At 31.6% G+C, this 72,089-nt stretch overlaps 1 protein-coding gene and 3 long non-coding RNA genes across 10 annotated transcripts in view; 1 reads left to right on the forward strand and 3 right to left on the reverse strand.

Moving 5' to 3' along the window:
* Positions 1-7,546: 7,546 nt before the first annotated feature.
* On the reverse strand, positions 7,547-18,307 carry LOC143253694 (uncharacterized). 2 transcript variants are annotated; one of them, XR_013029781.1, is made up of 2 exons: positions 15,618-18,307; positions 7,547-8,990 (listed from the first exon to the last, which is right to left on the reverse strand). It is a non-coding gene; the product is annotated as an uncharacterized LOC143253694 (long non-coding RNA). The 2 variants fall into 2 exon arrangements; XR_013029782.1 differs by having other exon boundaries at positions 7,547-10,843.
* A 4,028-nt stretch (positions 18,308-22,335) lies between these two features.
* On the reverse strand, positions 22,336-43,143 carry LOC143253695 (protein unc-119 homolog B-like). Of its 2 annotated transcripts, none has more exons than XM_076507964.1 (5): positions 42,760-43,143; positions 30,628-30,741; positions 30,178-30,298; positions 25,996-26,168; positions 22,336-25,069 (listed from the first exon to the last, which is right to left on the reverse strand). In XM_076507964.1, the coding sequence occupies exons 1-5, from the start codon at positions 42,953-42,955 to the stop codon at positions 24,951-24,953; spliced, it is 723 nt and encodes a 240-aa protein (XP_076364079.1). In that variant the 5' UTR covers positions 42,956-43,143; the 3' UTR covers positions 22,336-24,950. The 2 variants fall into 2 exon arrangements, with proteins under 2 accessions (XP_076364079.1, XP_076364077.1); XM_076507962.1 differs by having other exon boundaries at positions 25,996-26,204.
* A 6,199-nt stretch (positions 43,144-49,342) lies between these two features.
* LOC143253705 (uncharacterized) lies at positions 49,343-57,874 on the forward strand. 5 transcript variants are annotated; one of them, XR_013029789.1, is made up of 5 exons: positions 49,343-49,464; positions 52,799-52,920; positions 55,369-55,499; positions 56,143-56,217; positions 57,727-57,874. It is a non-coding gene; the product is annotated as an uncharacterized LOC143253705 (long non-coding RNA). The 5 variants fall into 5 exon arrangements; XR_013029787.1 differs by lacking the exon at positions 49,343-49,464 and adding an exon at positions 50,328-50,426; XR_013029790.1 differs by lacking the exon at positions 49,343-49,464 and adding an exon at positions 50,398-50,420.
* A 9,337-nt stretch (positions 57,875-67,211) lies between these two features.
* LOC143251464 (uncharacterized) overlaps positions 67,212-72,089 on the reverse strand; it is a 20,664-nt gene continuing 15,786 nt past the window's right edge. The window contains exons 3-4 of the long non-coding RNA XR_013028574.1: positions 71,105-71,139; positions 67,212-69,339 (exon numbers count right to left, since the gene is read on the reverse strand). This is a non-coding gene — a long non-coding RNA (uncharacterized LOC143251464). The remainder of the gene's footprint in view (positions 69,340-71,104; positions 71,140-72,089) is intronic.

A 72,089-nucleotide genomic window follows, 5' to 3' on the forward strand; every position in this document is an offset into this window, starting at 1 on the left:
TTATTAGGCTTCATACCGTTGTAGAATGTAACTAGTTTGTTTTATTTATATGTACAATCCTTTATTAGGCTTCATATAGTTGTAAAATGTAACCAGTTTGTTTTATTTATATGTACAATCCTTTATTAGGCTTCATACAGTTGTAGAATGTAACCAGTTTGTTTTATTTATATGTACAGTTCTTTTATCACGACTACATCATCACCTCTTTACTTAAATTCACGTTTTGTCGAAGAAAATAAATTATTTAGTAAATTTAAAAACTCATCCCTTCTCAAAAAAATTGATTTACACGCAGGAAAAGATAAGACTCGGGCGTTTCAATATGCAACTTTATCCGTGCCGTTTCGGGAGAAACCAATATACATATATTGTGATTTTTTTTTATGTTGATGGAATATCGACCAATAGGAAAATTTCAACCAACGATTTTCCTATAATGTCTTAGTGATGTTTTTTTTGTTCAAATTTAAAATTCTCCAAAAGCTTCATACATATGTATTTTTTACCATATGGAAATACATTATGCAGTAGCTCTTTCGTAAAGTTTATTATAAGCGCATTTGTGTGGCAATCGCACCAACGGAGTGATTTCTATACATTCGACTACGCTAATTTAATTCTATGAACTTGGATTTTCCACACAAATATTACTCACCGTCTCGGATTTCATTTCGGTGGAACTTTAGCAATGTCGAACGGTGTAGGAATGAAGCTTACGTTAGTACTAGTTAGTGGGATGTAGGGCAAAAAACGAGTGATAGGAAAGCTTCGATTACTAAATATAGTCACTTCTCGCATCTTAAATCTCTCATAAAAATAACTCTGATAACACTTTCCGATAACATGCTGTGGTGTGGAGAGTACAAATACTCCATAACGTAGCTCTGAGTTCAACTACAAACAAGATAAAGTTATGAAACGTGACGGTAGTCTTAAGAACTCGAATAAACCTTCCTTTATTCATGTGTAATTCGGATGAACAAGTGGGATATAATTTTTGGAACTGTGTTCGTCAATAGTCACTGCCTATATTTATAATACCGTGTGTTTTCTGTTTGTGTGTTTTCTTATTGCAAAGCCACATCAGGCTATCTGCTGAGCCCACCGAGGTGAATCGAATCCCTGATTTTAGCGTTGTAAGTCCGTAGACATACCTTTGTACTAACGGGGGTGGCCCGGCATGGCCGAGCGCGTTAAGGCATGCGCTCGTAATCTGAGGGTCGCGGGTTCGCATCCGAGTCGCGCTAAACATGCTCGCCCTCCCAGGTGTGGGGGCGTTATAATGTGACGGTCAATCCCACTATTCGTTGGTAAAAGAGTAGCCCAAGAGTTGGCGGTGGGTGGTGATGACTAGCTGCCTTCCCTCTAGTCTTACACTGCAAAATTAGGGACGGCTAGCACAGATAGCCCTCTAGTAGCTTTGTGCGAAAATTCAAAACAAAAACTAACGGGGGCAATTATAATACTAATAAATAAGAGAGAATAACAAAATATTATGAACATATTAAAAGTTTTAAAAAGGTCGAAAAATTGTTTAAAACGCTCTTTACTATTATTCATCAATTTCGCACAATACTAAGTACTGTACTGTTAATACAAAAACACAGAGAAGGAAAATTGAGCAGTTTACTATATACACTATATATATCGCAAAATCGCATTTTTCACGTTTCGTTCGTCATCCATATTCGATATGGCGTTTTTCAAAAACGGGTTCTACATATGCTGATTTGGTTTATTTGTTTGTAGTTTCGCGCAAAGCTACATTAGGCCTAGCCGTCCCTATTGTAACGGTGAAAGACTATGAGCTACTTGTTTTACTAACGAACAGTAGGATTGACCGTCACCTTATAACGCCCCTACAGCTGAAAGGGCGAGCATGTTTGGTGGGACGGGAATTCGACCTTCAATTTGCAAGTCAGGCGCTCTAACTATCTGACCATACCAGACCCTGTACGTGAAGAATGCACGAAAGAAAAATTAAATGCTACAGAAAGAATGGTTGTCAGTAAGATATTGTGAAGAAGGGATCATAATTATAATCGAGACACAATTTAATCATGGGGATACGTTCCCTCTTCTAATTCCAACGTTTATGATTTATCAAAATGAAACAGCTTGTAAACAATATTTGACTTAACAGTGACAACTTGAAGTTGAAAGAAATAAATTCAGTAAATGGACAACAGGCCTGTGTAATAATATTAACACTGAAACCAGGGAAGGAGTCAGATAACGAGAATAAACTACTTATTTATATACTTTAAACTTTTGATAAGAAATCTGACGTAGGTACGAGTGTTAACTTAGTGATGTCAATTAAATATGGCAGAAACATGTAGAGATTGTTAGCTTAATTATTGTTAAACGCAAAGCGACACCCTTAGGTAGCTATACTCTATCCATAGTGGATATCGTTAGCAATATAAACACTCAGGTTTATAGCTGGAGCACCAGGGAGTGAGCAAATAAAGTTAGAATACTAAAAGTATTATTTGTTAAATATCAGTTAAAATCAACTGTCCTCGATCTAAATGTTTTAAATATTTATCGTTATCTGAATAAAATTTACATTTTTAACCTGGTATTCTATAAAATAATCTATAAGCTTTCTGATAAATTACACCTACTTATATCTTAGTTGTACCAGAAATAACTATACACAAAAATAGTTTTATTATGAAAAATTAAACCTATAATTAACGTTATTTTGGAATAAACATCACAGCGCATGAAGGAGAAACTTTTTAAATACTTGTTCATAAGATTAAATATTGTATAAAACTTTATAAAATGAATCGTGAATAAAAATTCATCAAACTGATTTTAAATTTTGTGTATTAATTCTGTTCTCTTGAAAATTAAATCAGCTTTATTGTAGAGCAAACGAAATTTATACATCTACATATAGCCACTTTACATGTTTTCAGGTGCATGTTAACTAATTACAACAGGACTGGTAAAGAGAGACTAGCGTCTTCCGTATGGTGTAAGGACTTCAGAACAGAGCGGCCGGGTCAAAACCTACCAAACACACAACTCCCCAGTTCGCGGCTGCTGATATTCAAGTTTATGGAAAGAAAACCATTTGGATGGGACCACAGAGTGATAGTGTTTCATGAATTTTACAGCAGTGTGGGTGTAGTACAGGAATGTTTCATGAATTTTACAGCAGTGTGGGTGTAGTACAGGAATGTTTCATGAATTTTACAACAGTGTGGGTGTAGTACAGGAATGTTTCATGAATTTTACAACAGTGTGGGTGTAGTACAGGAATGTTTCATGAATTATACAGCAGTGTGGGTGTAGTACAGGAATGTTTCATGAATTTTACAGCAGTGTGGGTGTAGTACAGGAATGTTTCATGAATTTTACAGCAGTGTGGGTGTAGTACAGGAACTCTTGTCATTAACCAATAGGAAACTGTCTGAACCCCCAGTGGCACAGCGGTATGTCTGCAGACTTACAATGCTAGAGTCCGGCTTTCGATACCCGTAGCAGACAGAGCACAGATAGCCCATAGGGTAGCTTTGTGTTTAACTTCAAACAAACTATTAGAATTCAGGTTTTTCCGACTTGGCATAAAATATTATATTTTATTAACTAATCATTTAACTGGTAATGTATCATATAGATGTGAACATTATTTTAACCCTCTCTCAGTAACTTAAAATTTTTTATACGTATGCGACTCCAATATTTGATTGAATGTTTCCAATAAATATTTACTACATTGTTATCCCAGTTTTAATAAACATTGTTGCACCTTATAATCAAAATATTTTTTTTCGATTTTGAAATTTCAAAAAGCTAAACTTTTTAATATATTACTTTTCCTTCCTATAGCAGTTTTGAAAATGTATTGTATTCCAATATCTGAACATGTTTTATTGTTTTATTCAGTATTGTTTGTAAGTTTGCAAAACTTTTTTATATATGAATCATTATTACAAAACTGTATTGTTGTTTGTATATTAAAATATATTTGTGTTAAGAAAGAAAATTTTGTGTGTATCAATCTTTTTGACAAACATCATAAGTTGGATACATAACGACATTCAATTAACTTGTAAATTCGAATTAAACTTTCAGGCTATGTGAAATCGTAATACGTAATATAATAAATCGGTAACCTGTCCTAGATAAGTTATAATACGTAATACCATTGTAACATGACGTTTCGTGGAGTTGATCAGAATGAAAGATACTAAACTTCCAGAAGCAAAATATGAAGGTTACAACGTCTAATGAATACATGACACACGAGTATATATATCTTTTACTTTCAAAGCTGTTACTAACTAGAAAATAGTAAGGAAATAAGTAATTAAAACTTGTCTTATTAGTTATATTTAACTCACTGTTGTTATCTTCTGCGAGGTATGTAAAACAAAGCAATTATTAACTGTCTTAAAAGCATGATAATTAATAAAGAATTAATACTTCATCAGCTACTACTCACTGAGTAGATATTATTAATTATGAAACATTAAGTAGTCAACTGTTAACTCAGACACAATTTTATCATTCTTAAAAACACATTTAAAAGAAGAAAACCCCAAAATGATTTTAAAGCGTTCGTTTGTAATTTCAACTTATCTGTTCGAAGAACACATGTTGCGGACACAGATGTACTCAGTGCTAAATATTTGGATCATTTAATGGAATGGTTTATTGTATTTTAAAGTATAAAATTTTTAATTGGCTACATGGTACAGTTTCATAACGAAAAACGAGTGAACATGAAAGCTTGAAACATTAATGGACATTAAGTACCTGTTTAATTAAAAGGGAACAACTTCATACTAACGCTTTAAGCTTCGTTCCCTATTCATTCAAGTGGAAGTTTCAGTTCTCAAACTCAGCATATCCACTCTGCCTAATGTTTCATTGGATCATGAAAACTGATTAATTTTACATTTTCATTACTGTTGTTAAAGAGCTGTTTACAGTATTACTGGAAAAGTAACTGTTAAACTTATCAGCAACATGACTTAAGATTTATTTCGTTATTAATGACCATCAGAATTTAAATGTAAGTCCCCAATTCACCGCGTGACGAGAAATCACTTCATTATTGGTGTACATTTTTTTTCGCTAAATTATTCTAGGTTTCAAACTTACTAATATAAAATATTTGTTATCGTTGGTGTAGACAAGCCTGATATAAAATATTTGTTATCGTTGGTGTAGACAAGCCTGATATAAAATATCTGTTATTGTTCGTGTAGACAAGCCTGATATAAAATATCTGTGATTGTTGGTGTAGCAGCAAAAGTCTCACTTAGAGTAAAATATGTTTAATTTCCTTTCCTTGTTTTTTATTTTTTATGTTACGTATAAATCAAAACTTATCATTTCAGAAAATGCTTTCTATTAATAGTAAATAATTAATAAACGTCAGTAAACAAGAGGACACCTTGTTTTTCCTTAAAATAAAGTCCATTATTATTATTACTAATTTATTAATTTTATTCCTTTTGAATTACTGTAGTTATTAATAATATGTAACTCTTAAAACTGTTTCATTTAAAATAATTCAGAATAATAATAAATAATCAGCTACTGCTAAAAATGACTGTGGGCACGCGAGAGAATTTGTTAGAAGATTATCCCCAATCTGGTCACACACTTTCAAAAAGGTTCGCCATCCCTGTCCGAGAATCTGACTCTGCAGATCACTTTGGCTGTTTTACACGAATGATATTACTGTGTTCACTATTACTAATAACGTACTTTTGAAAACTATTCAAACTGTCTAGCTATCAAAATTTAAATATTTTATTATATGAACTAATGTATTAAAATCTGGAGTTATCTGAAACTAACTGGCCGTTCTTGTTAGTGTTAACTCTAATTCTCACTAACACGCTAATATTTGTATTATATCTGAAAGATGTCATCCTATCATATTAGTTTTGACCATTGATTATTGTGTTAGACATTATTATATTTACAGTTATGTAATACATTGTTGAATGCATTGTACTGTAGTATGTTATTAGCATATTGTTTAGTAAATACTGTAATGTTAATTATATAAGGTGGGACCGAATATATTTTCGTGTAATACATTATAGATGGCACTGTTCTGTAACACGTTACCTGTATAGTGTTAAACAAATTAACTGATTCTAACTATTGTATGACACATAATCGTATATATCAGTACCACAGACGTTAAGAGCTTGTATTCTTTTAGCATGTTCAACGTTACGTAACGTTTTAGTTTGTGTTTATATTTTTATAATTAATTGTTTTGCGCACATGATGTTCTTTTATTTATTGTGTAAGGTTTATTACTTTTTATCCAATTGAAGGACATTTTTCTGTAATTTGTTCCGCTGTTGTGTAAACCAGTCCTATTATAAACACACACATATAATTAATACGCTTGTGTTTGTCTTTCAATATCTTTATTCGCAAATTTCTCGATCAAACGCTACAAACCACATAGTGTTAAAAAGGCTTTAATTTATTGGCTTTTTCCGTTCAGAAGCACCTTACCCGTTTTAAACTTTTTAACGTAATAAATATGTTACACGATGGCACAATGTCATTGCGATCACGTGACGACAAGCATCGATTTGAGCTTTAGTTTTTATTTCCAGAGTATTTCCCACAAACAGTACTTAATCACCACGTAATGTATTTGACAAAATGAGCTTTACATTAAATACAACAGCTAAAGTCTTCTCGGCTTATTTAGACCTAAAACATGTATGTGTAGTTCGTTCAAGATCATATTCTTATCACTTTGTGAACACATATACAGACGTTTTTGCATTATCAGCTACGTTTGCCTTCATTAGAACTTTATATTTACTTTACTTAGCAATATTTAACTTTGGTTCATTTCATAAACTGCTATAAACATCTTTCAGCTAGTTATTTTTCTTTAATGCGGATTTTATTTTGTGTTTCAACTCGTAAAACTGTGTCATACACTGAAAGCTCATAATTGTTTCACACCTTGTACATTATCATAAATACTATTACTACACGTGTAATTTTAAGTTAGGTTATGTTTATGTGTTCTTGTTTGTTTGTTTGTTTTTTGTCTGATCACGTGAGTTTTTTTCAAGTCGACCAGGTTTATTGATGTAAAATACGATGTTTGCAGAAAAACGTAGCTTAAAAATCATGCGTGAAACTGATAGAATTAGGAAAATACAAGTGAAGGCATGAAAACTAGCATTAATGTTTCACAGGCTGCAGCTGGTAGACATGTAATTCAACAGTAAGAATAAATTGCGCAGAGCAACCCCGTGAAAAGTCTACAGAAAATATGTGTAATTCCAAATGAAAAACATTTTCTCAGAGGATAGAAAACATTCTAATTACAATCACTCACTCCCTTTAACTGTTCATCCGGTTTTGTGTGAAACTAGTTTTCAAACACTTTTACACAGTTGTGGACCACAGTTATTCATCTTTGCGCCTAGTTTTGTAACAGATTAAAAATAAATTGTCAACATGAGACAATATATGAGCAAAACTGATCGTGAATGTTATAAAAATAAGTTTGACGGTTAAGCTCGAATTAAAAGTTATTGGAATGACTTTATTTTATTCAAATGTAGACACTTCTATAGGTTAATACGTATTTCTAATAATTACCAAACACTGAATCGTCTTTATCGTTAAATCTACATATGAAATTATCAAACTGGAATTTGTATAATAAAACGTCTTCCTGATGTATTATACACATTAAATTATCCATTAGCCATAAACTAATAGATAAGGTACGTTAAATTGTCATTTTAATAGGTTCTATAGTCTAAATTGTCATCTTAATGGATTATATATACGTTGTATCGTCTTTCTTATAGATTCTATACGTTAAGATATATTGTAAAAAAAGTTTATATATTAAACTATCTTCCTTATGGATCATATGTATTAAATTATCATCGTAATATATTCTATACATTTAACCATCTTCCTTCAGGATTATATGTATTAAGTTATCATCCTAATATACTCTATACATTTAACCATCTTCCTTATGGATTATATACATTAAATTATGATCCAAATGTATTCTATTCATTCAGTTATCTTTCTTATGGACTATATATATTAAATTACCATCTTAATATATTCTATACATTTAACCATCTTTCTTATGGACTATATATATTAAATTACCATCTTAATATATTCTATACATTTAACCATCTTTTTATGGACTATATATATTAAATTACCATCTTAATATATTATATTCTTTCAATCATCTTTCTTATAAACTTTGTACATTAAGTTGTCATTCAAATGAGTATGAATTTTACAAATTAAAGTTTCGCTCTAATGAATTATATACATATGTGTTAGCGTGTCATGTTTACGGTTTCAACTGTCATCACAAATGACTCGTTACGTTAAATCGTCATTCTAACAGTTTCTTCTACACACTAAGTTAAGTTAATCTTAATGAAACTGAACTTCACAAGTTAGTTTAATAATTTTAATAATTTCATACTTATTCGTCTTGTGCTTAATTAGTATTGTCTAAACGTAATTGAATGTTTGTTTGTATTATTAGATAGGTTATTTATGTTCCGTTCAATCCAATATTTATATCCAAATAGTTTGAGACCCGTATAAATGGTGTTCGTTTTGTGTTTCACGATCCACTTTTATACAGATGTATCATAATTAGAAGCCAACATAAGAGACAGTTGCGCGTGTTGCTCATTTCTCTGTTTCAATCCAACTGCTTACGTTGTTAGGCCCTCAGAAGTTGGATAGGTGAAAACTCCGTTGCCTTGGCTACTGCTAAACAACGACTAGACGTGTTCTCGACGAGAAAATCGATGTTTTACCTGGTGAAATGTGCAAATTCAATGGGATGTGGCCGGAACACTAACAAGCTAAGTCTAGACACTTCTTATAAGCTGAGCACTGCATCGTTTCCATACCCTTAATGAAGACAAGATCGATTCTCAATTTTCCTTCAGCGAGGAGTTTCGTGTATACACCTGAGGAATAAGAGAATGTTTCATAATTAAATAAACGTCTTTATTAATATAAGTTTTTAGTACCTACAAACACGGTATACGAAACGCAAACTATATTAAGCTGAATATCGCAGTTTCGTAAACTATATTAAGCTGAATATCGTAGTTTCGTAAGCTATATTAAGCTGAATACCGCAGTTTCGTAAACTATATTAAGTTGAATATCGTAGTTTCGTAAACTATATTAAGCTGAATACCGGAGTTTCGTAAACTATATTAAGCTGAATACCGCAGTTTCGTAAACTATATTAAGCTGAATATCGCAGTTTCGTAAACTATATTAAGCTGAATATCGTAGTTTCGTAAGCTATATTAAGCTGAATACCGCAGTTTCGTAAACTATATTAAGCTGAATATCGTAGTTTCGTAAACTATATTAAGCTGAATACCGCAGTTTCGTAAACTATATTAAGCTGAATATCGTAGTTTCGTAAGCTATATTAAGCTGAATACCGCAGTTTCGTAAGCTATATTAAGCTGAATATCGTAATTTCGTAAACTATATTAAGCTGAATATCGTAGTTTCGTAAACTATATTAAGCTGAATACCGAAGTTTCGTAAACTATATTAAGCTGAATACCGTAGTTTCGTAAACTATATTAAGCTGAATACCGTAGTTTCGTAAACTATATTAAGCTGAATACCGTAGTTTCGGAATATTTCGGTTCTGATTACTCTACCTCAGTTAGTAATTCAAAATTACATACATTTTCATATATCATATGGTGAAGACTTCATGACAACAGTTTCATAATTACTTATATTCTGTTCATGCACACTGAATCAAAATTTCGTTTCATTATTAAATCGATGGATAATATTAGAAAGTCAATGAACTTTTAGGAGGCGTTGACTCTTTTAAATAAATTATAATAATAGATTAATTAAGTTTCAAAATGAATTTATAGCTCTAATTGGTTATATCTGGTTTGTTGTGAAACGGAAACGAACCAACGACTTTCTTATCTTTCCACCGTCTCCCGGTTTATTAGCGGTATGTTTACGCGATCGGATGTAGCTCGGTGTGTAGGGTTACGCAAAAGCAAACAAAAAATATCTTATTACCATTACATTTTAACTACTGAGCTCGAAATTATGGGAATAAACTTTCAACACATTGAGTTTTGTGTTGGTTTTGTTTAAGCCTCACAGCAGGCATCAGATCTGTATACACAACATGTATCAAACATCGATATTTAGCATTATGAACTCTCATACCTACTGCCAAGTCACACCAGAGGGCTCAAGTTAATCTTTCCCCTTAACATGTTGATTTTTTAAAAGCTTTAATCTGCCTCTTAGTCTGCATCTAGTCATCATCACCCACCGCCAACTCTTGGGCTACTCTTTTACAAACGAATAATGGGATTGATCGTAACATTATAACGCCCCCACGGCTGAAAGGGTGAGCATGTTTGGTGCGAGGAGGATTTGAACCCGCGACCCTCAGATTACGAGTCGAACGCCTTAACCTACCTGGTCATGCCGGGCCAATAGATTTGTTAACAACCTCGTGTAGAGTTATTAAAAACGTGATTATAAATTAACTAATGTGTGGTGCGAGCACTTCACTGTTTAAAAGTTAATATTCAACGTTTTTTCGGCTTTCGTGCAAGGCTACAAATAGGCTATCTACGCTGTTTACACCACGGGGAACCGAACCGTGAATTTTAGCATTGGATTTTCTTTTTTCGGAAAATTTATTACAGTAAAGAAAAAGTTTTCTATATATTTTAAATGTTACTTATCTGTTTGAGATCTTCAAACATTGATTGTTGGTTTGGGTTTCTCGTTTCATCGTGAAGAATATATTCTAAAAGTAAAACGTAATACACTTTACATGTGAAGTAAAACCTATTATTAAAACTGGATATAACAATGTTAATGTTATTCTTAATAGAGGTAACATTTAAATATTTAGAGAAGTGTTCATTCTCTGTCGGATCTCTCTTAATCTGTAATCCAGAACGTGGAACAAAAATGGAATGACCTTCTTACACTGATTTTGTAAAACAAAAGATTGGAATAGTCTTCTTACATTGATTTTGTAAAACAGAAGATTAAAAGTAATAGCCCTGATACAATGTTTTGCGACCCAGCATTATCAGGTGGTTAAGGATCTTGACTCGTAATCTGAGGGTCCCGGGTCCGAATCCCCGTCATACCAAACACGCTCGCCTTTTTAACCGTGGGAACGCTATAAAGTGATGATAAATCCTACTATTTTCATTCGTAAAAGAGTAATCCAAGAGTCGGCGGTGGGTGGTGATGAATAGCTGCCTTCCATCTAGTGTTACACTGCTAAATTAGGGATGACTAGCGCAGTTAGCCCTCGTGTAGCTATACGCGAAATTAAAAACAAACAATGTTTCTGTCAAGCAAAAATTAAAATAAGTAGCCTTCTTACATTATTTTTCAAACAGAAGAGAGAATTGAATAGCCTTCTAACAACGTGTTTGTCAAACAGAAGAGAGAATTGAATAGCCTTCTAACAACGTTTTTGTCAAACAGAAGAAAGAATTGAATAGCCTTCTAACAACGTGTTTGTCAAACAGAAGAGAGAATTGAATAGCCTTCTAACAACGTGTTTGTCAAACAGAAGAGAGAATTGAATAGCCTTCTAACAACGTGTTTGTCAAACAGAAGAAAGAATTGAATAGCTTTCTAACAACGTGTTTGTCAAACAGAAGCTAGCATGAAACACCCCGTTTTTGTCAATCAGAAGAAAGAAAATAATCGCTTCTTTGCAATTTTTTCGAATAACAAAACAGAAGAGAACAGTACGTGTTTTGAAAGACGAATGCGCTCTAATTTCTAAAACACGTTCAGTTAATATCGATTTATTGATGTTGCGAGAAGGTTCTTTTCACTTCCGTTTCAAATATACTTTTTTCGCCAATTCTGATCAATTGCAATATATAAAGTATAAAGGTTGTATTGTTTATCGAATCCAGTGTATACTTCAATACAGGCTTTAAAAACTTTTATCTTCCTAATAATTACTTGTAATGGTCCAGTTTTCATAACGGTTTCCGATACAAACCAGTAAAATGGAGTACAGTTCTACAAATTTCACTTTTTATGTATGTCAGTATCTTTCACATCTTTACAATCAATGTTTGGGAAAGCAACCATACATATAAAATACGTTTGATCCTCAAACTTGACGCACATAAACTAACTTTTATTCGTGAACTGCTGCTGTGATGTCCAATAGTCTCTGATTTTTCGGTATAATTGGCTTAGCCAGATGTACGTCACGTAACATCCAGATGCTGAAGATAAAAAGTACCTTAAACATGAAAAATAGAAATAACTATTTCTTCTGTCTCCGACTTCTGAATTTCTAGTTATATACAGCAGTCCTATCGGAAGTTGATCTCTTACTGAGAATTTACATAAACAAAGACTATCCGAGGATTCATGTATAACTGTTCTTAGTTTTGGAATTCTGACCAGAGGGTGACAAAAAGTAACATCAGTTGTCTTGAAGGTTTTCTTCAACTGATTAAACCAAATAACAGTGTTGAATGCCACATTTTTAACGCGTCCAAAGCTAAAAATGCGTAATGTTCAATTTCATGTAACCTCGAACATTGAATTCATTGATAAGCCTATCACTAGGTCGTACCTTGTCCATTTTTTGTACTTTTTCTTTTCTAAATAGTTTTAGTTAGAATATTTCACAAAAGTGTTTTCAAGTTTAAGTGTTTAATCAAAACTAGACTCCTAGATACATAACGAAATACTGTGAATGAATAAATAATTGATCGTGTAATAAGCTGTATGTGGTTTTAAAGTATCTCCATCTATGAATTAGAAAATACACACACCTAATACAATATTCACCATAGTAGTATATAACAGTGAACATAAAGGAAAGTCGACATCCAGGAAAAACATTTCAAAACTGTGGCGAAAGGAAATGCAACCTAAACATGTGTTATATTGTGATATCCAAATTACACTATGATTAAAACGTTTAACTGTCATAGTGTGCGTGTTTTATTTTATGTAAATAAGCTCGCGTATGTAAAATATTCGGTGAGCGATCACATCACGGTTGTCATAGTAACCATACAAGAGTGTTGTATATCAATCTGTTTATACTCTGGTGTATATTTTATTCTTAAAACTAAACAGGATTTTACTTATATCCTATTATTTCAGTTAAAAATTAGAGACTTTATTGGTTTATAAATTAAAATTTTAAAAGTTGTTTTTATAGTAGAAAATGATATGTGCATGAAAATCACATTTTTAGAAAATGTAAATAGAATCTACCTTTATTTAAACTGTCCTCATTAAACAATCAACTCATTAAGGATTGTACTAATATTCTGCTGATACAAGTGCAACAACAATTTTTTTTATTACTTTTTTTTTTTTTTGAATTTCGCACAAAGCTACTCGAGGGTTATCCGCGCTAGCCGTCCCTAATTTTGCAGTGTAAGACTAGAGGGAAGGCAGCTAGTCATCACCACCCACCTCAAACTCTTGGGCTACTCTTTTACCAACGAATAGTGGGATTGACCGTCACATTGTAACGCCCCAACGGCTGAAAGGGCGAGCATGTTTGACGCGACGGGGATGCGAACCCGCAACCCTCGGATTACGAGTCGCACGCCTGAACGCGCTTGGCCATGCCGGGCCTTTTTTTATTACTAGTTGACTAACTTTTACATGTGTGTGCATGGGTATTTTAAAGTAAAGCGCCACGTTTTTGCGTGAATATATTGTTTTCCTCTAACGATTGAACTAGGCCCAAAGTTACATGACTATAATAGTATTAGGTTCTGAGGTTCGTCTCGAAAGTAAGATTGGTGGTTTATTTCTCAACTTCAGCCGTCTTATTTCTATCTTCCGCTAGCTAAGATAGAGATAGAATAAATCCATAGTTTTCTGTGTCACTATACTGGGTTATTTCCGCTAAAAAGAGGTGGTATACTCTGTATAGAAAGTGGTTTTATTGGTTTTCTTACACATCTGTCGTACAGATAAAGCCATATGTGAAAGGAAAAGGCTATATAGCATTTCTATCAGTTTCTTACACCCAGTCCCACGGGTGGGTAATCAATAACAGGATAAAAGGGTAAACGATCCATTTCCTCTAGCAACAAATGTAAATTGAAATATTTTGTTTGTTCTTATATGGAAACTACAGTTTATTACACACATTAGAAACGCTTTCTCTTTTAATTATACAAGTTGTAATGATAACGATTAATCAAATTATTAAAACAGGTAACATGTATTCAGAATATACTAACGATTGTGTAATCCGATACTAATAATATTAGTAATCTAATGAGGTTAAATACGACCTTTGATGGAACTTGTTATGTCTATTTTTGTTTCAAATTATTTGACACGGAGGTGTTATTTTTCAGATGATACTTTCTGGCACCAGAATACGGTTTTGGTCTATGCTTTCCAAAATATTTGATTAACAACGCTTTGGCTCTACCAGAACACAAATTAACGAGCTTCAAGGCATTGTTAACACTGGGAATAATAGTAACCATCAATGGGAACATTTGTGCGCACATAACAGTTCAGGGTCAACACAGGAAACCTTTGAAGATTGAAAACTATCTGCACTAGTCGTCCCTAATTTAGCAGTGTGAGACTAGGGAGAAGGCAGCTAGTCACGACAAACCAGTGCCTACTATATTACCAACGAACAGTGGGACGGGCCGTTACATTATAACGCCCCCCCCTGTTGAAAGAGTGAGCATGTTTGGTGGGACGGGGATTCCAATCCACAACCCTCGAATTTGAAGTTGAGTGTTCTAACTACGAGGCCATGCTAGGGCTTCCTTTTAAGACCTGTTGTTTATAAGACCAATGCCAGCTGAAAAGCGATCGTTTCACGTGGGTGGACCTCATTACATGTGCTTTAAAAATAATTGAGTCGCATTGAACTTTAATCAGTGATGACGAGTAAACCCATTTGTAGAGAAAAATATACATGTAAAAACGGATGGTATGAGTTGAGAAAAAGTTATGTAGAGGAGCGACCAACGTTTCGACCTTCTTCGGTCATCGTCAGGTTCACAAAGAAAGAAAGAGGTAACTGACCGATAGCTGATTACATGTTTGAAGGGGGGTTGTGTAATTGAATGTAGGAATGTAGAGGGCATGCTTAGATGTTTGATCATATTTATTAATATATATTCAAAGAACACAAAAAGTCACCTACACACGTTTTCCAACATTGCAAATCAAATACACACAACATAACCATAAAAAAACACCAAAATACCAAATAACCAAACATAAACAAACGCAAAATTAAAGAAGCCTTACTTATACAATAATTCAAGCCCAAAATAAACAAATACAAAGGAACACCTTTATACCTATATTAATAATTATAATCAAACATTAAGCACACCCTCTACACTCCTACGTTTAGTTTCACAACCCCCTTCAAACATTTGGTCAGCTATCGGTCAGTTACCTCTTTCTTTCTTTGTGAACCTGATGATGACCGAAGAAGGTCGAAACGTTGTTCGCTCCTCTATATAAAATTTTCTCAACCCATACCAGCCGTTTTAACATTGAGCTTTACTTACTCATCTTACCTTTCAACCAATACATCTTTTTTATTATTCTTGTTGTTGCACACTTTACTTTTCCATGGTTTCATTGGATTAAATTTTCTCTCCTGCTAAAACGTCTTCCAACCAGAGACAAACCTTGTTACAGTTTATAAATGTATTTCATTGATTGGTGAATCTAAAACAGATTTTGAAGTATCGTACAGAGGAAAAATAAAAAGGAAAATTTTGGTAACTACAAAAAAAAAACAATTATCTAAAATCATGGAACTGTTTACATTATGATTAAAATAAAATTATTTACAGTATTTAAATGGCTCCACTTACACTAGACTTTTTGAAGGAAACTAAAGTATCCCCTGTACCTATACGTAAATATAGTGTTATTCGAAAATCTAAGGGCCATGTATTTTTAAGTGTGTGCATATTGTACTTACAGTAACACAGTCAAAACAAATTTAGGCAATTTTAGTTTTCATAAAACATTAATAGACTGAAAATAATATGATAAAACGTGCATAACCTAAAACATTAATACTCAGAAAATAAATATGATAACGTGCATAACATCTGGTTCTTAGGCCTTTTTTGTATATCCTATTTTAGAAAAGTTTACCACGTGAGACACAAGAAATACTTTATATTGTATTATTCAAACATTTGTACAGCGTGATTGCTGACAGATTCAAAACTTGAAAACAAAACAATAACCAATTAACATTTTATAATACCTAAGCCAGACTTTATACCTATGGTATTTTGAAATGTCGTTTAGCCATGCAATGGTTCTATATATTCATTCGGGAATTTCTGAAATATACATCAACAACAGAAGCTAGCATTACCTTTTCATAGCTCTAGAAGCAAACTATTAACTGTCTCCAATACTTGAAATTACAAAGGACAAAGTGCAGTTTCTTCTGAAGTACATTTTGTTACATTAATTTTTAAGGGTTATGTTTTAAATATGTATTAATGTAGAATACGTACAACACACTGATAACTTCCACCTACTTAAAAAATGATAAAGTTTCACTACTTTAAGTTTTTATGACTGCTGCTGTTGAAAGTACATCACACAATGCATTCACAAAATACACACACACATACACATCCATTTTATCAGGCAATTTTGCATGTGCCCATAAATTTTCATGCAATAAAAAATATCTATTTTTACATCAGTAAGTAAATAACAATTTACTGACATACATCTAAGAATCATTAATAAACAAGAAATAACTTGAAAGTAGAGGTAAACTAGCATGTTATTTACTTCAACAATTAATACGAATAATTTATATTTCTTAACAACATAAAAATAGTACTCAATTTCTCTACTTACAATTGTTTCAATTGTACATATAACTTACCTTTTCTACTTACAAATGTTTTGGCTTACCTTCTCTAATTATTATTATTTTGATTGCACCATTAACTTACCTTCTCTATTTATTATTTTGATTATACCATTAACTTACCTTCTCTACTTACTATTATTTTGATAGTACATTCTCTTCTTTAGATTGTTTGGATGGTGTATGTAACTTAATTTCTCTGTTTACTATTGTTGTGACCATACTCATGAATGAACTTCTCTTATAACTGTTTTAATTATACAAGTTTTTGGAGCACACACACAACTTAATGTTTAATTACTACTGTTTTGACTGTCTACATCACCTATTACTTTTCTAAACTGAAAACATATTTCTGGTCTGCATATCTAACTCGAGTACAGTTCTATATCTTTTCTAAAAAGAAATAACACACTGAGGAGAGATATTAATGAGATGCTGGTAAGAAACTTCCCACACTAAGACACAAGATCTTATTGTAACCCAAGACAAGTCATATTCGCATCATGTTAGAGTGAAATGATGAAATATATTTACAGAGAAGAAAAGAATCCAGCAGATGTTATGTTTTTATTTTAATATTCTTATTACACTGAACAAAAAAGAAAGAAGATAAAAAACTGCACCTAGCTTTTATATAAATTCCCAATTTTTTTATCTTTCACAGATGGTTACACACAATACTCAACTGTGATACACACAATACTCAACTGACATATTTTCTCAATACTTTTCCTACTATCCTTTAGTCTTGTCACAAAATATTGCAAAAAAAATAAATCCAATATACAAATGTTAGCTGTATCAGTCAAGTCATATTAGATCATCTATCACTCAAATTTCACTCCTTTAAATCTGTATTTTTACAAAAATGACAAAGACCTGATGGGGTTCAATAATGAAAACATTTACTACAGTTACAAATAATATATATTCAGTACCAGACATTTATTTTGAGTACACACAGTTTGAATAGTTCACACAAAATAGAAAGGTACAAATGTTTCAATGTTACGGTTCTTTGTATTTTTCCTCTTACTAAATGACCTGAATGGATTGTAACAACATATTTATACTACAGTACTGCTTATTTCATTGTAACGACATATTTATACTACAGTACTGCTTATTTCATTGTAACGACATATTTATACTACAGTACTGCTGCTTCCATTGTAACGACATATTTATACTACAGTACTGCTGCTTCCATTGTAACGATATATTTATACTACAGTACTGCTTATTTCATTGTAACGACATATTTATACTACAGTACTGCTTATTTCATTGTAACGACATATTTATACTACAGTACTGCTGCTTCCATTGTAATGACATATTTATACTACAATGCTGCTTCCATTGTAACCATTATATTTATACTACAGTACTGCTTATTTCATTGTAACGACATATTTATACTACAGTACTGCTGCTTCCATTGTAATGACATATTTATACTACAGTACTGCTGCTTCCATTGTAATGACATATTTATACTACAATACTGCTGCTTCCATTGTAACGACATATTTATACTACAGTACTGCTTATTTCATTGTAACGACATATTTATACTACAGTACTGCTGCTCCATTGTAATGACATATTTATACTCACAATACTGCTGCTTCCATTGTAACGACATGTTTATACTACAGTACTGCTTTATTTCATTGTAACGACATATTTATACTACAATACTGCTGCTTCCATTGTAACGACATATTTATACTACAGTATTGCTTATTTCATTGTAACGACATATTTATACTACAGTACTGCTGCTTCCATTGTAATGACATATTTATACTACAATACTGCTGCTTCCATTGTAACGACATATTTATACTACAGTACTGCTTATTTCATTGTAACGACATATTTATACTACAATACTGCTGCTTCCATTGTAACGACATATTTATACTACAGTACTGCTTATTTCATTGTAACGACATATTTATACTACAGTACTGCTTATTTCATTGTAACGACATATTTATACTACAGTACTGCTGCTTCCATTGTAACGACATATTTATACTACAGTACTGCTGCTTTCTTTTAAGTTTTTAATGTTCTTTTTTCTTCTTTTGTTTTATACTTGGAGTTTGAATAAATTTACTTTTAAATATAACTAAAAGTCAAGGGCTGCTCTTTAGGTAAAATAACCACTCCATTAACTGTTTGGTTACCTGAAAATATACCTTTTTGTGTTTCTTTTGCTGAAACCTCCCCTTGAAAAAATTCACTTTAGCTGAAAGCAGCATCCAAGTGAAGATAATACCTAAACATGTTAACAAGAATGATATAAAAGCACTTGGCCATCTTTATTCCAAAGTGTATTTCTCCTAATTTATAAAGTCTGTCTTCATAACAACTTCTAAATGTATGTAAACATTTGTAAGCATCTTTTTGTATTAAAATCGTAACCATTCTCAATTTATAAGTCTTTTAAGAATAGATACACAACAGCAAATCTTCTCTTCTCAGAAATATAATGAATTTATCTTGAAATTTTATACACTAACAGGAAAACAGAATGATGGTTTTACAAAATCATTAAAATATACAGTCTGAGCAAACAGTCGTACACAAAGAATTTTTTTTAAACTCATCAAATACGTGATAGGACATCCCTAAAAACATGAATAATACATTCTAAAATTCTTATCAGGGCACATTTAGCCTGCAGACGTGTACAACTTGTCTTCAAAATAAATTAACATTATCAATTTGTTTCTATACTCTTATGATTCTTAAGAAAACAAACTAAAATAGATGAAAAAGAACCAATAATACAAATTGGTTATAACCAGTACACAACTATACAGATCTCTCTCTAATGTGTTATTTTCTAAATTTTTAAATATTTAAAATTACTGTATAGTATCAATTATGGCTGTTAAGTTTAAAATTAAAGTGCATTATATTCACAGAAAGTATATATGAATAAATAAACAATAAGAGATCAAACTTAATATGACATCAAGAAGTATATTCAATATTGGAAAATAAATTTACAATTCAGGCCCTAAGGTACAATACTATTATTAAATCTTTGTGGATCTCCTTTGGAATTAACAGACATCATGATAACCTGTGTCATGATACCTTGTAGCTAAATGCCATTCATGTAATTATTGTCAGATAAAACAGTATTCCACTGTACTGGTATATTTATTCATGTAATTATTGTCAGATAAAACAGTATTCCACTGTACTGGTATATTTATTCATGTAATTATTGTCAGATAAAACAGTATTCCACTGTACTGGTATATTTATTCATGTAATTATTGTCAGATAAAACAGTATTCCACTGTACTGGTATATTTATTCATGTAATTATTGTCAGATAAAACAGTATTCCACTGTACTGGTATATTTATTCATGTAATTATTGTCAGATAAAACAGTATTCCACTGTACTGGTATATTTATTCATGTAATTATTGTCAGATAAAACAGTATTCCACTGTACTGGTATATTTATTCATGTAATTATTGTCAGATAAAACAGTATTCCACTGTACTGGTATATTTATTCATGTAATTATTGTCAGATAAAACAGTATTCCACTGTACTGGTATATTTATTCATGTAATTATTGTCAGATAAAACAGTATTCCACTGTACTGGTATATTTATTTCTATATTCTGAATGTTGCTTCTTTTCTTGCTAAGCTGTTAAAGTACTATGATGACATTTCCAGTTATTCTTTTGGTTTCCTCTCACCAGATGTTACAACAAAATTAACTTTAAAACCTTAAAAAGATGCACCATTACCTATTTTTAGTTTTTGTGAACTGATTTATTACAACTACTACAACTGTATTCAAAATTTACAATAAACATTCCAGCATTTTGTTAAAATATTCCACTAACAGTTACAGCCATACAACATCAATGTAGAATTCTATCCTTTATTCAAATACAAGAACTCTTCACTATTTTTAACCTTCTAACAATATTAACAGATCACATTACCTGGAATTAAAGGTTATGCTCTAAATCAGTGGTGGGAAACCTAACCTAATCCTTTAAGACTTCCCCTTTACCAGTTATAAGTCAAAAATAATAAATTTGAATGCAATAAGCTTAAATGAAACATATTACAGTTAAGAGAGATTACCAGTAACAGACTTCCTCTCCCTTTCTACTGATAATTTGAAGAAGTACAGTATATAAAGAAACAATTACAATTTAATGTTAACTAAGTGCTTTGTTAGCATGAATGCACAGAAATATACTCTACTATCATCTCTAATCTATAACATTAACTCTGGATACCATGTGTTGTTGCAATAGTTTTACTTTTTAGGATGTAGAGATGCCTCAGGAGTTACTCACCACTGCTCTAAGTAATCTAAAGCTTCCTGAAACTGCAAGTTTATTTATCTTAAGATGACATCCATAAACAAGTCTCCATCAGATAGTGGACAGGACCAATATACCACAAGATGATAAAAACCTCTCAAAGCAAAAGAGGTGTACACCAGCATCAGATTTAACAGTCACACACTTACACTATTAATACCATTAGTAATTATAAATTATGCTGAATCCACTTGAAAGAAATGAAATATCAAGAGTAGTTTCAAGCCAAAAGTAGCGATCATAAATGGTACAGTACGATCACTTACCACAAGAGCAGTTAAAATAATTAACAGTGTTATGATTCTCAAACATCATAAAAGGTAAAACCTTCAACTGGAAAGATGAGGGGAAAGATCTGTCAGCTTGAGGGCAATGACAGATTCAATCTAAAAGCATGAATAAACACAAAATTATGATTTTAGAAAACAGTGCATATACTGGAAACTAATTTGAGCAGAAGTTCTAATGACAGGTATACAAGAAAATTCCTAAATAAACTAAGTTGACAAAGTTTTTGAATGACATGAATGTAATGAATAAAATATTGAATTCCTTTTCTTAAATCTAAATAATTTCCCTTAAAACTAACATATCATATATAAATTAGTGCTATTCAGTGGTTGGTTGGTGGCAAGTATTTAATGGCACAAAGCAACAGGGCTGTCTGTGTCACGTGTTAGCCTCATATTCTTTTAAAACAGCAAGACTTACTAAACAGTAATCTACTATAAACTAGAATTTTAGGAAGAACAACAAAACGGTTGAACTAAAATTCATTTTCACTTATTTTCTGATGCCTACAATCAATATAATAAATCTTCAGGCTAAAGATTTAAGGACCTGCAAATTAGCAAAAGGATTCCTCAAATTATCATCCTCGAAGTGAATTTCTGCCAGTAATTCCTTAGCTTCAGTACAAACTCATAAACCAGCACACAAATATCAAGTACCTTTCCATAAATAGTTGAATCTCATGAAAAATCAATAAACATTTGATGCAATTTTTAACAACTTTATTTAGTACATTCACCACATTATATATACTTCCTCTTCATGGAAATTTGAACAGTTCATCAATGCCAAGGGAGGCATTTTGAATATTTGTATTAAACTGAAATTTTCCTTATGCTGATCTTGTCACTTGTTATTTCTACTTTATTTATGTCAGAATACGTGTTTTTAAGTCATTACTTTCAGTTGTACTTAACATAATTCTTTAACAATTTGGATCAGTTTAACTAATTTGCCACAAGGTACATTGGCAGTCCTGTTAAACAAATCCAATATTATATAAAACTCATTTTCAAACCTAAAAAAAAAAAGATAATGAACAGCATAATCAAAATGTCCCCAAAACTATTATTCATAAATAAATACTACATGTACATATTGACACAACCTTTTATACAAGGAAAAACTATTTTCTCTCTCTGTGTACCCTTCTGGTTAAACAAAAAAAATTATTGTTCAGTCATCATATTCATGTCACTTTAAACTGCTGGCAACCAAAAAACTTTATCATTATATTACTGGGTCCACATATTTGTCTCTTGAATAAAACATACTAAATAACATAATGATACTGACACCTACAGAACTTGTACATGAAGCAGCAACTTCTACCTATTTTTAAACAAATAGGAAACAATGTTGTTTGATCTGTGGCTGTACTCTCGTAACATCACTTTTGACCTGTGGCTGTATTGTCATTACATCACTTTTCACCTGTGGCTGTATTGTCATTACATCACTTTTCATCTGTGGCTGTATTGTCGTAACATTACGTTTTTACCTGTGGCTCTATTGTCATTACATCATGTTTTTACCTGTGGCTCTATTGTCATTACATCACTTTTCATCTATGGTTGTATCATCGTAACATCACGTTTTTACCTGTGGCTCTTTTGCCAGAACATCACTTTTTATCTGTGGCTCTTTTGCCAGAACATCACTTTTTATCTGTGGCTGTACTGTCTCAACAACACTGTTTATCTGTGGCTGTATTGTTTTAACAACACTGTTTATCTGTGGCTGTATTTTCGTAGCATCACTTTTTATCTGTGGCTGTATTGTCATAACATCACTTTTTATCTGTGGCTGTACTGTCTTAACAACACTGTTTATCTATGGCTGTACTGTCTTAACAACACTGTTTATCTATGGCTGTACTGTCTTAGTATATGTCTTAATAAATGCACAAATTCTTATCCCTTTGAATATTAGCTGCAACTTCTTATTTGTGAAACAAAAAACATGGTGATAAGATAAAATGTCCCCTGGTGGGACATTGGTAAGTTAAAGGAATTACAACACTAAAATTCATGGTTTGTTTTCCCATGGTGGACATAACAGATAGTCACACGTGGCTTTGCTCTAAAACATGCAAACAAACCAAATAAAATTTGCAAAAAGACATAGAAATAAAATGTTCTCATTACACTCACTGCTACAGTTTTAATCAATATTACACATAAAAGTTTAAATGAAGATTCATAAAAGAAACATTTTACTTCCAATGAAACTATACTTAAAACTATTACCTGAGCAAACATACCATTGTTAACTGTATCCTTAGTTTAAGAAACTTTTACATGTATTTTTATTTACAATATGCAGTAATACACGAATTAACACAATATTTCCTATGTACTCACATTTAGTACAAGTGAGCTATTTTTTTCTCAAATATTATCATACAACTTTTAAAATCAATTGCAAACTGCCTTTCCAACAAGATACATCAGCCACAAAGTATTAATTTTATGAAACTGGTGGCAGAGCACAAGGTAGTTTATTTTAAGAATAATTTGTTTGAATAGCCTGAATTAATAATTTATATAAAGAAGCCTCATTCTGAGTCCAGAATGGTCCTACCAAAAATTTACTTGTGTTTCACAAAAGTTACCATGAGCAGAATGTTTCTTGAAATTACAAACATGGAACTATTCTTAAACTTTTACATCACAGTTCATAAAATTAAAATCATGAGGAAGTCAGTGATAATAATAATTCTTTTCACATAATAGTGATGTATTTTTAAGCAAGAACTACTACAAAGAAACAGAGCAACAACGTATATCCATTTGTTCAGTATTTTTAAGTAAACATCAACCTCAACAACAGAATGACAATACATATGCTCACTCCAAATAGTAAATAATATTTATGGTATAGAGCTACTAACGTTGCTAGTAATTAGACATAAATACACAAAACAAAACCCTATTCTACTAGCATTTCATTTTCTAATTCTAGTATCACATGCTTGAACGTAAGAATGGTAATGGTATAGTTTGACAGTGGACAGTCCACAGTCTTATTTATTTTGCTTTTACTAGTTGCAGGGGAAACTAGCTGTCTACTTTGTTCACAATTTAACAACTTTCATTCAGTACCATACTTTTCAGCAACAAGTTACAATCACTTACTTGGTGAATTGCACAAGAAAAGCCACAGAATTCTCACATTGGCTATTGAAATGTGGAAACCAATATGTAAAGTGAAGAGAAAACTCTGAATTTGAAGTGCCAGCATAGGTATCCTAAAGAGCCCACAATACATTAAAAAAGATTTTAGTGCATTATGGCTAAGTTCTCTTAAGACATAGCAGCCTACTGCTGTATACCACCATTGTACGCATAGTCAGCCTTATTATGCATGATGAGCTGGTCATCCACAAAATAGAAACTGTCCGAACGAGTGTCGAAAGGGTTCTTGATCATTTCTTCACCTGCAAGAAGAAACTGCATTACCCATAATTGTTTAGTACACAGGACATATAAGAATGTATGAAATTATATATAGTGAGAATATTAATACTGAAAAGTTATGTAAAATAAAAAAATCAAAAGAAAAGACTGCATTAAAAACAAAAAATTAAAACCTTTGACTAACATTAGTTTGTTGTAACCAAAAACAAGCCAAAACAAAAATACAAAATACTGCACCAATTAAAAGAATCCCAGGTTACAAGCTATAATGTGGGATGTATAATGTACAGTAGGTTTTGGAGGTGACTGTGGAAGTAGGACCAACACTGCAGTGGGGATACACTGTCTATCAGTCTTAAACTCCATTTGCCAGTCTCACATAAATTATATATATATATATTAACACTAGCATTATATATATATACTGAAACAAGTGCAAGACATGAGGTTTCAGTGTGAAAAAATATGATATCTCAACTTTATAATTTCTGTAACATATTCAATGCATGAGATTTTAATTTGGCAACATATGGCTTCATGACAATTAATTAGTGTAACTCATTAAAACCTAACTATTTGTGGGAGATATGCGGCATACAACGAGGACCTTCTCAGTAGAGAGAGGACATGAAACTGCACTTCATAGGCACCAGTACAGAGCAGAAACTAGGATTACAGATGCATATCTATTCTCCTCAAATTCCACTGAGAAGCAAACTATCAGGAAAGTAATAATAAGCCTTCATTCACATTTATGGCTGCTTCTCCCTTAGTTTTTTATTTATTTGTAAACACACTTCTCTGTAGATGTTTTTTTAAAACAAAATACACTTATTTCAAAGAATATTTAATGGTTTTGCTTAAAATAAATTATCCTGATTATAAATTACAAAAAACAAAGACTACAAAAATCTGCAAGTTTTATGTTTAAGCTAAATATACCTACATAATTCAGGACTTAGTGTTGGAAATTCATAGATGTGTTCACACGTATTCTTACTGTTAGGAATACAAAACCCAAATTCAAAATCAAATGTCTTCAATAGCTTTTCACGAAAGAAATGCCGTTCAATCATTCGAAACTTGTTGATAGCTTTGTCACCTACAGTAAACTCGACCCTGTAACGATGCAAGTCTGATGTCAGTATTTCCAAACTAAAAATAAAGATTTACATACAAAATTTTAAAAGCACTATATACAAAAACATTTTGTCACCATTACATTATAATATGCAGTGAAGGTTTCAGAGTTAACATTTTCCTTAGCTGAAAATTTACTTGAGAAAGATATCTAACTGCATGATGAATAACTATTACTTCAGAAGTTCCATTGAAGAGATTTTGCACATGCAACAAGTTATGAATGAAGCCTTGATCCTTACAAATATTAGCATGTATTGCACCAAACAAAGATATAATTATCATTAAGTTTTAGCCTCCAACAATATATAGGAGGGTGGCATATCTTCCATGAGCACCAGCATTTGAACAAATGCTAATTCCTCATGAAACAAGTACACTAGAAGTGAGGAATAAAGGGTGGGAAGTTGTGCAGAGAGCTGAATATCCATCTGAAATACAGTTTAGGAAAGTAAAATGGTTAACTTCAGAAATGCTAATCACCACTCTGCACAACAAAAAGCTATAACCCATACTGAAAATGTTTAAGGAGCAAGTAACAAAAAACACAAAGATGAACTTTTTCTTGAAAATATAGTGCTATGAAGATAGCCTGCTGGGTAGCCTAGAGGGACTTCACTTGATGGGAGGCCATATCCATCTCAAGCAAGGAATATTATTCAACCAAGTGACATACTAGAGCAAAAGATATTGTCAAAGGAATCTTTTACTTCATGCTAAAGTGTCACTTGGGTGGGCAGAATGTATGATTGTTTGATCAGCCACATCTCACAGACAGTCAGTCAACTGACTACAAGTGTGTTGTGTGGATAAGGCAATAAGTCAAGATGTTCTGTATTGGAGAAATACTTAAATGAGATACCTACCACATCTATCAGGTGCAGGGAAAAACATCCCAGACCTCTTTCCTCAGGCAGGACTAACCATCAGAAATGTCTTGATTCATAACATAGTAAGGTGTCCTGTACTACCACTCCAGGAACACTGCAGCCCTACTTCCTATTGAGGGGTGGGTGCATCCATTTAGTCTCATACAAGTGGGATTACTTTGTCCCATTGGGGAATTCTTCACACTAGCCTACCCAAGCAGGTTGGGACTGGAAAAGCAAGTCCCATTCTTCCTTATTCCACTAGAAGAAAACAGGAAGGAGGAACTTGTAAGGGGATACTTCTACCAAACAGAAAACATCACAACTGCATAAAGTCCAACAATGCTAGAGTGTGAAATGGGTTACTGCAGCTTATGAAAATTGGTGCTAGCCAGGTGAGAGGCCAGACACACACCTGGTGCTGTTTGGTATTTTTGTTTCTTCAGAAGTGCTTCCTGAAAGATAAAATATATAGACTGTTACAGTCTTGAAGAAACCCCATCTCAACTGCAAGATTGGAGCAAAGACAGATGTACTTAATGCTTTCTGTACTCTCCCACTCAACGTGGAGTTTGGAAAAGATAAATATTATTGCCACTCAGTAAGTCCTATCATCTCCACAGTGTAGGTACTGAATAAAGTGGTTGTGAGATGTGAAAGAAAATGTGAAAAATAAACAATTCACCACAAGAAAGCTGTTGTAAAGAATGGTGATCACCTATTAGATCCCATTTGGTTTTGTTTTGAATTTTGTGCAAAACTACACAAAGCCTATCTGTGCTAGCCATTCCTAACTTAGCAATGGAGACTGCAGGAAAGGTGCTAGTCATCACCACCAAACACTAACTCTTGGGCCACTCTTTTATGAATGAAGGCCACAACAAAGAAAACTACATAAAGAGAATTAGAGGAGAAATGTCCATAGTTCTAATGGAATAATAATCCTCAGGAACTTAACTTCTAAGTAAAAAATCACTGAACCAAAAGAGAATAAAATGGGGCTACAGCAAACTTAAAATTAAGGGATTGAGAAATGAAGGTCCAACCACTACAAATGGACCAAAGGAAGCAAAAAGTAGATGTGCAAACTGTGATGAGGAAAAAGAGATTTCAAACTAGTTTATTCACTAGAGAATGAGAAAAATGACCATCAAAAACCAAGAAAAGACCAAACATGGATCAAATGTGACAGCCAATTGACTATCTGTATGGAAAAAACAAAATGGCAGGAGTAAAGTCTCAGAGTGAAGGTTAAGGAAATGTTTCACAACATTTGAAACAGGTAAGATGGAGAGTAGAAAGACGGAAAGAAAATAACTGAGAAAGACTTGAACAACTGAATAATTTGTAGGAAAAAGAATCCACTGGAATACAAAGTAAAAGAGCAAAGTCCCCAGTGGACTGGAGACAAGGAGTATTTTCAGAAATAAATTACCTCCACGACCCTAAACAGCCAACCCCAAAGAGGGTAAGGGGCCTTGGAAAGTAAAGAGAGGATAAGAAACATGAGATGCAGTGACCCCATAAGATGAAATGAATGATGAAAGTCATGGAGGGAATCTACGTTCCCATAGACAAAAAACAAAGTGAAAAGAGGCGACTGTTGATGGCCTACACCAGCTCAAGATGTTAAAGTATATGAAATACCACAAAAAATGAAAATAACAAAGACAATGTGTATGACAGATGAAAATGGTATTGAGTAAAGAAATCCAATGAAGTATATCACAGAAACAAAACAAAAAAAAATCAGTGAACTGGGACAAAAATGCAGGAAACAGATGGTAAGGTGAAAAATACATATGTGTAAATTACTTCAGTAAAGGTGACAGTGTTGTGATATAAAGCCACTAAATTAAGATGAAATTTAATAAATAGGGATAATGGTTCATGAATCAAGGAAGCCAAGGATTCAACAAAAACAAATGTGTATATTAAAAGCACGGCAAATCACTTTGCAAGATGAAGCAGGCTCAGCTGAAGTAATAGCAGTGGAATGTCAGGAATCATGGATGTTGATATTGCCAACTGTCAGAGTGCCTCCAGTTACATTACTGATTGAGTCATGTTAAGGAATGCCAAAACCTTGAATGACGTCATGAATTTGCAAACGTGAATCCAGAAAGGTTTTTCTGTTGTTTTACTTCTTGATAGAACAAAAATGAGCCTACTTTGTTGACGGTGCATAAGTCTAATAACAACCTTGAAGAGTACTTTTATGCTAGATAAAACTATGGGAAATAGTACTGTCAAAGAAACCTTAACACAGAGAATAGGACATGAGACAAAGAAGCACAAGCAGGATTAAAAGAAAAACAAAATAATAATTAAATAATATAATTATTTAAATTAATAATAATTAAAGTCAAGTCTCTCTAAAAAAATTCAAATTTGAGCAACTTTTTTTTCACATAATAAAAAATAAAGGAAAGACTAAAGTTTAAAGTAAACACAAACATGTAATTCCTAAAAAAAAATACGTCAGAAGAAAAACAGCACCAAAATAACCCTGTGTTCAAATATTACTGATCATGGAAATTAGTGTGCATGGAGGATGTATCAAACCCTCTTACTTGTGAAGCATTATAATCTAATGATGACCATATCATAAGCTGACAAAATACACATTAACACACATAGAGGTGAAAGCTTTGTTCCAGGCTTGTGTTACAAGCAAAATAACTTTATAGCACTGTGACAAGCAATAGCTCTTCAGTACACAGAGGAATGAGTAGTTTTTGAGTAGTTTTTTAAAACATTATCAAGTGTGTGCTATTATTGCATCCTTACAAATAAGGTACAAAGTATATTTTCATTCAGTATTTTTTGTATTACCAATGAAATATATCTAATTGTATATTCAGCAGAAATCTGGGCATTTCACATTTACAATAAAAATAAAGTTTTTTTTCTCAAATAATATACATTCTATCACTGTTAAATGGAACTTACAAAGTTCAAAACAAGTTTGTAGACTATAAAATCAAGGTTGTTTTGCACTCACAGAACAGATAGATAGCCTGTCACTAATTAATTTTTTTCTTTATTACAAATTATGATTAACTTAATACATGTACACACCAACAAAAACGTAACTGTCCAACGTTATAAGTACTTACGTAGCTCCTACTGTTTTAAGTTTCAAAAACTGTGGGGTGAATTGATATCGAACAAATCGGCCAGCATTGGGATCGGTTTCTTCTTGATCTGCATCACCCCCTTCCCCTTCTTCTTCATCCACTGTAAGAACAAACATTTTACAATAAATTAAAAATATTCACTCTACACAAAAATAATTCCAAATGAAATAAGCAACTGAAAACACTGAAAAAAACAATACAATTATATGCTGAAAAAATTTCAAAACATTTTATTTTAAGATGAAATCATGGTAAAAGTTAACATCTTCTGCAAAATAGAGATTATATAATGTTTAATAAACATTCTTGAAGTAGTTTGACATCAAAAACTGTAGTTACATATATAAGGTAACACCTTAAATGAAAATAAAATATATACTTTTTTAATCAGGTGAATCAAATAATTCAAAATTAGCATTTAAGTCTCACCAGGTGCAGGAGGCTTAGCTATCTCAAACAGTACTGTGCCCGTTTCCATATCTCTTATTTTGAACCTGATGAAGTCAATATCATAAACATTGGCTTCTGGAGAGCAGAGATAATCTACAAAAATAAATAAGTAATCAGCTAACGTAAAGAAATACATTATATCTTAATATACATGCTGTGTAACTATACATTAATATGGCTAAAATATATAATGTGAACTGATCAGACATCTGATTTTGAAATGCTTGACCTGCTGCCCCCAAGAACAGTGAGACACACAAATATGTCACTTTGGAAGATAATGTACTTGAATGTCCTGCATTATCAAAATTAATATGGGTAAACACTACTGTACTATGAGAGCACACAAGATATGTTTTGTCCTCACATAATACCCTTCAATTTTTTATATTGACATTCAAATACCCAGATAATCATGTATTGATCTAGGATACAATAATAAGAAATTAGCTTACTCATTGCCTCATAAAACACCATTAGCTGTTAGCCATTGACCTTTGTAATATGAAGTCACTGAACTGTCAGTATATTAGCATTCAATACACAGTAATATTATTATAACTGGCAAAAATAATATGAAATTGGTTTACTTTATTTTGAGAAATGCACTGAATGTCCAATACATCTCTTAAAATGTATATTCAACTTATGTCTCAAATTTTTGCAGCTTATATTGGTCTATATACAGATATTACTATAACATTTCACTTATACACATACTATCATTATATCAATATCTTTAAAAAATGGTATTTCTTACAGACAATTTTGATAAATAATTATCATGTCTAGGTTAATTATAGCTGTGGAAAATATGATCATTTCTTTTATACAACCGAAAACTTTATTAATTTTTTCTACTGCAGTTTGCCAAAAAAACATAGTTTTTTTTAAAGAAAATATCCTGAAATAAGATCTATAGTAATTACATGACATGCATTTGTCATGAATGTCATTCTTTTCTATTGCAGGTTTTAATATGTTAAATGCAACCAATATTTTATTCATACATTTCTTGTATATGTCTTTCAAGATTGATTTGTAAAAAAAAATTAAAATTTGAAAGTATTTTTGTTGGTAAAGACATTGAGAACTGAAGATGAGCAAAAGTGTCAACTTCAGTTTCCTATACACTTCTTAACACATTCAAAACAGTTTGGTGAATTATGGTAAATAAAGAACCCTAAAATTTTTTCAGAGACCTTTCAACTTTAAATGGTTGTTCCAGTAACTATTTCATATTATTTTTAACATATATATAATACAGAAATCATACTCTAACTCTTTATTAACTAACTCTAATTTTAGCAAAACTTTGTTTACTTAGTTATGAACATGCATGTTTGATATCACTGTTAACAATGATGAAATCCAAAGTATTCTGGAGGACAACCTGTGCTACCTATCAGTGCTGCCATGGTAATTTATCCTGGTAACATTTTTATTAAAGTTTTTTTTCTTTTGAAAAGACTAATCAAATAGTTGAAGAAAATAACTTTCAAGTAAAGTTTAGGATCTTTTAAATAAATGTATGTTCACAAAACTTGGCAAATTTTCAGTAAACATTGCAATGTTTTCATACACCAAATACTACATTATTTTATTAAGTGTTATGGTTTTTGCCATGTTCTTTTTCCTTTTCATATGTTTCTTATCCAACATTTAAAGTAATTTTCATTTTAAGATTAAAAATACTTTTATGCATTAGAATTTTTTTCAAATTTCACATACAAAATAATCAAATGTTTTTAGTAAAAATTTTATATTTTATCTATTATTTTAATTAACAAATATCAGTACTACAAGTTTGGTTGATTTGACTGATCTTGTAACAACTATAAAAATTTATAACTAAATATAAATTATGCCTTTTTGATTCTAGAGTGACCACAAATTATGACACAAAACCATAAATGTTTAGACTAAATAGCTTAAATCTCATAATATTATACATTTCTATATATATTTATTATTTTTATTATACTGACTTTTCAGAGGTACCTGACTAAGAATACAGAAGTTACAATGATACAGCACATGTGCACTCATGTTATTGTAGTCGATAATATAAAATTGATCTTCACAAAGTGACCTCTCTTGGCTGTGTTTTGATGGACTAGTATAATGTAAAATACAGTCATATTTCAATTATATATACATATGTAGATTATTACTATTAACAAACAAGTTCTTAAAGTTATTTTTCTTAAAACATAGAAAAGTAAATAAAGAAGAAAAACAAACAATTATTTCTTCTAATTACAACCTGTGTACTTAGTTACTTCTTGTCATAGCTTACTAAGCCTTAAGAAAGTTCACATGTGGAGAATGTAAAATGAAATAAATTTTTTAAGGTTTTATATATGTACATTAAAATGACCAAAAAATCATAAATTACTCTACTGATATTATAGTATTCCATTATAATTTATCAAGTTTAGTAACAAAGCTGTATTAGAATCCAAAAATATAAAAATTTCAAGCAGGCTAAAGACTAAACTTATCGGCATGAAGGTTTGTCTTGAAGGAAAGAGACACTGCCATTAAATTTTAAAATGGCTGAGAAAACCACTAGGAAGACATTGTATGCTTCTGATTGGTTATTCACATATCATATAAAGAAGTGTATACGAGGCACTGTTTTCAAAATGTAAGCAGGAGGACTGAGTTTGGTTCAGTACATAAGCCATATCTCAGCAAATACAAAAGAAAGGAGGTTCTTATTTTATATTCTAGCTTATCTGTTTTGGTAGTTTCAGTTCCTAATTTGTATAAAACTATAGACTTTGTTTTTGACCTCACAAACATTTAATTTGAACCAGAGCTGTATTTAAAATACCATATGGCACATAAAAATCAATGTTTAGGTTTTTTTCATACTTATATTTAGATTGTGAAATTAAGTAATTTATAATATGAAAATTTAAATTACAATCTACAGCTTGATACCAAGCTTAATGACATAAATTCATAAAATAGTAGTTCAAAGCAATTTTGAATGTGAGTCAACAAATGAGATGTCATGGTCTTTGATTCATGACCTGTCTGATACAGGTCAAATGAACACCTGATGGCAATTAAAACTATACATCAGATCTGCTGTAGGAAAAGGGACCTTTATCTTTCTCCACAAAAATGAGTACTGGATGGGAATACATGTGTCAGTATTAAGAACCTGACTCCACATGTGTATATTTACAACACAACCAAATCTGGATCCACTGTGAACTGACATCCAGCAGATGAGAGAAAGTAGAGGAAGTTCAGGAGAAGTTCATCTCTGGTCCACAATCTGGTGACAAAAAAATGTTATCTCCAGTCTGTTAAAAAACAGGTTAGTCAGCCTTACATATGCAGGTAACTGTGTTTTGTCCAACTTGAAATAACACCAGATCCATCAAGAACCAACATCCAGTGGAAGATGAAAAGATGAAAAGGGACATAAACTTCGAGAATATCTGAAGTTCCAAACCTGGTGACATTGGAAATTCATTATCTAGTTCATAGAAGGAGGAGGAAACAAACCAAAAACACATGAGGACCTATGTTAGTAGACCACTTGCAACCAATGTCTGACCCAACTAAAAACTGAAAACTAGAGGATGGTAGAAAGGAGGAATATCGCCACCATAGGGGTAACCTGCAATATCTATATAGATATGACCAATTGCTACAACAAATAACTGATGGCATCTGGAACTGTACATCAGATCTGTAATAGAAATGGCATCATGCCATCAACACCTTATTTAGAAAAGCAAAACTACAATGTTGGCAGAGTTGATCAACAAAATTCTACAAGCATCTAAAGTTGTAAATCAATCCATGGTAGGAAAAGCCTCATTGCAATGGGGAACCAGAAATCCCTGTCTGCTTTAATCATGTAAGTCCATGAGTATATTATCTGGGATGAACATATTTATGAAGCAAAAGACCACAACATATATCTACAATTGGTCCTACGGAATGCCCCATTTTGAAAGCGTGTAGAAGGAAGTGCCCCAATGTTATAGTCACCTATCATGGTCACAGAACATACAGTGCAGATTTGATACTAAATATACCAGGTTGGGTACCACTCACCACAGAACGAGATCTATAATTTGCACCACAAAGGGCAATAATAATTGAGAAGGCTTTCTGTAAGGGAAGGGAAGATATTGTACTGAAAGATAGTTTTTCTAATTGAATTTATTTTTATCATTATAGCTGTACTTTACACTGAGGTTCTGTTAGACTAACATTTATATACAAGCACAAGTTATATCCTTCTGACATAAAAGTCCTTACTGTGAAGTATGCACTCTCATACACACCAAAATCCAGTTTATAAACAAAACTACAATAAAATCTAACCCAACCCTATTCCCCATTTTGAGAGAAAGAGGTTGATTCCACTATAAGATGTATCCCAATACTAAAATGCATATATTCTTAAAAATAAATTTGTATCAAATTCAAACTTCATCCTAATAACAATATTATATGATATTTTGGAATATCATCCTTTTCCATTTGTACCATCTGAAGCTTGCAAAATACATGTATACTCTGAACACCATAAAAGCTGGTTACATTTTAACTGTACCTTTCAATAACATCCCCAACGTGTGTACAGTCTCTCTCCATTAGGCTGTTTAGGAATGCATGAGTTAGTCAAAAAACTATGGTGCTTATTGCATCTAACAACTAATGAAAAACCCACACACTGTACACAAGTTGCAGAGACGGGTTCATAAAAACATGGAGCCAAAAGAAATAACAGCCCCACTACTCTGTCACAAATTTTCATAACTCGTAGCTAACTCAATCATTTTAGTACTTGACAAACTGACACTTATATGATGTGTAGGCAGAAAGAAATAACTTATAATTTCTCCTCTACATGTTGTAATCACCTCTACAGCAGACACCATGTTTCAACTACATCTACAGTAAACAGATATCTTGTTGAAGTCACCCCTATAGTTAACAGGCACAATGTTGTAGTTACCTCAATAGTTAAGAGACACCTTGATGTAGCTACATTTACAGTAAAGGGATACCATTTTGTAGCTACATCTACAGTAAACAGACACCATGTTATAGTCACTGCTGTAATTAACAAGACACCATGTTGTAGCAACATCCATAAACAAACACTATGTTGTAGCTACATCTAAAGTAAACAAATATCATGTTGTAGCTACATCTAAAGTAAACAAACACCATGTCTTAGCTGCATCTATAGTAAAGAAACACCATGTTGTAATTACATCTATAGTCAAGAAACACCATGTTGTAGTTACATCTATAGTAAAGAAACACCATGTTGTAGTTACACATATAGTAAAGAAACACCATATTGTAGCTACATCTACAGTAAAGAAACACCATGTTGTAGTTACATCTATAGCAAACATCACATTGTAGCTATATCTATAGTAAACAGACACCATGTTGTTGCTACATTTATAAGAAAGAGACACCATGTTACAGCTACAATGTGAATGAAACAACAATGTACAGATTTTATTAGCATGAATGTAGCATATGAAATTACTAAATGCTAAATTTTGTTATCAACAAACTGCAAAATCCATTTCTGTCAAGACCTACAAATGACTGAATTATAGCTACCTTAATAACATAACATACCAAATATAGAAAACAGAAATAAGTAAGTGGGTTAGCTATGTTTGGATAAAATCAAAACAATATTTGCTGTATGTACTAGTATGAATTCATTGATCAAACAGAAAACTAATATGAAACAATTCAAAATATTTTTCTGTAAGAATTAAAAGAGGATTTCTGTAAATTATTTTCATAAAGAAGAATAAGCATATGTCACAGCTCACAAAAAAAAGAATCAAATATGTGTCACAATCTCATTACAACCGTAGTAGTTAAACAGTAGAATCAAAATTACAAATTTAGACCAGCTGGCTCTTGAAGAATCACACGTTTGAATCTATTATTCATGTTTACACCTTCGTACCAAGTAGGGTACATTGAATGCTACTTTTCACTGTCAGAACAAGCTCAAAAAATATCAATATGTAATTCTGTAATCAGTCATGAAATGTTTCTCAGAGTTTATACTAATCTAAGTAATTAATGAGTATACTATCAGTTAAACTAGATTATATTTTGGTCACATTCAAATTGTTAATACAAATTATTTTTGGATAGACTAGAGCAACATAGAGCACACACACATGTGAATAAAAACACTGTGATGTGAAAGTATGTAAAATTTATGTTGTAATTATTTGTTGGTGATACACCTTAAAAATCCTTTTTCAGTTTATTTCCTCTACCAACATAAAACAGTATGTGTACATGTACAGTCTATTAAAGGATAATTTTATATGGATGGATGGATCAATACAAAAGAACAAACAAGTTAAAGATGACAAAGTACTTTAAGAAATGTTATAGTCCATGTAATCAACCTCTGAACATCCACCCATGCCTGTTTAAATAACAAAGAGAAAGGTCTTCCTATAGATGTCCATTTTGTTTATAACCTTATACAACTAAATTTCATCATACACATACGACAGATTCTTTTCTAATAAGTCACTGAAGCTGTTCTTAGAATGTCATCAAGAGTTCTTCTCTGTGGAAATTTACAATAATATGTCTGCAGTATATATTGTGTCACGCTTATTTACAATAATATGTCTGCAGTATATATTGTGTCACGCTTATTTACAATAATATGTCTGCAGTATATATTGTGTCACACTTATTTACAATAATATGTCTGCAGTATATATTGTGTCACACTTATTTACAATAATATGTCTGCAGTATATATTGTGTCACGCTTATTTACAATATGTCTGCAGTATATATTGTCACACTTATTTACAATAATATGTCTGCAGTATATATTGTGTCACGCTTATTTACAATATGTCTGCAGTATATATTGTCACGCTTATTTACAATAAAATGTCTGCAGTATATATTGTGTCACTTATTTACAATAATATGTCTGCAGTATATATTGTGTCACGCTTATTTACAATAATATGTCTGCAGTATATATTGTGTCACACTTATTTACAATAATATGTCTGCGGTATATATTGTGTCGCGCTTATTTACAATATGTCTGCGGTATATATTGTCAATGCTTATTTACAATAAAATGTCTGCGGTATATATTGTCACACTTATTTACAATAATATGTCTGCGGTATATATTGTGTCATGCTTTATTTACAATAATATGTCTGCAGTATATATTGTGTCACACTTATTTACAATAATATGTCTGCAGTATATATTGTGTCACACTTATTTACAATATGTCTGCAGTATATATTGTGTCACGCTTATTTACAATATGTCTGCAGTATATATTGTCACGCTTATTTACAATAAAATGTCTGCAGTATATATTGTGTCACTTATTTACAATAATATGTCTGCGGTATATATTGTTGTCGCGCTTTATTTACAATAATATGTCTGCGGTATATATTTGTGTCACGCTTATTTACAATAATATGTCTGCAGTATATATTGTGTCACGCTTATTTACAATATGTCTGCAGTATATATTGTGTCACGCTTATTTACAATATGTCTGCAGTATATATTGTCACGCTTATTTACAATAAAATGTCTGCAGTATATATTGTCACACTTATTTACAATAAAATGTCTGCAGTATGTATTGTGTCACGCTTATTTACAATAATATGTCTGCAGTATATATTGTGTCACGCTTATTTACAATAATATGTCTGCAGTATATATTGTGTCACACTTATTTACAATAATATGTCTGCAGTATATATTGTGTCACACTTATCATAATTTCAATTGCATTCAAGAAAGACTATAGATAAATAAAATGACAGAAACACAAAAACTTAAAACTTGAAGAGAGGCATTACACTGAAAATGCAAACAATACTCAGTAATACGAGATAGCAAATTCTACTTTTATTTTGTCACGGTCTTGTTTACCTTTCATTTATTACTCCTTCTACCATTTAGTTCAACCTTAGAAATGAAACCTCAATACAGTGTGAATGACTTCATAACCTCTGTACCACAAGCTTCAGCTTCTGGACAGCCAGGTGTACCAAATATGATCATGATTTTCTCCACAGCAATAGCCCAAAAAGAATTGGAAGAGTTGGATGCACTGGAAGGGATTGTGAAAGCAAAAATCTGGTTGTAGCAGCCCATCTGGTGATATCACAGAGTCTGACAATGGGTTGGAACAAATCATAATTTGTACCCTTGATAACATATGAAGAATGAGATGGAAAGCATCTATTGCCAAAGCTCAAAGCTAAGGTACTAGAGACCAAATTGCCAGTATTTAGGTAGTATTTGATTTTTTATGTTGTTAAAATTTAATAATTTCACTTTTGTTCAAACCTAGTTGTAAAGAAGAGTTGCTTTAATCCATTAAAATATAAATCATGTTCCATACAAGACCGTGATAACACATCAAAATTAGATATTCCAAGACTTGCACACAGAAAAAATAGAGTCAACTTTGACTTAATACTCAAATTATAAACATTTATAACACAAATAACATCTTTATTTAAAAAAACAATCAATAGTTATAAAACATTCTTTACATGTTTCAATGTCAATTCATGTGATCCCAAGGAAGTTAACCGACATCAAAACGTGAAGAGTCTTTTACGATCATTGATCAGTCTTTAAAGATTTTAACTGTGTATTATCCAATGTTGATCATTTGAATATTTTAAATATTTACACAAGTTCCTCAAATTTTAACTTTCTAATACTGATCTAATGTGTTAGTGTTAAAACTTCATGCAAATTCAGAAAAAATAAATTAGCTCATTTAGCTAATGCAATCAGCCAAAAATGATCATTTGTAAAGTTACTTGATCATCACAGTAATCCATCAAATTGCATCTTGAAATGAATCAAACTGCTCCTATTATTTTTATAAATTTTCCAGGCGAGCATGCCTACTGATCCCTTCCACCTCTCCAGATCACTTCATGTCTTCAGCACTAGTGGTAAACCTTTGTAGCATACATTTATCAAGTAAAGATAAAACTATTCAAGGAGAAGGTAAATCTGGAGATGGGTAATATCAATCCTTCAAAAATAATACAAACAAGGTAGTTGGGACAAAGTATGTATCATCCCTACACAATAGTACAGACAAGAATTAACACATAATATATAACTATTCAATCAAAATTCAGTTTAATTTATTCTGTTTTTGTCTTACCATTCTTTTACCTGGTGTGCCTCTGCTACTATGTTGTGATAATGCAAATTCCATCTCTACTGTGTTATTTACATCATTTATGAAGGGTTGTATTAGCTATCTCCTATATTTACCTCCTTTTTTGAAAAATAAATTCAAACTTTGAAGTTCTGATATTTTCAAAAAATTGTCAGAACTTGTAACTTGGTCATTGCATAGATATTGTTAAAAAAGGAAACAGTGTAAAGTATTGTAAAGGTCTGATGACCTATTGAGAAGATATTTAAAATATTTCAATAAACAATCTGGATCATACCTACACAGGTAGTGCTACTGCCTGAATGATTTTTCTGGTCCTTGGAATCTCTGTAATTATATTAACTAATATTTTAAGTTTTTATTTAATTTACTAGGAATATCACTACATGTGTTATATCAGTTTACTGGTAAAAATGTTTTTAAAAAGATTCTTAATCTTTAAGAATGGACATATGGTTCTTTTTTTTTTTCATATCCCAAATACTGTTTATTTATAACTTTTATCCTCTTTCCTCAAGCCTCATATGAATTACTATTTACATGTTTTGGAATTTTTTGTCGAGAGCAACAAGTTGAGCTACTATTGAAAAACCTAACCATGCATGGCCACAAAATGATACTTGAAGTGTTTATTTAGCAAAGTTATATATATTTTTTTAATAATTATATTATTCTTTTTATCATTACATATAATTTTATTTTTTTACCTTTCCATATTAAGCGAAACATTTATGGTCAAATAAATATCTTCTACCTATAAATGTTATATAAAAACTTAAAATTTTGATGTAAAAATATCAAAAATGAAAGAATTGAACATAAAGGAGTGGACATCTATTTATAAATTAACTTGCTCTTTTTCAAAGTTTTTCCTTAATACATATGAAGATGGTTGAGTATGTCAGTTAAACAAATTTCAATATGCAAGTCACATGACAAACTCAGCCAATATAAAGACACAGTGGAACAGCATATATCAAAACTACATTTTGACATTTTTTTTAACTCTTCATAGGTAGTGTGAGACTGTGTGATGCCAATAAAAATTAAAGACTTTTAGGAAATGTATGTAACAGCCCTTTCTGACCCAAAATATTAATACTTTCAGATCATAAAGGTGTATTCAGATTGGAAGTTCAGAATTTTTAAATCAGGTGCATCCATTATACTGAATGGTATTGGAAAACAAAAAAAAACATAGATAAACTTTGGGCACCAGAACCACTGAAACATGCAAAAAGTTGTAGCATAGCCATGGTAAACAAAATGACAATCCCGAAACACAATGGTCAACAGCAAAAGATATCTACATGCTCCAGACAACAGTATACATTGTAATTAAAAAAGATCTTTATTTGGAAATGAAACAAATAGGGTATGGATTCACCATGATAAGGCTTCCAGTTATATATATTCCCTTCATTTATTGCACACTTCAAGTAGAATAAAAATAATATGGCATTTATACTATTCCATAAAAAAACACACCAGTCAAATTCCCTGATACAGTACCTGTGGATTTCTGAGCAATTGAACTGTTGAAATAGATGCTGGGAAACTTTTATCCTCATTACCTAGATGAATTTTAGAAAGCATGCAGAGAGAAGTGATGTGCTTTGGATATGACAGCTTTACAACAGAGGTTTTTGCAATGGAAACTACCATTTATGGCTGTAGTCAAGATGCAGAGACATCAGATAAAACATAACTGGATGTGGCAACATGTATTTAAGGATGAGGTGAAGTACCAAAAGTACTTTAACATAACATACTGAATCAGTATACATTTACATTTCCTGACAAAGGACCACCCATTGTGGTGTAGCTTCTAGTTAAATGTCAATTGTTAAATTATTTGTCATACAATGACATACTAGAACTATAATTTGTACAGTACTTTGATAAAAGTTTCTGTGGAATTTTAAATAAACAGTCTTTGCTGTTCATCATAATTACTTCAGATTATTCATGGTTGCATCTTTACTCTATTCATCATATTTATTTTTTAGTCAGATATTTTGGTTCAGTTTAGTAATTAATTAAAATAGATGTAAAATAAGTAACACAATATATAATTTTGTATTTGTCAGGTTAAAGCATTAGCTTTATGCAGCAAAGAATGACAGCTGTTTAGATGTTGTTGATGAGTGTATAGTAACTTTCAATTATCATTATACTACCAAACCTACAACCTTCTATACAACATTTTTTATATTTTCATGTTTCCTACAATTTCCAGTACATTGACAAAATACAGACTAATATATACAGGATACTATATGGCTCTGGTTTTCCAAAACACACATTTCCACAGTATATTTGTTTGTGCTTACCAATAACACCATTAAGATTCCTACCAAATATTGAAATTTTACATATTTTTAGCACAGCTTGTAGATAAACCAAATTCTGCCTACAAGATGAGGGCATACTTTTTGATAATAAATTAAATGGTAAGAGGAAATGTGTATAAAAAAATAATTAGAAAACTTAATAAAAACATAAGTTTATAACGTATGTATTGTATATATATATATATATAGAGAGAGAGAGAGAGAGAGAAAGAAGAGAGACTTACAGCTTACAGTTACAGAATATTTCCAAAATATATTTTAATATTTCAAAATTAAGGCTTCAAAAAAATAACTGATATTAAATTTGTATTAACAGTAGTACTCCAGAAGATCTTTGTTTCATACAAACTGACAAAGAAAGGTTTTAATAGTCTACTTAAAAATATCGTTTTTACAAAAAAAGGACAAAGTTGGAAATAGTTGTTGCTACTGATAGCGAGATCTGTGGCAAAATAATTTAAGAATAAATAAAGATTTAAATTACTGAACGAGACTGAAAATCGAACATACTCTCTGTGATTTTCGGTAATCTAAGAACGTCTTCAGGAGTGATATATTCCTTCTGAAACAGCTCTTCCTCTGTCACCGGTTCTACGTCGATTGGATGATCTTTTCGAGATTTTGCTTGACGAGGCAATCCTCCAGATTTTTTTTTAGAAGTTGAATTTGAAGGATTTGTTAAATTTGTATTTCTAACGTTACTCATTTCATCCCAGTACTATAACATAAATGTACAGGAAAAATCAAGTATGAGATATTATATCACCTAAACACTGAAAAACGAATTAAAAAATGATTAATTATGCTAATCTTTTAACAGGTTAACAACAAACAGCCCATCACCACAACAAATACAGCCACCGGAACGATTACTGATGAAACTAGACTTCTTCCTCTAGTGGTGAGACATTAAAGTAGGTCGTGATGAAAAATTGCAAGAAATAAAATAAGAAAGATAATTTAATTGACTTATTTTAAGACAATTTTATCACGAAAATATAAAATACTGACATTATACTTTAATTTCAGTTAATTAAAAGTCAGTTGTTAGCATATAATTTTTGTTTTGTTAGTTAGTTTAATAATTTTGTATTGTAACAGGCTAAATAAAACAAATAATAGTCATTTTAGCCTAGGCTTCAAAATCACACTTAGTTCAATTGTTAAGATGAAGTAGAACAAAAAATAAATAATTCCTTATTCTACAAAACTGTAAACCGTATATTGCATACAATGGTCATCTCAAATAGCACACTGTTATTTCAGCTTCCATTAAATCCCCCAGTAATTCAACGGAAAATTTGAGGCCTTACGCGCTAAAAATCGCATTTCGATAAAAGTGGTGAGAACATCGCAGACAGCCCGTTGAATAGTTTTGTGCTTAAACACAAACTACCTTTACCAAACTATATAACTGTAAGTTGTGGGTGTCAATCGGCAGCACATTATTTCATCATTGGTTTATTTACATAGTTTATGGTTGTTTTGAAGAATTACATTAATTATTAAACTGGTATATTCGCAGGAATGAAAACATTTTATCATTAATATGACGGTTCGAAATTTAAAGTTATTAAGTATAGTAATTTATATTGTTTTGTAGATTACCCAGAGTTCCGAATGTAAGCTATAGTATATAAAGCGCGGTCTCTCTTTATCTACATATTTCTCAACAGAAGGTTTAAAGTTCTAAAAATCCTTCGAGAAACAAGAGTTACTTATAACTGTGTAACTCTTTAGTATATGTTTGAATTTGTGGTATAAAGCGCGGTCTCTCTTTATCTACATATTTCTCAACAGAAGGTTTGAAGTTCTAAAAATCCTTCGAGAAACAAGAGTTACTTATAACTGTGTAACTCTTTAGTATATGTTTGAATTTGTTACAAAGATCATTTGGTACTAGCATACAGACAAGTCACAGTTTGTTTTAAATGTTCGTGTTTTCCGGCGCATGGATTTCCCCAGAGCGCCTTGTAGGGGCCAGATAGTTGAAAGCTAAGAAATATCACATCACAGAGAATGAGTTTATATGTCTCTCTGAGTTTGTTAACAAAATAAAAGACAATAAATAAAAATATAATACAATAATTTTTATAAATAAAAACAGAGGGAGACAAACACAATATACCAAAATAAAACAGGGGCAAATTGATTTTGATGACTGTGTTAAACTGGAAAGAGGAATGTGAAATATCCTTTACATAAATCTTTGGGCCTGGCATGGCCTAGCGCGTAAGGCGTGCGACTCGTAATCCGAGGGTCGCGGGTTCGCGTTCGCGTCGCGCCAAACATGCTCGCCGTTCCAGCCGTGGGTGCGTTATAATGTGACAGTCAATCCCACTATTCGTTGGTGAAAAAGTAGCCCAAGAGTTGGCGGTGGGTGGTGATGACTAGCTGCCTTCCCTCTAGTCTTACACTGCTAAATTAGGGACGGCTAGCACAGATAGCCCTCGAGTAGCTTTGTGCGAAATTCAAAACAAACAAACAATATAATCTATCTACTATAAAACAATATATTGAATGTCCTATTAGCGTATCGGAGTTTTTTACTTGAGCGACTTTCCCTGCAGACTAAACTAAAAAAAACAACCACAAACTTCACAAAATTTATATATTAATTAATATAATTAAGAAGATAGCTAACACATGGTTGTCTTGTACTCGATGCTATGCTTCGAGGACTGAAGCCTAAAATAACGTGAAAAGACAATACGTGGAAATGGAATTGCTGCCAAAAAATACTGATACTTGTTAAATCACATAGGAAACATGTTTTTTAATTCCTTTTAAAAAGAGCTTCTGAACAACTTATTGCTTACTCAAAACGGCCTTAGAACAGTTACGAAACTAAAAGGCTGCTTAATCTACAATGGTAACAGAACCTTCCCAGGTTCAAAATTCAATGTTATTGAAACAACTCAAATAGTTTCTTCTCAATCACGATGTTTACAAGGGTTTAATTTTCAAAACTACATATCAAATCAGACTCCTTCAAAATGAAGACGTCCTTAACCAAGCTCAGCTGCTTTTATGGTTATAAATCCATAACACTCCTTCCAATGCTAAATCAGGGGTTCGATTCCCCTCGGTGGGCTCAGCAGATAGCCCGATGTGGCTTTGCTATAAGAAAACACACACCCATAACACTCCTGCCTTAGCTGGTATTCATTTACCTATATAGCTTCAATAAGCTAGAGTGACCAAGGAGTCGGCACCCAAATAATAAGAACAGACATTTTTTTCTAAATTTGGTAAAAATTTGATATACTGAGGTTCACAACGCTTACTCCTTTTTTAATAGACTACAATCCATCAATGTTGAAGAACAGCACTCGATTCATTGGATTTACGTCCCTCGCTAGTACAGCGGTAAGTCTACGGATTTACAACGCTAAAAATCAGCGTTTCGATTCCCCTCGGTGGGCTCGTCAGATAGCTTGACGTGGCTTTGCTATAAGAAAAACACACACACTCATTAGATAAAGAATATTATGGAACTAACGTGTCGTGTATTTCACAAATCAGTAATAAAATGTGTGAAAATAAGATCGTTTTCATATCGTGTTTTTTCTTTGTTTTATTAATTTTGTGCAATGTATACGAGTGCTATCTGCATTAGACGTTCCTAATTTAGCAGTGTAAGACCAGATGGAAAGCATCCAGTCTTCACCGCCTAATCTTTGCCTACTCTTTTACCGATAGATTGACTCCACGGCTGAAAGGGCGAATATGTTTTGTGTGACAGGGATTCGAACCCGCAACCTTAAATTATGAATCGAGCGCCGTGACCACCTGGTCATGCTGGGGCACATCCTGTAATCTTTCAACAATACATTACGTTTGTGACACAGTTACGCATAAAATGTATAATAAAATAGAATAACATTTACTGGTCAAAAATATTGTTTGTGAAATATATAAAGAATTTTGACAGTTATGTTTCTATTATCAACCCATAAAGGAAGCCAAATGTGACCTTCTGTTTGAAACACTAAAAATAAATATAAGGTGCCTCCTAAAAGTACAAAACTCGGTTATTACCAAATAAAGAGTGTATTTATTTAAAGACTAATAATGGAAGTTTAGACTCCCATAATTCTTTTTTACAGCACATGCTCAATGTAGGCTCTACGTTTACTAACAACTGCCTGTATACATTCTGACTGACATATTGCTAATCACTTCAGGGAATGCTTCTGGTGTAATGTTCTGAGTCTGTTATTATTCTCGAGTTCATTAACAGTCCGAGACTTGGGATTACCATTAATTATGTCTCTTAGATAACACCATAAAAAGGAATATGAAGGACATTCCATGTACTCATAAAGAGAAATCACTTACTGTTAAAATGATTGAGGAACTTTATTTTCCTGAACTATGCAAACAATGCCAGCCAAGAAATGGATGTATTCACATAAGAACATTGTGGTTCTTGCACAAAAAAAGATTTTACATTCGTGCAAAATTCCCTGATTTCTCTTTATGAGGATGTGGAGCTGCCTCCATACTTATCTTATTTGTCATCACTAGACTTGTGTATCGTGTTCTTTGTCTATATTATACTACAGCGGAATGTTGAGTGATAAAAATAATATACAAATAAAAATTAAAAAGAGTTTGTAGAGAGAACTAAAAACAAGGAAGAACAACTAGAGTCATTTTTGTGCAATATTGTTATTCACTACAATTTTAGTGGAAGAAGCAATTAATTGTTTTGAAAATAATTAATAGCAAAAATAATTACATTAAAATATATAGATATATTGCATCTAGCAACAGTATGTGTTGAAAACTTTTTTTCAAGTTAACGAAACATATTACACTAAAAAGGATCAGCTATGCTTCCCCCTTGTCACCTTGTACATGGATGCATTTGAAGTTGAAGCGCTACTTATTGCAAAGCTTAATTCTACATTTTGGGTTAGGGATGCAAATAACAAGATTTATTATCTGGCGGCATGGCAATGATAAAGTAAAATAGCTGTTTATATAATATAAAACTATAAGTTAAATTTACATATGCAACTAAGGAGTGTAATTGTTTATCTTTCCTAGGTGTACTTGTTAGAAAATATGTAGATTGTAATTCAGAAACTACAGTTTATCAAAAACTTTTGCTGTTATCATACCACCACACCAAGAATCATGTCATACAAAAACACAAAAATTCTGCTTTTTATACATGTATATTTTAAGAGCTTTGAAAATATGTTCTAAATAAGACGTAAATAACGAATCATTATTAATTAAGCATGCATTAGTTAAAGAGAAATTAATGAAATAATCTAGACAGACCTTTTAATAAATTTCGTAATAGTTCAGTGCCATTTATGTCAGTTAGAAATCTTATGTTAAAATTTATGTGAAACCTAAAAAAAAGTAACTAAGTTTACGCGATATTTTAAGATTAAAAAATGAATTATTTAGTGTGTTTAAGAGACAACAACAATTTTACCCCATTTTCAAACCTACAAATAAGATTAAACAAATGTCGAGGAAGACCTAAAACAAAATGGGGTTAAAAGATAAAAGAGGGATTGAAAAATATAATATGAATGTGGGATTATTTATGTTGGTAAAACTGAAATAATCTTAAAATACAGACCAAAACAGCATAAAGGTTATGTGTCGCCTTTTGACAAAAAAGAGAATTACTTATTAAAGTTCCGAATTCAGTTGTGGTAAGCAATAACGTAACGAATATTTTTGTACATTATATTTGACTTGTTTCGAATCTATATAAATATACTAGTACTTCGCATGGTGTGGATGGATCTTTACCTGAATTGGTTTGGAGGTTCATTAGGTCTTTGTGGAGGCACATATAAATTTTCAGTTTTGCATTTTGCAGTTGGGCGTTTTTCTACCACTATCTCGCTCACGTTGAAGGATTTTCAACAAATTTATCATGTTGGTTTATTGGGTATTGCAGTTTCATATTTTTTGTTTCGTAGTTTTAATGGGCTATTTCGCGTTTTTTTTCACAATTACTTCACCAATTAAACAGCTATCGGTGGATCTTAACCAAAATCGGTATGTGGCTTCCTTGGGTCCCAAAGAAGGTCATATTGGTTATTTTTTAGTGTGTTTGTGAATTAACAGTTCGTAAGTGACGTCAGTTTTTTGTTCTTTTTTACTGTATGCAGTAAAATTTTAAAATGTTGAAAAATTTTCATAATTTTGTCCTAAGACTTTATTTTTTTAAAGCTATTTAGCTTAGAATTTTCTGGAGAACACAATAAGACTAAAATCTATCTTTTCTCTCACACTTTATTCATGGTAAAACGCTTTTAATTTTTACCATATTAGTCCTCGTACCCATTCCACTCTTTCTTATGTTCACCAGCATATTGTAATGTTGATTTCAGTTTTGTTTTAATAATTAACTTTTTTTTATCGCCGTGATCGGAAGTTGATATTAAATATTAACACCAGTCTTAAATGATCCAAATAACTAGATGAAACCATCGTTTGATAATCAGTTTTCTTTCTCTTATCTGATTGTTAATGCCGAGAATTATTATTACCTAAATGACTTCAGAACTGTTCTTATGAGTATCTGTAAAAATATACTGATTTCTTACTACTTTTTTTTTAATTTCGCGCAAAGCTACACGAGGGCTATTTGCGCTAGTCGTCCCTAATCTTGTAGTGTAAGACTAGAGGGAAGATAGCTAGTCATCACCATCCACCGCCAACTTTTGGGCTACTCTTTACCAACAAATAGTGGAATTAACCGTCACATTATAACGCCCCCACGGTTGAAAGGGCGAGCATGTTTGATGTGACTGGGATTTGAACGCGCGACCCTTGGATTAGGAGTCGAACAACTTAACCCACCTGGCCATGCCGAGCTGCTTACTTCTTCATACTAATGATTCTTACGACCCCTCTTCTTGGCAGACTGTCTACACCCATTTTTATTTGTTGCTCTGTTATTACTAAAAGATCACGTGCAATGTTTTCTGAATTAACTGATCTCCTTACAGTGCACTGGATAAACATAGCTACTTATACTCCTTCCTCTTCTCAAAGTTCTTTAATCTCATCATTATTTTACCCATTGAGCATTAGTTTGGAAATGCTACTTTTATCTTTAGGAAGGGGAAAATGATTATATTGCGTGATTAGTTTTTGTTTTTTTTTTGTCTCCTGAAAATGTTGACAGTCTTATGAATGTGCTGACACCTTTTAAGGAACTGGAGCTCGTAAAAAGTCTGTTCATATACCATTTCCTTTCAGTCCTTTTAAAGTAAATTTCATTTTAAATGTGACTATGCTCTCCATTCTAATTCAAGATTAATTATATGCCAGTTACTGAAGACATGTTTTAGTGAAATTAGTATTGGATTTCATTTTTGCGGCGTGAATAGGCCGATTGGAAAAAGAAATGCTTGTCTATCCAATGTTTTTTAACTCAACTGGTGCCTATCTTGGGCAGCAACTGACAAATGTACGAAAGTTCAAAGCAGGATAGAGTAAAATTTTTACAGGGTATTGGTTTGTTTTGAATTTCGCACAAACTAAACGTGGGCTATCTGTACTAGCCGCCCATAATTTAACAATGAAAGGCTAGGAGGAAGGCAGCTAGTCAGCACTTTCCCCCGCCAACTCTTGGGCTACTCTTTCAAATAGTGGGATTGACCTAACATTATAACGCCACCATGGCTGTAAAGACGAACATGTTTGGTGTGACGGGGATACAAACCCGCGACCCTCGGATTACGAGTCGAGTACCTTAACAACCTAGCCATGCCGGGCCCGTCATATGGGACATTTATGTTTTTGAATTTTTGGTAAACCAAATAAGATATTATAGTGAGAACCTCCCGGTCTAATGTCTTTGTGTACATCATCATTAACGACATTATTTTTGTTCAATTTCAACAAATACAAGATATCACTGAGTGACAGTGAGAATTGTAATTTTGGATATCGTCCTTTTATATTTTTTTATATCTCATGTAACTTATAATTCTACTCTAAGTTTTAGAAATAATATTGAAAATGTTTTTATAATTTACTTGAAACTTTCATGTAATTTTTTAGTTCTTGTATTACGTCAGTACATTTGTTAAAATTAATATAGTTTTATTACTTCATACAAGTTTTAATGTTATCTATGATATATGAAGGTCAAGCTGATTATTAGGTGGCCTTTTACGAGTTTGGTACACGTGGGTTTCTTGTTTTTGATTAAATTTCTTTAACTTTTAGTTAGTTGTTATGTTGTAGACATTTTAAATTTTTAGTACTTGTATATTTTATTTGTTTATTTTTATTAATTAGTGGCTGTAACGTTATGCAATCTACAAAATTAACACATCAAAGTTGTAAAAAAAATTAAGCTTTATTTAAGCCTAACTGCAGTTTCTAATACTATCTCAAATTGTTAATTGGTGTTAATACTTGTATATTAATACTAATATTGTAGTAATAATAATTAATCTTCGAGTAATATAGTGTGAAGTGTAATTTTATAACGTATTCGAAAAACCTGAATATTCTAAATGAAGTATTGTAACAGAACATAAACGTTGATATTTGTAATTTTATTCCTTGATAGTAATAGATTGAAGAATAAAGCGTCCAAACCATGTTAATTATTATTCGTGTTATTATTACTGTTGGTAATAATATTAGGTTTTTTCCCCAAGCCAAGGAATTGAAGGAGGCTTAAGAATAAGATCACATATACGAGCCTATTTCTTTTTAGCACTGCAGTAGGTCAGCAAATGCTTGAAGATTTAAAAATTGTTAACATTATTCCGATTTCTGAAGGAGGTGATCAAATTTGCCTTGGAAATTATACTGACTTAAAGGTTTGTCTTAACTTTGTAATGGGAAAAATTGCACAGTCAAGATCTGATAAAATAAGTATTAGGAAATCATTTAGTGAAAATATAAATGAAAGCTACTAAAGATTTAGAAAGGGGAGGGCTTATCTTTATATTCTGTTTCATATGTATATATTGTTGAGGATGTTACCTGGATGTTAGTGTGTTGACAAGACATTCTTAGATTTTTCAAAAAGGATGGTTGGATAGGTGAAGACTATATTGGGAATTTAGCCAACCATATTTATAGTGAATAGCTTTAGAGATCAGCATGTGAGCTCTTGTTTATTTTAAATTGTATATTAATGATATTGATGTGGGACATAATTAGTAACATTTATGAAAATGTTAGACTGTTGGGTATTTTTAGCCATTTTGAATACAATGAAGTGGTAAGTTGTCCAAATGACCATTAAGTTTAGTTTGTTCAAAGTATTGCATTTGGGATACAATTTGAATAACACAAAGCCACTGGAGTATAATGACTAAAGAAAGAGATCTTACCATAGCAGACAAATCATTCAAACCCCTGGAACAGTACTCTGTTGCTAGTACTAATGAAGCTAATATAAGTAAAGGGTTTACTTAGAAATTAAAAGAAGTAATTATCTCCAAACAAAATATTAGTTAGGCCTCACTTAGAATACTGTGTACAATTTTAGTCTTCTTACCTAAAAAAGGACACAGGTTTATTGGAAAGGGTTCAGAGAAAGGATATGTTAAGATCTGTTAACATATTTTCTCTTGAGAAAAGAAAGGTAAGAGATGATCTTATTGAAATTTAATGGATTATTTAGGGGCTTACCAGAATAAAAGTCTTTGATTTCTTTGTGGTGTATTCTGAAGAAAAAAGGACAAATGGATCCAAGTTTAAGATTTGATAAAAACAGGCTGGACTACATTTAAGACAGTTATACGTTTCTTAGTTGGTGAACAGCCTACTGCATGACCTGCAGTTAGAAGTAATGGGCAGTGACCAGTATGCTACAGAAGTTTAAGAGGGGAATTGATGATTTTCTGAAAAACAGACAGAAAAGTTTTTCTTTTCAAATGTGGGTGTTCAGGGACAGCCTTGAGAGTTCAACTGGACCCTTTTAGTCTGTTTGTTAAACTAATTTTGAAGGCATATTAAAAATACTGTAATTTAGGTCATTTTCAATAATATAGTGTTAATCAGTGGGATTTGAACATTATTACTGGTATTAGAAAAACTATCAAAGTAGTAACTGCTATTTCAGTATTTCATGTTTATATTTGTTGGAACATTTTCTTTCAAGTCTTTGGGAGGAACAAAGTAACAGAGGACATTTTCTCATGTTATGAAACTTACATTTATCAATATATAAATTAAGAAATACTGTGAAAGACAAATGACAGTCTTTTTTCGTGAAATTTGTAGAAATATTGCAAAAAGAAAGGACTGAAACATTTGGAAAAGATAGTCAAACAATCTTATTATATATGGCTTGACAAAATCCCTGTGACATTAATAAAGTTTTCAGAAGTTATCCTAACAATTATATACTACCTTGAAGTTATGAATGAGATCTGCAGACTTGTGTTTACTAATTAAGATGAAATTATTTTTTTAACTTTAGTCATCCACAGTTATAGCAGTTATGTATTTGAAGTCTGGAACGAGCAAACTGTAACTAGTGTGAAGGAATATCATAAAAAATCTGTAAACAGTTGTTTTTTTCTTTTCTTTTCAGTTTGAAGCAACCACCAAATATTGATGAAACTATAAACTTAAAATGATTGAAACAAATGCCACTTTAAATATTCCAAAAGGCAGGCCAAAATCAGGACGTGTATGGAAAAGTGAAAAGAAATGGTGAGTTGCTGAAGTAATGTTAACTAACTGGAATTTATTTTTATTTGATAGATAATACTAAAAATATGAAGCATGCTAAAAAACATGTATGTGTGAGAAAAGTTTGAGAGAGTTTTTCTGTTGGAAATGTGTTTTGTTTTTTTCAAAGAACCTTATCAGTCTTTGTGACTAGACCAGAATGTGGAAGAAAAATTAGTTCTAATTACAAGAATCTTAAAGACATTTGGAAAGATTTTTGAGATGAGATTTGATGCAATGGATAGAAAAAAAAATAGGGTTTTGATAAGATTTGAAGTTGTGGGGAAAAATATAAGGTTTCAACTAGGTTTCTTTTCAATTAAAGATAGTCCTCTTTTAAGAATGGAATTTAAACAAACAAAAGTAGAAGATAAAGTGTTCTACACTCTTACTAAAAAAGATGTATTTTGCAATATTTTGGCCTTAGGCCTACTTCATGCAAGGAACAAACTACAAAAGATTAAGGTGGAGAATTACAAGTTCTCTACTGAGTGATTTGCTGAGGTGAAAAGAGCTGATAGTTATTGTTTTATTTAAGGCTATTGTAGTTAATCTGATTAGTTTGGTAAAGCTTTATTTAGATTGTTGGGTGAAGTTTGATCATCTTTGTTAATATATGTTTGAAAGAGTGCATGACAGGAATGAATTACTAAAGTTATATATGCTTGAGGTTGTTTAAGTTATGAGGAGAGGCATTAAACTTTGAAAATGCTTATTTTTGATAAAGAAGGACTAATTGTGACTCTACTTTGGTGCCCAAGGATTGTTATGGGTTTCGGAAAATCATTTGGGTAATCTGTTTTAGTGGTATAAGTAGAATGTAAAAATCGATGTTAAAACCAAATGTTTTATCTTGGTACAGTATCTTGCAAATTCATTCTGAAAGATTTTTCAGAACTACAGTGCTAGTTATCTAATGTTCATAATATGTAGTGAATATTCATTGATACATTAATCTTTATATAGCCATATCTTCATCTACCCTTAATATTTTGCTAAAAAAAACAACAAACTATCAAGTCCTGATCATTAATAATTTAATATATTTTCCATTAGAATCAAAGATGAGTATTTGGTGATCAGTGATCCTACCTCTAGTACAAAATACTTTTGTTAATGAATAATAATTTTGATAAGGTTGGGTGAGTGACATTTGGAGTAGTAATTTATAGTTTAATAAAGTTTTAAATATACAAATTACAATTTAAATTAGGAAAACAAACCAATTTGAAGTTTTCTGGAAGAAAAAATAACATGAAAAAGGGGTAACAGACTGCAGATTTTAATGAACAGGTAATTTTTTTCAAAAGTAAACTAATATGAGGATACACAGCAGTACAGTTATTTATACAGGGTGTTCAACATGAATTACATTTTATGAGCTGTATTGCTTACTTTTATGTGTTAACTAAAAGAGATATATATATATATATATATAGCTACATACATATATAACTAAGTATGAATCTCTTTCTTTGTGGGTTTGTTCCTTAAAAGTTATAAACTTCAAACTTTGGATACAGATACAACTTTGTGCAGGAAGGGATGTGGGTTATGTGGCTGTGGCCTCAAATGCTACAAATCGAGGTTATAGTGATCAGTATAGAAATTTTTGGCAAACCGGATGACCAATTGGTCTTAAATTGAAAAGGCCATATGCTTTTGGCAATGTGTGATCAAGAGGGCTATTATTTACATTTCTATGTGAAGATTTTTAATAATTCTAGTCATGATCAGTTATGCATTAAAATTATTTAAAATCTTTGTGCAGCCTTCACTTGTTTCTCTTCTCTCTCTCCTACACATACACACCTACTTTCTAAATCCACTTTATTGAAAAGCTGGTACTTTCTCTCGATTATGTACACCCTCCCTCAACTAAATAGGTTTACTTCAACCACATTTTTTGTTTTGCTTGTGTGTATTCACAAGAATCAGCTATACAATGACTTTACAAAAATGTTTGGTATCAGCAAGTTTTCATTTGCATTCTGTTGCAATGAGAAGATAATAAATCAATTCTTCATTCGTGGCTTTTCAGTAGATCAACAACGAGCATGTAAATAAAGAACTAAATCAGTTAAAACTATTTTCATCTGAGTTAGGCACTCTGCCAGTACTATATAAACACAGTGCTAACTAATAAGTACACAGAAACTTGGACCATCATAGATCACAATCAAGCAATAGCCGAGATAAATCCTTATATGGAAAATAACCTGGAAAATATTTTGAAACAGCTCATCTTTAGGGAAACCATGATCATCCTTGTATGGTGCAAAATTGTACTTGTTGTGACTTTTTTCTGCATCTTCACATACTTAAGTGATTTTTCTTTACCCGATTCTTCTTAATGTCCCAAGAATGTTCTAATATTGACACGTAACATTGGTATTCAGGTATTGTACTTTAAATATTTTTTTTACTTAGTTTCTCAACTCTGAAATATGACAAACCTCTAAAAAACATCCTGGAAAGAGAAAATGAAGAAACGTGATGAGAAAAAAGCTTTAAAATTGTATGAGGAAGGACTTAAGGCTGCCAAACGGAAAGAAATTGAGGTCAGCTTCCTGTCAAGTGTCAGATTTTATTTAATGTATTTTGTATCTTTAATGAAATTAAAAAAAAAAGTGTGAAAAAGTAAATATACTGAGCTAAAAACTGAGTGTCATACATGCTTGGCTTTCTCAACACTGGAAGGAATAATTTTTCATTATTAGAAAAGGTAATTTTTTAGTGAGAATTTTTTTCACTGGAAAAATATTTGACAATCTTGGTTACGTTATTGTGTTTACATAAACATTGGACTTGGGAATGATAAAAGATGCTTGTTAAGATTAATATTATTAAAACATCTTTACTGGCTCAGTTACTGGGCTTACACTATGGAGAAAGTTATCTTAAATGGAGTTTTTTTCAAGTAAATGTCTCTATGTTAGGTTGTTGTCTGTTTGCCATGGAACAAATATTACTTATTTGTAATATTTATTTTAAACCTTTCGTAACTGAAATATCTGTTGATATGCAAAGGTTTATTTTCCTTACAAATATTACAAGAGGGTAAGAAAATTGCTTTGGTTGTAAAATTACATCAGGTTTTTTCTTTTGCAATGTATTTACAGAGTGTCAACATGTTTGAATATTTATAAACTAAGAGACCAGTTTCTTTGACTTTTGAATTTGATTTTTCATCACAATAATTAGGAAAAAAAACAAAGAAGGGAAGAACATCGTAAAAGAAAAGAAGAAAACCAGAGAAAGGCTGAAATAGTGCAAGTGGTAAGTGGTCCTCTATTAGGTACTAACAAAAACTGTGTATTAAGTTTGTCTAAGCTTTTATGAAAGTTGCATTATAAGTCTGTATAATTTAATATTATCTTGGTCAGATTTAGGCCTTCACACAATGTAAAGATTGGAAAGTTGTAGACAGCTTAAATTCTTCCTGGCAAATAATAATCCAGCTTAAACTTGGGTGCTTTAACCTTTTCACTGTGAGTCACAGGCCAAAGGCAGTGTAATCATGTTTGGTCACTTGCATTCAAAATTTTATTGAACTACTATTTTTATGAATATATGTCAGCAAGTTTGGAATGAAATTGTGGATTATCATTTAAATTAGGAAATTACTTGTGTGTAATATTAAAGTTTGAATTATAATCTTATAATATTAGTAACTTGAGTTTCTAATTTGTAATAAGCTACAGACTTAATACAAATTAGAAACTCAAGTTACTAATATTATCAATCTAGAATATAAAATAAGAACCTTGTATATTTTATTTTGCTGAGATATGGTTTATGTACTGAATCACATGAAATGGTCTTGCTCACCTCTTTCCATTTGTGTGTCATATATACACTTGCTTCAATATATGACATGTGAATAACCAATCAACACCTTAGAATGTCCCCAGAATGGGTTTTCCCAGCCATTTATCGACCCAAGATTTTAAGGAGGTGGATTGTGCCTTTAGTCTGCTCGAAGTTTCATATTTTTTTGAAAATATAAGTAGATCCTAGTTACTAAGCTTCATAAATTACAATGCAATTCTTTGGTATCAGTGTAGTGTAGTTATTTATATTTTGGTTATTCAACTATATATATATTACCTAAAAAAATTTTGTTTGATATCCTCAGGCTACATAAACTAAACATTTGTATTTTCATGTTATAACATGTAGTCATTTTAGCATGAAAAAGCATATTTTATATTTAGTTCCTAATTTTTTTTATGATGGTTACAAGGTTGGTTAAGTGAAGACCCCTCCACAGTTATAGTGTAGAAAATAAAGTATAAAGTCTTACTAAAAACAAATGTTTGAAATGTATTAATGAGGTTCTAGAGATTATGGAAATAATGTTTGAGATTTTTGGGATGAACAATAGTGTTTTTATTCATAATATGAAATTACTTTGCACTCAGACCAGTAACAAAAAAATTTTTAGAAAAATTAAAATTAATTTTTTCTACACAAATTATTAGTAATCTTTACTAAAAGTCTACCCAATTTTGTGAAGATACACATGATGTATCAAAAATTATAGTGTAAACACTTAATGTGTGCAGATGTGTAGATGAGCCTTTGTATTTTACACTAAGCCCGTAGCAAACGGCTTGTTTAACCCTTTATTATCTCCACCTACATACGTATAGGTTAAATTTAAGTTTGTTGTGATCAAAGTGATGCTATGGTAATGGGAAAAATCCTTCCATGGTTGATAAAATGTTAATACATTGAGAGCTTTGAAATTTCTTTATGAATTTTAGAAAATATTTTATTTTTCAGATCAGAAATTCTGCAAAGATAAAGAGAATGTCCAAAAAGCAACTGAAACAGATCAGGAAACAGGACACAAATCCTTCTTGAGAAATATATATTTTTTTTATTTCAGTTTGTACAGATGCAGTATTGAATTAAATGTTTTACTCAGTCTTTTGTTTGTATGTCAGTGTTTTGCTTAAACATTCATGAAACTCTGTATTAGAAGGCATTACAGTATTAAGTAGCTTAATGAAGAAAAAAAATGTTACTATAGTTTTGTTAATTAAGTTAATCTTTGTTGTAAGGATTTTTTTTTTTTTGAAGATTTCAGGTTTGAAATCAGAACGGCCTCACAATATGGGTACAAAAAATATACTTTAATGAAGGCTACAGATGTTAACTTTTTCCTATTATTATTTGGTACAAAAGATTTCAGTGGTACAGAAAAGTTTTTGCAGTTTCTTCTTTTTAAACTTAGAACTAATGAATTTTTAATAGGATCATCAAAATATCTTGTGATAAATGATTCTAAATGTCAGTCATTTAATGCTAGTAATTTTTTGAGAAACTTTGCTTTACATAAATTGTAAGGTTTATGATAATTTGCTAAAGTTCTCTTTTGTTTTTGAGCATTTTTCGCACTTCAGGACAACTGCAACAAAAATAAATGGTTAAATACTAATTGCTCATTTTACTGTCATTGTAAATTGCTGTATTTTTTAATTAGGCCTCAATGGGTTATTTATTTGGTCATCAAACTTTTTGCTATTCATTATAAGAAACAAAATCAGATGTGAGGTGTGATTTTGTGGTATTAATAACTTCATCTTAAAAGCAGATATTTTAAAACTTAGTGTTTTTATGAAGATTTAAGCAGTTCAAGTTAGTGTTAATAGCTCAGTAGGTTTCTTCATTTTTGATTTATATTAATATTTGAATCTGAGGTAAGAACAATATTACAGGTAAAGGGGGTTCCTAGGCATCATCTTACAGGATTCATATAGATGTGGCCTAGTTTTTAATGTGCCAGCATGCAACACTGAAGTTTTAAGGTTTAGGTCTGTGGATGGATTTAAAGATTGATGTTCAGATCTCATTATTTGATTAAAACAGTTCAAGATTTGGCAGTGGATGCTGTTTATCTAGCTGTTTTCTCTTCAGGCTTTTGATAAAAAAAAACAAAAACAATCAGGGTGGTAAACTCTGATAGCACTTATGTAGTTTTTGCACAGTACCTAAAACGAGTAAGTTTAACAGCCAGCAAAGTTTAATAACAATAGTATTGTGTCATACTATTCCTGCCAAACAAAGCTAGATCTCTAGGTAAATGTTTTGTTTTTAAATTTTAGTGCATTTAATCATGCTGTTGATAAAAAAAAAAAAAAAGATACCTCTGTAAAATTAATAAGAAAACAAAGTTTTTGGATTATTTCTACTGTTAATTACATATTTAACCATATTAGAGGTCAGTCACTGTTATTTAGTGAACAGGGTACATGTGCTGTTGGTTGAAAAATAAGGAGAAAAACAAAGTTGATTCTTTGAACTATATTCTTGTGATAGTTCATCACTAGAGGACAGGAGTGTTGATTTGGTAAGCTGGTACACAGTGAAGCACACTTGCTTCACAAAATAATCTAACAAAACACTGTCATATTCTTCATATTCGTACATTATTTTTCTAATGGGTAATAACACAATAGTGCATTGAAGCAAAAAAAAAAATGTTTCTGCCCTAGAGAAGCCATCTTCATTTGGTATCTCATTAATGGGACTATAGAAGACAACCAGACAACCTTAGGTGATATTTTACTACTTTTTTCTTGCCATTAACTTCTAATGGTAAAAAGTGTCCAGATTACACTTGTCATGGGTGCAGGACTTAAGACTTAAATTTTCTAGCATTAAGATATGATTACGTGTTCAAGATGCATCATTAACTTGAGTTCCAACTGTATTTAAAGACAGAAAATTAAATTGTGTCACAGTGAAAAATAAAATTAGGATTCAATGAAAATAACAAGTAATTACTACAGTATTTTGATGCATGTCCATGTGTATCTCAAGGTATCTGGATAATTAAACTTCAGATCACAGCAAACTTGTATCTATAGAGATAAAAAATGAAAATCAACCCTTTGACAAGTATGGCTAGTTAAATATACTGCTCTCACATATAAAAACTATTACACATCATTTCTCTATTTAGTTACTCCCTGCTAACATTATTAATTGTTGGAGTTTTACATTTTGTGATAATTATTGACCTTATTACAGACCAGATGCTGCCACACACACACACACACACACACAGATTCAAGCCACTCTTCAATTTAGTGCCTGTGTAGGAGCTCACACTACTTTTATTATCTTTCAAACTATGAATTACGTGGTTTTTCTTATAAGTAAATCAAAATTCTTTTAAAAATGAAGCTTTTGGCCTAATATTTTCTTCTTGGAGGGGGGGTATTCCTTATTTTGTAAGGAATTTGTAATCCTGAGAAATGTGACCTTTGTTTGTTTTCAAAAGGCTGGTTCTTGATTCCAAAGAATTTATTCCAGTTACTATGTTGACCAAAGTATTACCGTGTTTCTCCGATAATAAGACCTACCCATAAAATAAGACCTAGTGTGATTTTTGGGGATAGTTTTAATATAAGCCCTAGTTAAGAGTGGCAGGAAGAGGAAAGAAATAAAAAAAAATTAATTTATTAATTAGTTTAATAGTTAGTTAATTAGTTTAAGTATTAATTAGTTAGTTTAATAGTTTATTTTAAATGGTTAGTTTAATAGTTTGCAACATTAAATAGAATATAATTTTTTTAGTCATTTTCACTCCAGAACAAGATGAATGTAAGAAAAAGTTATTCAGTCGAGTATAAAAAGAAGCATAGTGGAGGAATCACAGGGCAAGAATCTTACTGCTTTCTGTAAAGAAATGAATTTGGATCTCTGAATGGTTCGAAGATGGCAATCAGACTACGATAAACTCTGTCAAAAAGTTGAAGAAGGAAATGCAACGAAACGCAAGTGTGGATCAGGTCGACAACCGCTATTTTCTGAGTTAGAAGATGTCATTTGTGAATGGATTGCTGAGAGGAGGGCAAGAGCCTTGATTGTTCGCAGGGCTGATATTCAAACATTTGCTCTTAAAAACGCACTACAATTTGGTATATTTCCAGAAGACTTCAAAGCATCAAAACGCTGGTTAGATGGTTTCCTTCAGCAACATGAATTTTCTCTTAGAAGGTCAACAACATTGTTCAAACTGGAAGATACTGATATTATTAAACGTGCACTCACATTTAAGTCCTTTGTTGATGGGATAGACTTTAGTAAATACAGTATATATCAAAATAAGACATCCCCCCCGAAAATAAGCCCTAGTGTCATATTTTGGAGTGAAAATTAATATAAGCCCTATCTTATTTTCGGAGAAACACGGTACGTAAGAACGAGATTTATGTATTATGGATGCAGTAAAAAATAGAAATTTACATGACGTTTTGGACGGGCATCTGCCATCGTTTTTTTTTCCTTGTGTGAAACTATAAGTACTTAAGTAAACTTTCTCCATCGATAAAGTTAAAAATGGTTGAATATTTTGGGGTTTATAGATTAAGGTAAAAATAAGAAAATAATGGCAGACTTTGTATTCAAGCATTACTGTATTTGTTGCTCATAAAGAATAAGATTGATTAAAAGTTATGTTTATAATGAGGTTCTTTCTACAAAATCTTGTATCTACTTGAAACATTGTTTTAAAGCCTAATGTCAAGTATATTTTTATGCACGAAAGCATGTTTAAATGTAAATATTGTGACCTTACAGTATTGTTTTTACAAGAAATAAAATACACCTTATGTTATTCTCTTTACTTAACATGTTAATATTGTACATAAAATATACAAATATATTCACAACCATATTAACTCTGAGCACAACCAAAAGTGAAGATTCCTTATTCATAGTCATATTTATGTGGACAGTTTTTTAATATTTGTAGTTTGTAATAAACCATTAATATATTTTACCATTTCAAACAATGGTAGAATTTTAAGTTTTTTGGATGATGCATCTCTCAGTTTTCTTTCCCATTCTACACTTTGATTAACCAGCCTCTCCAAGCAGCTACATGAAAGAGCTGAAGAGTATGACTGACCAACTCCAGTTCAGAATGGACCTGAAGAACACAATCATCCACATAATAATGGAAATGCAGTCCTAGAAGAAGATGAAGAGCAAAATCCCTGACCATCTGACAGAAAATAAAAGGTGCAGAAGCGAACCTAAATGGTAAGGCATAAAACTGGTACACCACCCAGCAATGGACAAATCGAAGATACGGACTCTGCAAATACATACTGATAAGCCTCCCACTGGGTTGCTTGCACCTGAGGCAGGAGACACGAAATGGTGAGATTAACTTTGGAATTCATGTTTGGAGAGTTGACAAAAATGTGACTACAACAAGGTAGAATTAAGGTAATTCTAAAGAAAACTGGGTAGTTCATAAAATATAACCACTTTGTTAAGAAACTGCATCCCAAACCAAAATCAGGTCAGAAAAGAAACACATACATGCACAAGCACTGCCAAGTGAGAAGTGATAGTTCCATAGCAACTCCTAGAGGATCACTTGTATCATATGAGTATACTGTGTTCCTACTGATAGAGATGTGATGCATAATAATTTAAATAAGAGAGACATTGAAATCTGGGAGTGGAAGGCTTGTGGCATGCATAAAGCAAATGTTCCCATATAGGAGGCAGAGATGAATTAGAATAGTTACTCTTGTGAAAAGAGAAAAGTACTATATTCGAATTACCCTTTTTTCTTTCTAGAATGACTTCAAGTTGTAACATAAAACTAAGTGTTTATTGAAACAGTATACATCTGTTTATATTTAAATTCTATTGTTTCATTGCCCTTTCAATTGTATATAAATTAATATTCCTGCCATAAAATTACAAAATTAAGTGGTGAATGAGGTGCTCAAGTTACCCTATCAAATTACACAATGCATAGACAAGTTGGGAGATGTTTGTGTGTATCCTTCATGAAAATTCGTTATTATTCTTTATTTTAAGTAATATAACGCAAGTTTCTGATTTTTTATATTTTAGTTATTTTTCTAATAATAAACAAAGAATACACCTGAAAAACAAGAAATAGTGTATTTACATGGGTCTTTTTTTCTGTCAACTCTTCATGACATTTAACCTTACTTTCTCATACTAATGACATAATTTTTACACAATCTTTTTCTTGCAGTTGATTGTCCATGACACTTAATCCTACTTTTTTATACTAACAGTAATAATCCACTAAATAATTATTTATTTAAATAAAGCACCAAAGACCACAGATTAATAACAGTTAAAAAATCAGATAATGTGCTATGAATACCAAACGTTTTCTGGCTTTCTAACTGTGTAACAAGAGCCATTAAATAAATATTGAACTAATACTGCCAATGTACTTCACATGGTAATAACATTTGAACTGGAAACAAACTAGACAATTCTCTGCAATATAATGTCATTTGATGCATTAAAACTTTGGTTTTCTATTGGTTATAAATCATGAAATATAAAACATCAGACAAAACTATTGTCAGGTGGGTGTGACAAGTGGGATCAGCTATCAAATGTCACTGTGAAAATAAATAAAAAGATGGTTCAGAATGATGAACATATTTCAATGATGAGACTGGTTTCCTGTGAATAAGTTGTCAAAATAAGATAAACTATAGTTGGGCTAGCTAGAAATGTTGGATCTAGAATTGGAAATCAGTAGAATGGAAGTTAATGATTCACCAGTACAAAGACATTGATCATTGAATGGGTAGCCTTTCAAAGAGCTACTGCAAAAGGTAAAGTGGAGAAGCTAAGAAATTAGAGAAAAAGGGGTATATGAAAATGTTGACCCAGCCAGGAATGGAATAAGTTTAGTGTTGAACAAGTTGAGAATGAAGTTAAGAAACTGTAGAAAAGTCAAGAACAAGTACTACACAAGCTGGAGAGGTAAGCTCTCTCTGTGGAAATACAGCCCCAGTAACAATGTGCATACTAGAGGCAGTCTATGTTACTTTACTGACAGCATGAAAATAATTTAACAAGGAAAGGCTTATGTATTTAAAATGTAAATGATTGTTTTGATTATTACACTTAAAATATATTTCATCCAAGAATATGTTTTTTAACTGGTTAACAAAATATAAATATAAAAACAGTTTTGCACATACAGCTAGTTCTGGAATACTATTCATATTTCACATAACAACTCTGAAAGAGGTTGAAGGAAATTCTCATCAATTGTAAGATTCTAATTTTTAATCATGTCCTCTTATTGATTAATGTTCTCTTTGTTTTATCAGGGAACAATGAAAAAATGATATTTATCAATAACACTTGTCATTTTTTTTCCTTTCATTGCTTTCAAATTCAATTTGAAATGTAAAATTTGATGTTAAATATTGTCCTTTTAGTGTTCCATAACATGATTTAAAATGTAAGTTTAATAATAAATATTGTCCTTTCATTGTCTCCCTAATGGAATCTAAACAATGTCAGTTTGTAATACACTTCATATAATTTGTTTTGGTATGCTCAACCATAAGGTGGTATAGCAATAAAGAATCACAGCAAAAAGTTTTATAAGTTAACAGTGACAATGAAAGCTTGTCTTAATGCAGCTTGGCATAACAGCCTTTTTCAGCAACACTAAACTTCATATGGCTAAGTGAAAAATATCTTGGATAAACATTTCTCTTCTTATCACATACAACATTTTAATACAGTTAACTAATAAAAAAGTAAAGCAAGTTTAAAAAAAAATTAGGACTGCAACTGGGTCAGAATTTGTTCATTTTCTCTCTAGAAATATGTCACCAAAGCAAGCTTCCATTACTTTGTTTCCATCTTTACGCAAATTTCTACTGAATGGGAAAGAATACTGACTTATATGGCTGAAAAGATCAGAAAAAGATATTTTATTATGTGTTTAGATCAAGCAGATATGAGCATACTTACATGTGTGTAGGATGTCACAAATGAGAAACACAATTCTTTGTTCATTCAGCATACATATACACTTTTTATTAAATTCAAAATTTCATACTAATTGAACATACTTCAACTCTGCCATTAGAAATCTAGAGGACAGACCCCATTTGCAAGATGAGGGCACATTAGCTATGCAATATGTATTCATGTATACACTTCAACTCTACCATTAGACTCTAGAGTATATACTCCAGCTACAGGAGGAGAGCACTAGAGTTACATAATATTTGTCTACACATGATAATACACACATCAACTCTAATGAACAGACTAGTTGTAGAAAGCGGATATAATTGTATAAAGTGTGCTCACCTAAATGCTACTAAACAAACTCGTACAGCAGGAGAATAGCACAAGTGACGTGAGTGCTGTATACAAGAAGGATCTGATATTACACTGACAACATTGTTATCACTCCACTTCTTACCATATTGTTATTCTTTTGTATTGCTCCAGTGGTTCAGTCTGACCAGGCAAGATTCTCCACAGTACACTACCCCAGCAGCTATAAAATGGTAACTTTACAAAACGGAAGACCTGGATAAAGTGATTGGATCCTTACTAGTATTTCAGTTTGGTATTTTACTGGACACAGTGCAACAGGGGAACTCTATTTTTAAAAGCCAACATGTGAAAGAAAAAGTGCTGGCTTTTTCTGTGATAGTCCAAAAAATTTAGAGCATAAATAAGTGAGAAAAAACAAGCAAAAGAAGAGTGAAATAAAGAGCAAGAAGCCAATGGCTTGAAAGGGTCATGCATACAAGTATACAATACTTTACTGAGGTCCCAATCAAGTATAGGAGTGTGATGAGGGTGTCTGTGAATAAACTGAAACAAGAGAGAAAGGGCAGGGGCAGAAAATACCCTGTGGTACCAGGAAACATGTATTGTGGTGAATAACACTGTTCAATAGCTAGTAATAATTAAAACTGATAAAACCATAGTTGATCACAAGACAGCAGTCTTATCTTCCGGGGGACCACAAAAAGACAAGAGTAAAAACACTGAGGGAGGGAGATGTGAGCTCTGTCTATGGCATGTTTGTTTAAGAAATCTGATCCACATGTTCAAGATAGTGAAGACAGATGGGAGCAGAAGAAGGATGAAATGAGATTGGTTAAGACTGTAAGGGGGAAAATAAGAGAAACAGAGAGAAAGCTAATAGAAAAAAGTTTATATATATGATGAGAACTTGAAAATTAATCTGAAATTAATTTGAGGGCATTGATAATGAATTATGCATTAAAATTGATTTTTCAAAAAGGAAAGCTTTGTTATGTATAGGAGACAAGAGCATATGGTTAGTTTGGGTACAATTGGTAGCTTAGGTGGATTTCTGAGTTTCAAAGTTAAAAAAGTGTTGATAGTTTTTTCTGATAAATGTTGAGGACACCATTACATTTTAGGATATGCAAAAATGAAATTTGAGAATGTAGATTAAAATATATGAAGTATGGCCTATAAGCTGTTTATTAATAGGTCTATTACAATATTTCTTTTACACAGCATAACAAGAGAGATAATGCTGTTGAAATGTGAATAGTTCTGTATATATACATATAATAGACTCCATCAATGTTATGATTACCGAAAAAGTCTAAAAAATATGTTATTATGTTTCATGAACTTGCATGTCAGTTTAATAGTAAGATGTTATAAGTGCAGATATTCTAAAAAGTTTGAACAGTGATCTTCATTATGAAAAAATAAAGTGTCATCCACATATGAAGACCATAAGGCCTCCTATGCTGACAAACACAAATGCCACCTGAAAGTCAGGGACAAGAAATATACAGCAATTTCCATTAAAATGCATAAAAAAGTTGAGTAACTCCTGTATTTCCTCAAAACATCAACACAGAACATAAAATGAACATTTAATTTTTAGCTGAAAAAAATATGAAAATTAATTGATTTAGCACAATGAATAAAACTGCTGTCAATGTTTCTAAGGTGTTACTACATATATTCAATATGTGTTAAATCTACCTGTATCAAATCAAGAAGTATACACAGATGGTATCTACAAAATTATTTCATAAGAAGAAATTCTGAGTGTAAGTCAACAGACACTAATGATTTATAATAATGTCTTAATTAATCAAGAAAAGAAGACAAGAAAAGAGAAAAGTTATATATGCCTTACAGAGCAGACAAATCGGTTTCAATCAGAATACAATCAATATGATGGATGATCATTTATGAAGATTAATTACCTAACATGAAAATAGTAAAATGTAATTCTACAAGAACACCTCATGGTTTCTGTGCTTTCAATTTGTTGTGTTTATGATATAAAACTATAACTGTTTAAAATGTTGGAAGAAAAACAACATACTAAACAAGTTATTGATTTTTTCACTTTATCCATGAATTTAATATGCTATGCCTTTAATTAATTTAAAATTTTAAGAACAAATAACCACATAGTCACAACAATTAGTTGCACAGATTTTTTGTACAAATTGTTCTGCATTTTTAATCAAATACAAATAACTGCAATGTTGAAACATGATTTCTTATAATTTCTGCAGTGACAAAAAAGGTTTCAAATTTTCACATTCTGAGTTTCTTGTACAGGTAAGTGTAGGTATATACGAGACGTTGGAGTTTTTCTAAATCATCATCCATACAGCTAATATAGTGTGATGTTGGCTTTAAAATGCAAAAACAGAGTATTATCCACCCTTTGATACAATCAGTGTCAAATTCTCACATAATGCTGGTTGAAATTTAATAAAAAGAGATTGGTTTTCACAATATACTGTGAAGTAAACATTGCACTATTACAAGAAAACTCCTATCCTGTAAGAGGAGACAAAACAAAAAATACCCTCACTGAGAGAGATGTGAGATATGTAAAACTCGATATCTGAAAAGTCAATGTCGTACACTTATAAAATTAAAAAAAGAAAAAAGAGTACAGTCTCATGTAAACTGCAGAAATGTGGCTTTTGTGGAACATTAGCAGCAAGAAAGTCTTTACTGCAAAAAAGAGACTAGCAGTAGTACAAGATACTTAGGACAGAGAAGTTTGAATTTGAATTGTTTGATTACAATTGCTGTGTATATATTTGATAAAAACTCAATGAAATGTTGCAGAAGGACAACCACATGTCAACAGTCAATCATACATGAAGCACAATACCTACAAATGGTGTTGACCTTCTCCACAAAATTGATGGAACCATAGATCAGTATACATTCAACAGTATATCAGTCCACCATGTTATACCCTACGAGACAACTAATCAGACAATATTTTAAATTGCACTCAAACTCTTCCACAATACGTGAAACATATTAAAAAAAAAAACAACTTAAGATAACTTTATCAAATGGAATAGCTTCCAAAAGGTCCAGATATTAAAACACAGAACAAATACAACAAGAGTACCAACTATACTAAAGAAAGCCTATGGACATAGATTTAAAAAAAAATTAAATTGTGCAGTGACTTTGAGAAATAAATAGATATTCAATGTACCAAAGATATTACTGATGTCAAAGGCGTATACACTAAATATTAGCATTAAGTAAAGTTAGAGACATTATTTTTCTTCTATTTTTGTAATAATTTCATGTAATATTAACTTGCAAGAAGCACAAATTAATTTTGATGGCAAATCAATGACTATTTTGTGTGTAAAGTTCACAGTATGACAATTACGGTGGTGTTCTAATATGCTCAAATGTTACTAAAGTTTTTCAGGAAATTTGAAATCCAATCAGCAATGTGAATGATTCTGAAATCTTAAACACTTCTGAAAGTTAAAATTGCCTTTTGGAAGTAATTAAGTCTTTTTAACAATTAATTTCAGCATTAAGTGTTTAGTGGTCAAATTCAATTGTAGAATTTTTGAATACTAGAACTTAATTTGTTTGAAAAATTTATGTCCAAGACCAAATAAACCCATACCCCACTACTGCAAATGGCCTGAATGATATATTAATATAAGCTGACCTGAAACTAAATGTTAAATAATCATACTACATGAAATACAACAGCTTGGTCTAAACAACCAAAAAATATTAAAAAATGTTTGACAAAGAAGATTTGTAGACAAATTTGTTCTTGTTTTCCCAAATCAAACACATCCACGGCTATTACAACTTATAAAAAGTTATTTTGGGATGTTTGCAAGCAATACTTTTGTTTCAATGAATTTTTAATTTTTCATATTTTTTACAATATCAAAAGCATAAGAAACAGTTTCAAAATATTTGTATTATAATAGGATATTACAATTCCTAAAAAGTATATTTATTCCAAACAACATAACTGGTTGATTAAACTCAATAGGGGTTAGATATATAGCCTAGAAATAATAAAAAATATTCTTACTAAGAAAGTTGTACAACATCAAAAGAATGGAAGCAATAATTGTCTTAAGACTGGTTAAAAGCAGTTCAAATAACAGCATAAATTACCTTTTCCTGTAATAGCTTAGAGAATGAACATGTATTAAAATCCTCTACAGTAATGTGGTCAGATTGTATGCAAGCCCATGGTAACACAGTTTTAAAGGTTTCTGGACTATGCAGAGAAAATTCTGACTGAAGGAATACCTAAAACAAAGAAAGAATAAATGTTAACTTTACATTAGCAATATAAAACATGAAGTATACACAAGAATAATTCACAATTTATTTTTTTCAAATGCAAAGTATGCCTATGGTACAAACAAAAAGTTATCTTTACCACATAACATTTACATATTTTCTTGACTATTTGTCAAGACACATTATACACAAGAGCCAAGAAAATAATACCTTCCTATTGTTTTTTTTTACATTTCTACTCCCACCTCATTCTTAATGTTCTATATTTGCACATTTGTCAAATCTCCTTTACATCAAAATGGAATAATCATCCACATGTGTAATACCTTATATAAAACATCCAAGTACAATCGGGTCCAACCTTATGCTTTTCCTACCTCTAAGTTTATGTCCCACCTAAAGAACCTTATTTGGGCCTCCTTTAGTTTTATCATACTTCTTTAGCATTACAAAAAGTATAAACATATGGTACACTTAAATATATATATTTCATTTTAAATTAATAATGTCAGTTTCAAATATATTAGCCCATATGTACCTTTAACTTAATTGTTAGTTAGAATCTCTACACTTATATGACAATGCAACTGGAGAAAGCCGTGGTGTCTTTCACTCCAGGGAAAGAACAGTCGAAAGTATGTGAAAAATCCCATAAAACTATATTATCTTTGTAATCACTGTATCATGTGATAAGCAACATGATATATGTTGTCAAACATCAGAACAATAAAACTATGAACTCAGAATATATAAATTTCAAATGAAATCCCTGAAGCTCCATATATTCAAGTGGTTTATTAAGACCTAACATAAAATGATATTTCTTGTTAAAAACATTCCAAAATAAACACCTTTCTTAAAGAAATTTATGCAACTGAAGGACATTCTCTTGCCTGGCACATAAGAAGGTTAAAAAAATATTTGCAAACTTCTAATGTTGGAACATGTTAAATCAGACATTTAGCATGTCAAACAAGTTCAATCCACACAGAATAGTGACTCAACAATCCATGTTCTAAAGAAGGCATGCATTCCAATGACAACATCACCCTGAGTGAAACTGGTTCAAGGAATGAGAGGTACTAGGCATATTCTTCTATGTCAAACTTCTACTATCTCAAACAGTTATCACTTTGTTTCTTTATTGAGTTTCATAAAGAACTATGCAATAGCTATCTCTAACTTTGAAGTGATGGATTAGACAAAAGTCAAATAGTTAACACCAACAGTCAAATTTTAGGCTATTCCTGTCAAACCAAATGGTGCACAACATAATTTTTTGTTGTTGTAACTGAAGACAGTTACAGAATGTAAAACAAAACACAGATACACAGTTGTCAAGTTGACCATCAGACCAGGTTCAGCCCAGTATATACAGTTAGACCCAAAAAGTAAGTCCAATATCACATGTTTAATTATAAAGAAGGTGTCCCAATGAGAAAAGCATTAAACAATTCAAAACATACTATGTGTTGGATGCTTTTGTTTGAGAAGATTAAAATCTTGTAAGTCAGAAGCAAAAAATAATAAAAAAATGTAGTTTACTAAAGTAAGTAATCTGGCACCAAGAAATCACCTCATAGTAATATTTATTTAAACTTACTTGATTAGATTTTGAGATGTTACAAACATAATAAAACATCCTACAATATTCTTGATATTTCTACATAGTTCTAGTGAAATAGAAACATTAAATATTTTGGTTTGTACTGTTTACCTCTAAAAATGTAAAACATAACCTACACACTTTTCTTAATATGCTTAAACTTACTTTTGGCACAGTGTCTATGTCTGGGAGTCTTTTATCTGAAAAAAATAGAATAATATTCTGTTGTTTTTTGGATCAGTAAAAATGAGAAACTTCAAACTGATTAAACATGTTTGCATCTACACACAAATAAAAAATCTATAAATAGTTCTTAATTCTCTGCTTAACGATATTGCATCTCAAACACTTTCAGGTTTTTTTTATCAATTACTAAATGTACAAAAACTTGATACATAATTTTGACAAATGTAATTATCCATGAAATGATTTAAAATTACACTATTTTATAATTAGAAGGAATACACTATTTAAATCATTACACAATAACTAGTTATTAAAAGATAAGATTTTCTAAAATTGAAAATGTATTTTCAATAATACCTACCTCTCCTCACACTACAACTAGACCCAGCATGGCCAGGTGGGTTAAGTTGTTCGCCTCATAACCTGAGGGTCATGAGTTTGAATCCACGTTGCACCAAACATGCTCGCCCTTTCAGCTGAGGGGGCATTATAATGTAACAGTCAATCCCACTATTCGTTAGTAAAAGAGTCGCCCAAGAGTTGGTGGTGGGTGGTGATGACTAGCTGCCTTCCCTCTAGTCTTACACTGCTAAATTAGGGATGGCTAGTGCAGATAGCCCTCAGGTAATTTTGCACAAAATTCAAAAACAACAACACTACAACTATTATTCTAATGCAATGGTTTCCATCCTATGCACATCTAAGCAATGATCTGATTTTTTTTCTTATTTGCTTCAATTTTTTTATTTTCTTAACTACCTGTAGAGATATCTGTCTCGTGACACTCTCCACTTATGTCAACATACCACCCTCTGTCCTGGTACTGTATATAGGCACTTCATTCAGATAATGTTATCACTTTTTTGAATGAACTCAATCTGCAGTCTCTAACAGTGGCTCTTAGAGGAGAGGAGGAGCAGGAGAGCATAAAAGGAGCTAAATATTATGTAAATACATTTTTGAT

The sequence above is a fragment of the Tachypleus tridentatus genome, chromosome 6 (assembly GCF_004210375.1).
Source record: "Tachypleus tridentatus isolate NWPU-2018 chromosome 6, ASM421037v1, whole genome shotgun sequence".
NCBI classification, from domain to species: domain Eukaryota; kingdom Metazoa; phylum Arthropoda; class Merostomata; order Xiphosura; family Limulidae; genus Tachypleus; species Tachypleus tridentatus.

What these genes read in the sequence shown, in the direction of transcription:
- LOC143253695 (XM_076507962.1), bottom strand. Translation starts at nt 42,955, where the DNA reads ATGAGTAACGTTAGAAATACAAATTTAACAAATCCTTCAAATTCAACT. An exon ending in ATTACCGAAAATCACAGAGA is followed by an intron (nt 30,742 to 42,759) that starts GTATGTTCGATT and finishes TTATTTTTGTAG; the next exon opens with ATTATCTCTGCTCTCCAGAA. An exon ending in AACACTAAGTCCTGAATTAT is followed by an intron (nt 25,070 to 25,995) that starts GTAGGTATATTT and finishes TTCTTCTTGCAG; the next exon opens with GTGAAGAAATGATCAAGAAC.